At 39.0% G+C, this 71315-nt stretch overlaps 2 protein-coding genes across 2 annotated transcripts; one reads left to right on the top strand and one right to left on the bottom strand.

The window, feature by feature from the left end:
• Positions 1–23674: 23674 nt before the first annotated feature.
• Positions 23675–50619, bottom strand: LOC142662698 (transmembrane protease serine 9-like). The gene is made up of 10 exons (XM_075840910.1): positions 50580–50619; positions 46683–46839; positions 46193–46446; positions 34908–35047; positions 34532–34728; positions 31392–31423; positions 26398–26554; positions 25312–25565; positions 24276–24412; positions 23675–24048 (listed from the first exon to the last, which is right to left on the bottom strand). The coding sequence occupies exons 1-10, from the start codon at positions 50617–50619 to the stop codon at positions 23884–23886; spliced, it is 1533 nt and encodes a 510-aa protein (XP_075697025.1). The 3' UTR covers positions 23675–23883.
• Positions 50620–53278: 2659 nt separating this feature from the next.
• Positions 53279–64323, top strand: LOC142661639 (alpha-tectorin-like). Its single transcript, XM_075839060.1, has 8 exons — positions 53279–53389; positions 58277–58489; positions 58577–58615; positions 59498–59628; positions 60443–60724; positions 62828–62965; positions 63118–63277; positions 63776–64323. The coding sequence occupies exons 2-8, from the start codon at positions 58450–58452 to the stop codon at positions 63946–63948; spliced, it is 963 nt and encodes a 320-aa protein (XP_075695175.1). The 5' UTR covers positions 53279–53389; positions 58277–58449; the 3' UTR covers positions 63949–64323.
• Positions 64324–71315: the final 6992 nt, after the last annotated feature.

The raw sequence follows: 71315 nt of genomic DNA, 5'->3' as shown, positions 1-71315 counted from the left end.
TGAACTCAGATTCTTTGGGAGAAACATCCTATAAGAAATTGACCCTAGTGTCATGTGTTTGACTCTTAGGGTATGTTCACACGTAGTCAACAAAAACGTCTGAAAATCCAGAGCTGTTTTCAAGGGAAAACAGACCCTGCTTTTCAGACGTTTTTTTACCAACTCGCATTTTTCGCGGCGTTTTTCGCGCCGTTTTCGCAGCGTTTTTTACGTCCGTTTTTGGAGCTGTTTTCATTGGAGTCTATGAGAAAACAGCTCCAAAAACGTCCAAAGAAGTGTCCTGCATATAATGTATATGTGTCCTGCACTTCTTTTGACGAGGCTGTATTTTTACGCGTCGTCGTTTGACAGCTGTCAAACGACGACGCGTAAATAACAGGTCGTCTGCACAGTACGTCGGCAAACCCATTCAAATGAATGGGCAGATGTTTACCGACGTATTGGAGCCGTATTTTCAGACGTAAAACGAGGCATAATACGCCTCGTATACGTCTGAAATTTGGCCGTGTGAACATACCCTTAAGTCTACCTAGACTTCTAAATTAACCCCTTATTTTTTTTATTTATTGCTCACTTCAACCCCTTGGCACTATGAAGCATAAAGGTACGGCGGTGCTGTGATTGGTTGGGGTCAGCGGTTGTAGCCATGCTATGATTGACAGCCGTCAACCCGCAACGACAGCCAGGCTTGGGAAAAAATGATATCCCTATAATGTTTAATTCTTCTGATGCCACGATCAATAGCGATCACGGCATTACAAGGGAGCTTGTGCTCCCTTTGTCCACCGATCGCCAGCCCCAGTGATAGAATTTGCAGTGTTTGACAGTTTTAAGGGAGAATCCTGGACCTAACAAAGTCCCCCAGGGCCGTCCTGAGACCATACCTGTTAGAGCACGCCCTCCTAGGAAATTATTCCATGTACAATAGAGAGCAAACGCATTTCTACAACTAGCAATTAATTTCAATTAGTTTAAAAAGCCGAATTCATGTAGAAATAACCTGTGTCACAAGGTGTCAATCACTGGATTCCTCTACCATTATTTACGCCCCTGGGCTATACTACTGCGTGTAAACAGATTCCTGAGAAGATCCACTCAACGGCTTCATAGTCCGGCCATTGATTTTTATTGCCTCACGGACTGTAGTAGATCAAACTCTACCATTGTAGACTTTACCACTAATGACGAGAAAAGTTTTGAAGTCGGAACCATAAGTTTCTACTTTTTGGCTGCATAGGACGGAATTAATGGTTTTTACTACCATACATGATAATTCTTAAAGGTCTTATGTGGGGACCAAAAATAATTATCCGTGTATTCACTGCAGTATGTGATAGACTCGCTAATATACAATCCGGTTCCCCGTCGCGCTGATTCTGAGATTTGAATGGATTTTTATAGCACTGCCGGGGGGCCGGACGTCTAGTTGCACAGTCTTCTTTAATGGAATTTTATAGCGCTCCCGGGGGATTGTAAGTCTAGTTGCACAGTCTCCCCCTTTTCCCATTTTCCCCCTAGAGCATAGTAAAAAAAATAAAAATAAACATAATTGGTATCGCCGCGTCCATAAAAGTCTGAACTATCACAATATATCAATATTAAACCCGCACGGTGAACGCCGTAAAAAAAATAATTTGTAAACGCCAGAATCTCTATTTTTTGGTCACCTCATCTCCCACAAAAAAATCAAATAAAAAGTGATCAAAACGTCGCGTGTACACCAAAAGGGTATTATTAAAAACTGCAGCTCATCCTGCAAAGTATAAGCCCTCATGCTACTTAATCGACGGAAAAATAAAAAAGTTACGGCTTTCGGAATTTGGCGACACAAAATAAATGTTCTTTTTTACACTTAGGTTTTTACTTGTAAAAGTAGTAAAATATAGAAAAAAACAATATATATTTGGTATCACCGCAATCGTATTGACCCGCAGAATAAAGCGAACATGTCGCTTTAATTGCACAGTGAATTCTGTAAAAACGATGCGCAAAAAACAATGGCGGAATCGCTGTTTTTTTCATTTTCTACCCCACAAATAATTTTTTCCCGTTTCCTAGTACATTATACGGCAAAATAAATGGCGCTACGAAAAACTACAACTCGTCCCGCAAAAATCAAGCCCTCATAGGACTATATAGACTGAAAAAGTTATGACTTTTGGAAGGTGAGGAGGAAAAAACGAAAATGAAAATCTGAAAAATGGCTGCGGCAGGAAGGGGTTAAGGTCCAATCTTTACTTAGTGATTATGATCTATATAGTTGCTTCTACACTATTAATGTTGCTGCTCTCCTGTCAGAGTGAGGGTGAGGGTTTTTACATGGGGCCGTCTCACGAATTTGCGTGCAGACAAGTATAAAAACATATTTGACATTTTAAAACTTGAGATTAGTGTCAGAATAAATAAATAAAGACACCGGACGTCATTAGTTGGAGCCTGACGTAGCCGCCACGGGAAGCATCACTGAGAAAGGCGGAACGGAATGAAGACTCACCGGAAATGTCATCCCACTCACAGACCCTACAAATTCCACGGCAGCGATTGTGATGTGACCGTCATACGATGCACAGGACATGAAGAACAGGTAAGAGAGAAGATAGATAGATAGATAGATAGATAGATAGATAGATAGATAGATAGATAGATAGATAGATAGATAGATAGATAGATAGATAGATAGATAGATAGATAGATATGAGATAGATAGATAGATAGATAGATAGATAGATAGATAGATAGATAGATAGATAGATAGATAGATAGATAGATAGATAGATAGATAGATAGATAGATAGATAGATAGATGATAGATAGATAGATATGAGATAGATAGATGATAGATAGATAGATAGATAGATAGATAGATAGATAGATAGATAGATAGATAGATAGATAGATAGATAGATATGAGATAGATAGATAGATAGATAGATAGATAGATAGATAGACAGACAGACAGACAGACAGACAGACAGACAGACAGATAGATAGATAGATAGATAGATAGATAGATAGATAGATAGATAGATAGATAGATAGATAGATAGATAGATAGATAGATAGATAGATAGATAGATAGAGATAGATAGATATGAGATAGATAGATAGATAGATAGATAGATAGATAGATAGATAGATAGATAGATAGATAGATAGATAGATAGATAGATAGATAGATAGATAGATAGATAGATATGAGATAGATAGATAGATAGATAGATAGATAGATAGATAGATAGATAGATAGATAGATAGATAGATAGATAGATAGATAGATATGAGATAGATAGATAGATAGATAGATAGATAGATAGATAGATAGATAGATAGATAGATAGATAGATAGATAGATAGATAGATAGATAGATAGATAATGAGATAGATAGATAGATAGATAGATAGATAGATAGATAGATAGATAGATAGATAGATAGATAGATAGATAGATAGATAGATAGATAGATAGATAGATATGAGATAGATAGATAGATAGATAGATAGATAGATAGATAGATAGATAGATAGATAGATAGATAGATAGATAGATAGATAGATAGATAGATAGATATGAGATAGATAGATAGATAGATAGATAGATAGATAGATAGATAGATAGATAGATAGATAGATAGATAGATAGATAGATAGATAGATAGATAGATAGATAGATAGATAGATAGATAGATGATAGATAGATAGATATGAGATAGATAGATGATAGATAGATAGATAGATAGATAGATAGATAGATAGATAGATAGATAGATAGATAGATAGATAGATAGATAGATAGATAGATAGATAGATATGAGATAGATAGATAGATAGATAGATAGATAGATAGATAGATAGATAGATAGATAGACAGACAGACAGACAGACAGACAGACAGACAGACAGACAGATAGATAGATAGATAGATAGATAGATAGATAGATAGATAGATAGATAGATAGATAGAGATAGATAGATATGAGATAGATAGATAGATAGATAGATAGATAGATAGATAGATAGATAGATAGATAGATAGATAGATAGATAGATAGATAGATAGATAGATAGATATGAGATAGATAGATAGATAGATAGATAGATAGATAGATAGATAGATAGATAGATAGATAGATAGATAGATAGATAGATAGATAGATAGATAGATATGAGATAGATAGATAGATAGATAGATAGATAGATAGATAGATAGATAGATAGATAGATAGATAGATAGATAGATAGATAGATAGATAGATAGATAGATAGATAATGAGATAGATAGATAGATAGATAGATAGATAGATAGATAGATAGATAGATAGATAGATAGATAGATAGATAGATAGATAGATAGATAGATAGATAGATAGATATGAGATAGATAGATAGATAGATAGATAGATAGATAGATAGATAGATAGATAGATAGATAGATAGATAGATAGATAGATAGATAGATAGATAGATGATAGATAGGTGGATAGATAGATAGATAGATAGATAGATAGATAGATAGATAGATAGATAGATAGATAGATAGATAGATAGATAGATAGATAGATAGATAGATAGATAGATAGATAGATAGATAGAGATAGATAGATAGATAGATAGATAGATAGATAGATAGATAGATAGATAGATAGATAGATAGATAGATAGATAGATAGATAGATAGATAGATAGATAGATAGATAGATAGAGATAGATAGATATGAGATAGATAGATAGATAGATAGATAGATAGATAGATAGATAGATAGATAGATAGATAGATAGATAGATAGATAGATAGATAGATAGATAGATAGATAGATAGATAGATAGATAGATAGATAGATAGATAGAGATAGATATGAGATAGATAGATAGATAGATAGATAGATAGATAGATAGATAGATAGATAGATAGATAGATAGATAGATAGATAGATAGATAGATAGATAGATAGATAGATAGATAGATAGATAGATAGATAGATGTATAATGTTCATAGATCCAGATTCAGTTTAATCATCATCACAGAGAATTCAATTACAGTATCCAATGACAATGATGAGCAACTACTTTCTAGTTCAAATATCTTTCATTAGATTTTTTTATCTCATATCTATCTATCTATCTATCTATCTATCTATCTATCTATCTATCTATCTATCTATCTATCTATCTATCTATCTATCTATCTATCTATCTATCTATCTATCTATCTAATAATATCCAAAAAAGAGGCAGCACTCCGCAGAAAATATAGTAAAGGGTGTATTTATTGCCCCCTGTGCGTGCAACGTTTCAGCTCTATCCTCTAGAGCCTTTCTCAAGCAAATAACATGTGATACATTCCAAGTATATAACATAGTGACAATTAAATCAGTGAATCAATAGTAATCAGAGAAAAAATGTACATCAGCATAACATACATATAACAATAAATATATAGTGGGAAATAATACAATAATATCAAACAAGTAGTGTAAAAATAAGATGAATAATCAACGGTATATATGTCCAAAACCTATAATACAGTTAAAGTATCCAATTAAAGATGGTGTCCGCACCTGTGCGAATCATGTGTGTGTATTAAAAACAAATTAAAACAGGAAATCACCTCTTGGGATATAGCATCACGGCGCCGCCATGGCGATATGTAAGAAAGCGCTATTGCGCATGCGTAGGAGTTTTGCAATGTATTAATTATTACGGATATCCGGTATGTGAATCGCGCATGCGCAGGAGAGCGCAGATGCAACGCAGCCATTTTTAAATAGGGAAAGAATATCTCATAATAGGGAATATATCTAAAGAGGTATGTACAAAATGCCAGAACATACCCATATAGGAACAATATCGCTCCCAATCTAATTAAAATAGAACTATATCTATAGAGAGTGCATATATATCACAACGGATATCTAAGTAGGATATCTCAAATAAAGTTAATAGGGAGGTAAGAACGCAGTGGTATAACCCCATTCACATTCAGAATTAAAATATTTTAATGAACATTGGAGTATATAGGTTGGTCAATGGCCATTTTATAAATGTCCATCTCCACCCCAATAGGGGAGGAACATAGACAGTGAGGACATGTCATATGCCTCAATATCATAATGTTCCCCCGTAACCCCTATATATGTTATTTAGAACTTCAAAGTGAATATCGTATACCTCATATACGTCCAAAACCTCTCAATACCAAAATTGTTCAAAGTCTGTATATTTTTTACACCCTCTAAAGATAACGTGGCAGAATATATATAATAGCATAATATTTTATATAATTTCATAATTCGATATCCGTAAAAGGATACAATGCAAAAAAAATTTTTTATTATTTTATTGTTATTTTTCAATAGTGTTGATATATAGAAAAAATCGTGATGTACTTCGTCCGTAGAGGTGATCTTCCAACAAGTTCAAAAGAACGCTCTAGAGTAAAAAGAAGAAGATAAAAAAATTAGTATCTCAAAAGGTTATAACCCTATGAATCAACATGTTAGTATTTATATCTATTGATAAAGATATCAAGCGCATCCACAATGGGGTATGATGGAACGAAGGAGAACTCACACCACCCCACTCAACACATAATCGACATTAAGTCCATTTGGTTTAAGGGTATTGAGCCTCTTAATCCATTGTAACTCCCTAGTTTTTAATAGTGTAATCCTATTACCCCCTCGTCTCAGGGGAGGAATATGATCCAAGATCCAAAATTTTAGTTGTTGTTCCGTATGGCCCATCTCCGAAAAATGTTTCGAAACAGGTAAGTCCAAACGTTTTTTCCTAATCGTGTATCTATGCTGATTTAGTCTGATTTTCAACTCTAGTGTGGTTTCACCCACATATAAAAGATGACAGGGACATCGTAGAACATAAATGACAAAATCAGTGTTACATGTTAGATAATGTCTAATCTGAAAATTTCTTTGTGTAGTAGGATGTACAAGAGTTGGACCTTTTAACATGTTTAGTCAAATATGTTTGTCCAATAGGTTTAAGGGACCCAACATCCCTTACGGAAACCGTTTTCGTACTCGGGGATACCCCATGAAAATCTTGAATGAACATAAGTCTAAGGTGTCACAAACAGATAGGGATATTCTCCTTAGACCTAAAGTAACTAAAATACAAACTGATCGTATCCCATTTATATCTACATATACGGACCAGAGTAAGGCCATTACGGAAATCATCAGACGTCATTGGCCTATGCTAAAAAATTGTTTGACACATATCCCGGAATTTTCGAGATACCCACTGCTATCATATCGCAGATCTCAAAACCTCAGGGACAGATTGGTGAAAACTGATGTTGGGTCCCTTAAACCTATTGGACAAACATATTTGACTAAACCTAAGGTTGGGTGTTTCCCATGTTTGAACTGTATAAATTGTAGTCACATGTTAAAAGGTCCAACTCTTGTACATCCTACTACACAAAGAAATTTTCAGATTAGACATTATCTAACATGTAACACTGATTTTGTCATTTATGTTCTACGATGTCCCTGTCATCTTTTATATGTGGGTGAAACCACACTAGAGTTGAAAATCAGACTAAATCAGCATAGATACACGATTAGGAAAAAACGTTTGGACTTACCTGTTTCGAAACATTTTTCGGAGATGGGCCATACGGAACAACAACTAAAATTTTGGATCTTGGATCATATTCCTCCCCTGAGACGAGGGGGTAATAGGATTACACTATTAAAAACTAGGGAGTTACAATGGATTAAGAGGCTCAATACCCTTAAACCAAATGGACTTAATGTTGATTATGTGTTGAGTGGAGTGGTGTGAGTTCTCCTTCGTTCCATCATACCCCATTGTGGATGCGCTTGATATCTTTATCAATAGATATAAATACTAACATGTTGATTCATAGGGTTATTACCTTTTGAGATACTAATTTTTTTATCTTCTTCTTTTTACTCTAGAGCGTTCTTTTGAACTTGTTGGAAGATCACCTCTACGGACGAAGTACATCACGATTTTTTCTATATATCAACACTATTGAAAAATAACAATAAAATAATAAAAAAATTTTTTGCATTGTATCCTTTTACGGATATCGAATTATGAAATTATATAAAATATTATGCTATTATATATATTCTGCCACGTTATCTTTAGAGGGTGTAAAAAATATACAGACTTTGAACAATTTTGGTATTGAGAGGTTTTGGACGTATATGAGGTATATGATATTCACTTTGAAGTTCTAAATAACATATATAGGGGTTACGGGGGAACATTATGATATTGAGGCATATGACATGTCCTCACTGTCTATGTTCCTCCCCTATTGGGGTGGAGATGGACATTTATAAAATGGCCATTGACCAACCTATATACTCCAATGTTCATTAAAATATTTTAATTCTGAATGTGAATGGGGTTATACCACTGCGTTCTTACCTCCCTATTAACTTTATTTGAGATATCCTACTTAGATATCCGTTGTGATATATATGCACTCTCTATAGATATAGTTCTATTTTAATTAGATTGGGAGCGATATTGTTCCTATATGGGTATGTTCTGGCATTTTGTACATACCTCTTTAGATATATTCCCTATTATGAGATATTCTTTCCCTATTTAAAAATGGCTGCGTTGCGTCTGCGCTCTCCTGCGCATGCGCGATTCACATACCGGATATCCGTAATAATTAATATATTGCAAAACTCCTACGCATGCGCAATAGCGCTTTCTTACATATCGCCATGGCGGCGCCGTGATGCTATCTCCCAAGAGGTGATTTCCTGTTTTAATTTGTTTTTAATACACACACATGATTCGCACAGGTGCGGACACCATCTTTAATTGGATACTTTAACTGTATTATAGGTTTTGGACATATATACCGTTGATTATTCATCTTATTTTTACACTACTTGTTTGATATTATTGTATTATTTCCCACTATATATTTATTGTTATATGTATGTTATGCTGATGTACATTTTTTCTCTGATTACTATTGATTCACTGATTTAATTGTCACTATGTTATATACTTGGAATGTATCACATGGTATTTGCTTGAGAAAGGCTCTAGAGGATAGAGCTGAAACGTTGCACGCACAGGGGGCAATAAATACACCCTTTACTATATTTTCTGCGGAGTGCTGCCTCTTTTTTGGATATTATTGGAATTAGAACGTGGTCTGTTCCTGAGGAGTTGCACCCACCGTATACTGGTGCTGCTGGATATATTTGTTTCACTAGCTTGTTGACCTATCTAGCTTGCACGGTTTTTTCTACAAAAATGACTACCATTACTACTGAAGCCACAGATGCTTTGCCTCCTGAAACATTTGTCTATACTGATGAGGATATCAAGCGGATTCTTATGGGCCTTGATGGTGAGGTGGATTTTCTCATCACTCCCTCTTCCACTGATCTTAAAAGAAGGATGGAAAATGAAACAAAAAGAGCTACTACATTACAACTTCATTTGATGACCCTGGGGGAATATTATAAACATCAACGAATACCAAGAGGATTACGCTCTAACGTGAGCCCAAATTTATTTTCTCAGAATGAATTTTATTGTAACAGGTTGAAACAGATGTCCAACAAGTATGCTTTTGACGTCATTTTACTCAATCTGGAATTTCTGCAACAAGAGATTCAGACGGTGCATAGAAATATGGAAGAGATTGATACCACATTAAAATCAACGATTGATGACCAGGAGTACGTCAAGTTCTCTGATAATCTCAGATTACAAATTCAAAGATTAAGGATGGAACAAGAAGAGGTTAAAAGAAGAAAATGGAATAGAGATGCAGAGGATTACTCTAAGGGACGTGTCTACAATTGGCAAAATATGGAGAATGGAGATAAATTCAACTACCGGGACAACAGAAGGAAGAAAAAATCTACTTTACAAGGTGGACTTACTACTACTGATTCCCCGTCTTTTTTGGGGGAAACCCCGGCAACTTCAACGCCAGCAGGAAGCGTACCAGACGTGGGGGATCAAGGCACCACTGGCGACGTGAATTACAGAGGCAACAGACCGAGACAGATGTTGAAAAGGGGCTCGATGGCACTACGGAAACGCTAGTTGTAAATATATCCACTAAGGTATTGTCTGAACCACAACTTAGTCTCTTAGAGAAGGGGCTTTCTTTTTGCCCCTCATCTCTGACAGACTGGTTCCAAATTGAAGCTGATCTGTTTAAATTTTTTAGAGCTATTAAACTAAAATGTTGGTTTTCAGATAAACCCTTATTAGATCGAAATGTCGTTACCAATTCTGAATTGAATCTTAGGAGGTTTGGTTTGTTTAAGGAGAGTAATTTTATGCCACCTACCAATTTACCGGTTGTTGATGCGTTTGTTACAGCGGTGAAAGATGAAATTGAGAATCTTAAAGTAAAATGTACTGATGTATTTAAATTTGCACATCCTAATCTGACTACAGAGGAGTCCAAAGCACTAGAGGAACTAGCTGGGGATTCTGATATTACAATAAAACCGGCAGACAAAGGTGGGGCGGTAGTGGTAATGGATACTAGTGGATATCTTAAGGAAATTATGAGACAGCTTAATGACAACACAGTTTATAAACAGATTTCATATGACCCCAAATTTGAAACTAGCAGAAAGAGCAAAAAGGTATTGGATGAAGCAGTGTTGGGTGGAATCATAGATGATAAATTGGCAGAGTACCTACACATTATGCAACCTAGAACACCTGTTTTATACATGCTTCCAAAAATACATAAATCTCTGGTTGATCCTCCTGGCAGACCCATTGTGTCAGGGATTGATTCTATTTTTTGCCACATTGCTATCTTTCTTGACAAGATTTTGAGGTTATATGCTATTGGGGCAGCTTCATATATTAGAGATACATCTGACTTTATAAATAAACTTAATGAAGTAATCCTGCCTGTAGATTTAAAAATTACATTAGTATCGTTCGATGTGGTCAATTTATACACTGTTATAGATCACAAAAAGGGTATACAAGCTGTCAGTAATTTTCTTGACACGTCAGATTACACACCTGACTGCCGCACCTTTCTTTTACAACTATTAGAGATCGTTTTAGGTATGAATTATTTTCTATTTGGGGATAATTTTTATCTTCAACTGCAAGGAACGGCGATGGGGTCAAACATTGCCCCCACTTACGCCAATATATTCATGCGCAAATTTGAAGAGGCGTTCGTCTATGGATCAAACCACTTCAAACATGTTATTAAGTGGTGGCGTTACATAGACGATATTTTCATGATATGGTCAGGGGATAATGATATGCTATTGGATTTCTTCTCATGTATTAATGAATATGATGACAAGATTAAATTTACACTGGTACAGTCGGATACTGAAATTCAATTTTTGGATGTTTTGGTTAAGGTCAATAACAACATTTTTAGTACTGAGCTCTATACTAAACCAACAGATTGTAAGAATCTCCTTTTATACAGCAGTAATCATCCACGCAGTATGGTAAAAAATTTACCAAGTAGTCAACTGATGAGGGTTAAAAGAATAGTTAGCGACACAGATATTGCCACTGTAACCCTTGAAAAAATGGTAAACCGTTTTCGTACTCGGGGATACCCCATGAAAATCTTGAATGAACATAAGTCTAAGGTGTCACAAACAGATAGGGATATTCTCCTTAGACCTAAAGTAACTAAAATACAAACTGATCGTATCCCATTTATATCTACATATACGGACCAGAGTAAGGCCATTACGGACATCATCAGACGTCATTGGCCTATGCTAAAAAATTGTTTGACACATATCCCGGAATTTTCGAGATACCCACTGCTATCATATCGCAGATCTCAAAACCTCAGGGACAGATTGGTGAAAACTGATGTTGGGTCCCTTAAACCTATTGGACAAACATATTTGACTAAACCTAAGGTTGGGTGTTTCCCATGTTTGAACTGTATAAATTGTAGTCACATGTTAAAAGGTCCAACTCTTGTACATCCTACTACACAAAGAAATTTTCAGATTAGACACTATCTAACATGTAACACAGATTTTGTCATTTATGTTCTACGATGTCCCTGTCATCTTTTATATGTGGGTGAAACCACACTAGAGTTGAAAATCAGACTAAATCAGCATAGATACACGATTAGGAAAAAACGTTTGGACTTACCTGTTTCGAAACATTTTTCGGAGATGGGCCATACGGAACAACAACTAAAATTTTGGATCTTGGATCATATTCCTCCCCTGAGACGAGGGGGTAATAGGATTACACTATTAAAAACTAGGGAGTTACAATGGATTAAGAGGCTCAATACCCTTAAACCAAATGGACTTAATGTCGATTATGTGTTGAGTGGGGTGGTGTGAGTTCTCCTTCGTTCCATCATACCCCATTGTGGATGCGCTTGATATCTTTATCAATAGATATAAATACTAACATGTTGATTCATAGGGTTATAACCTTTTGAGATACTAATTTTTTTATCTTCTTCTTTTTACTCTAGAGCGTTCTTTTGAACTTGTTGGAAGATCACCTCTACGGACGAAGTACATCACGATTTTTTCTATATATCAACACTATTGAAAAATAACAATAAAATAATAAAAAATTTTTTTTGCATTGTATCCTTTTACGGATATCGAATTATGAAATTATATAAAATATTATGCTATTATATATATTCTGCCACGTTATCTTTAGAGGGTGTAAAAAATATACAGACTTTGAACAATTTTGGTATTGAGAGGTTTTGGACGTATATGAGGTATACGATATTCACTTTGAAGTTCTAAATAACATATATAGGGGTTACGGGGGAACATTATGATATTGAGGCATATGACATGTCCTCACTGTCTATGTTCCTCCCCTATTGGGGTGGAGATGGACATTTATAAAATGGCCATTGACCAACCTATATACTCCAATGTTCATTAAAATATTTTAATTCTGAATGTGAATGGGGTTATACCACTGCGTTCTTACCTCCCTATTAACTTTATTTGAGATATCCTACTTAGATATCCGTTGTGATATATATGCACTCTCTATAGATATAGTTCTATTTTAATTAGATTGGGAGCGATATTGTTCCTATATGGGTATGTTCTGGCATTTTGTACATACCTCTTTAGATATATTCCCTATTATGAGATATTCTTTCCCTATTTAAAAATGGCTGCGTTGCGTCTGCGCTCTCCTGCGCATGCGCGATTCACATACCGGATATCCGTAATAATTAATACATTGCAAAACTCCTACGCATGCGCAATAGCGCTTTCTTACATATCGCCATGGCGGCGCCGTGATGCTATATCCCAAGAGGTGATTTCCTGTTTTAATTTGTTTTTAATACACACACATGATTCGCACAGGTGCGGACACCATCTTTAATTGGATACTTTAACTGTATTATAGGTTTTGGACATATATACCGTTGATTATTCATCTTATTTTTACACTACTTGTTTGATATTATTGTATTATTTCCCACTATATATTTATTGTTATATGTATGTTATGCTGATGTACATTTTTTCTCTGATTACTATTGATTCACTGATTTAATTGTCACTATGTTATATACTTGGAATGTATCACATGTTATTTGCTTGAGAAAGGCTCTAGAGGATAGAGCTGAAACGTTGCACGCACAGGGGGCAATAAATACACCCTTTACTATATTTTCTGCGGAGTGCTGCCTCTTTTTTGGATATTATTGGAATTAGAACGTGGTCTGTTCCTGAGTAGTTGCACCCACCGTATACTGGTGCTGCTGGATATATTTGTTTCACTATCTATCTATCTATCTATCTATCTATCTATCTATCTATCTATCATCTATCTATCTATCTATCTCATATCTATCTATCTATCTATCTATCTCATATCTATCTATCTATCTATCTATCTATCTATCTATCATCTATCTATCTATCTATCTATCTATCTATCTATCTATCTATCTATCTATCTCATATCTATCTATCTATCTATCTATCTATCTATCTATCTATCTATCTATCTATCTATCTATCTATCTATCATCTATCTATCTATCTATCTATCATCTATCTATCTATCTATCTATCTATCTATCTATCTATCTATCTATCTATCTATCTATCTATCTATCTATCTATCTATCTATCTGTCTATCTCATATCTATCTATCATCTATCTATCATCTATCTATCTATCTATCTATCTATCTATCTATCTATCTATCTATCTATCTATCTATCTATCTATCTATCTATCTATCTATCTATCTATCTATCTATCTATCTATCTACTGCTGAGTCTGTCTTTGAAATGTATTTCGTTTTCATAGTGGTAGAAAGTGGTACTGCAAGTAAGTGAATTTATTTCAAGGAGATGTCATAATATCTGTACCTCTTATTTTTTGGGGACAACTGAACCTAAAATATTGTTTTTCTGTATGCACAAATATTGTGTAAAATTTCTGTCTAATTTAGTCCATGAAGGTCTGGGCACCTCTGATGTTCCTATAGTATGAGCATTATGGCATTCTCATTAAATTAGTTGGGGCTATAAAATAGTTGCCCAAACAGTAGTCATTCTGTCGGCCCATGTAAATAATATGATCTTTTGTCTTCTTTTTTTTTTTATTAGATGAGCGTAGACTCCAGGGACTACATTCATATTTCCATATAAAGTCTTCTCAATGGACGTCTGTGCTGCTCTTTTTGTCATTGCTTTAGGTAAGTAAAGTTGGGTTATATTCTGTGCTGCTCTTATTGTCATTGCTTTAGGTAAGAAAAGTTGGGTTATATTCTGTGCTGGTCTTATTGTCATTGCTTTAAGTAAGTCAAGTTGGGTTACATACTGTCCTGGTCTTAATGTCATTGCTCTAGGTAAGTAAAGCTGGGTTATATTCTGTGCTGGTCTTATTGTCATTGCTCTAGGTAAGAAAAGTTGGGTTATATTCTGTGCTGGTCTTATTGTCATTGCTTTAAGTAAGTCAAGTTGGCTTACATACTGTCTTGGTCTTAATGTCATTGCTCTAGGTAAGTAAAGTTGGGCTATTTTCTGTGCTGGTCTTATTGTCATTGCTCTAGGTAAGTAAAGTTGGGTTATATTCTGTGCTGGTCTTATGGTTATTGCTCTAGGTAAGTAAAGTTGGGTTATATTCTGTGCTGGTCTTAATGTCATTGCTCTAGGTAAGTAAAGTTGGGCTATTTTCTGTGCTGGTCTTATTGTCATTGCTCTAGGTAAGTAAAGTTGGGTTATATTCTGTGCTGGTCTAATGGTCATTGCTCTAGGTAAGTAAAGTTGGTTTACATACTGTCCTGGTCTTAATGTCATTGCTCTAGGTAAGTCAAGTGGAGCTACATACTTATCTCATATTGCAATTGATGTTAACAAACATCCAATTGGTTACCAATAAGAATACTAGGGTGTTTTCTTTTACCCTTGTTCTATATATGTCGGTGTCACGAACCTGGCAGAACATATTGAATCCCTTTTTGCTAGTTCAGGTTTAGCGTTTGTGTATTTGAGACACAAAGTCAAACAGAACTCCTCGGTCTTTACCAGGGACCACCACGAGGCAGTATGAACTTAGCTGCCAGGGTAGTGCAGGTCCTGCAGGTCCTGCGGGCCTTTAATTGCCCTCTTAAAGTAGCTAATTGGAGAGATCTGATGAATGTATGAGGATGCAGTGCCAAATAGAGATTCAAGAGAATAGTCAAACGAAGCCGAGTTCAATGGTTCGGAAACTTGAGTCATAAGCCAAATTCAGGTATACTAATGGACAATCACAGGTGGAAGAACAAGAGGCTGGAGTTAGGATGGGACCTAATACTCTGGGACCTCTTGGTGCTCAGAAAAAGTCTTACAAAGGCAGCCCAAATAAATGATGTGACAGTAGAGGGAGATCTCATCATTTGGAGACATTTCCTTATGCTGACCACTAGAGGGAGCTCTGGCATGTAGCATCACACGCTGATCACTAGAGCGAGCTCTGGCATGCAGTGGTTCAATTTGACCACTTGAGGGAGCTCTCAGACACCAACCGCTAGAGGGAGCTCTTGCACTGAAAATGGATAAAAGATGAGGTCAGGGAGAGGAGAGTCTAACCAGGAGCTGGAACTGTCGGACACGGTAAGTAGATGCTTGGTATCGTTTTGTTACTGCTATGGAGAAAATGATAAGAAACGGCCCAGTTCAAAGCTCCTCCCACTTCCCAACATAGAGCTATAAAGCATTTTCCTGTCACTAGTGGGTCGCATTGCATAGAGATTTTTACAGTTTTCATTTAGTTAAATGGTAGCTGTATAAATTCAAATACAATCAGCTCCCCCTAGTGGTGGCTGCAGGCAGTCAGAGTTTTATCTTGTACTGTGTGCAGGGGATTTGGGGTTGTATTGGGGAGATTTATCAAATTATTTGTGCCGGTTGTCTGGTGTAAATATATTTAAAAAAATGTAGTGTTCAGATGGAGCACCAGATTTATGAAGCGCCTTTTTTATGCATTAAGTATCGCGGATTTCCTCTATTTATATGAAATGACAGACTAGTCTTCTTTTCCAGCTGAATTCATTGTGCTGCAGGCGACATCTTCAGCCGCAAGTAAATATCTAAACATACAAAATACAATATCTAGTGCAGTATTATTTGCTGTTAACGAAATGTTATGGCCACCAGGTCTTCTCTACCCATATGGATCCGGAAACGATACTGTCAACCCTAAACTAGATGATGGCTCGTCAGCTCTGATAGCGCTTTATTCTAATATAACACTTTTTGGGAATGTGTCATCATCACTTTACGTGAGTAATACACGAGCACTAAGTGATGGACTAAGAAGTAACTGTGATAGATAGATTAGATAGATGATAGATAGATAAATAGATAGATAGATAGATAGATAGATAGATAGATAGATAGATAGATAGATAGATAGATAGATAGATAGATAGATAGATAGATAGATAGATAGATAGATAGATAGATAGATAGATAGATAGATATGAGATAGATAGATAGATAGATAGATAGATAGATAGATAGATAGATAGATAGATAGATAGATAGATAGATAGATAGATAGATAGATAGATAGATAGATAGATAGATAGATAGATAGTGACTGTTTCCTGAGTATTCTCTATCTGTTCTATTACAGGTAAATAATAATGGTTTGCTGTCCTTCAATGCCCCCATCTCAGTATTTACACCAAATGATCTGCCGATTGTGGACGGTAACCCTTTCTTAGCTCCATTTTGGGCTGATGTAGACAACGTCATAGCGGGCAACATTTATTACCGGCAGAGCAATGAATCTGCACTTCTCAGCCAGGCAACATCTGACATCCGTTCTTACTTCAGCCTTCCGAGCTTCTCCGCTACATTGGTATTTGTGGCAACCTGGCAAAATGTGGGGTATTATGGATCCACCTCTTCATCCAGCATGGTATTTATATTGTATTATTTCATTGTCAAGCATTACCGTTTATAATTTAGATCTATCTATCTATCTATCTATCTATCTATCTATCTATCTATCTATCTATCTATCTATCTATCTATCTATCTATCTCATATCTATCTATCTATCTATCTATCTCATATCTATCTATCTATCTATCTATCTATCTATCTATCTATCTATCTATCTATCTATCTCATATCTATCTATCTATCTATCTATCTCATATCTATCTATCTATCTATCTATCTATCTATCTATCTATCTATCTATCTATCTTTCTATCTATCTATCTATCTATCTATCTATCTATCTATCTATCTATCTATCTATCTATCTATCTATCTATCTATCTATCTATCTTTCTATCTATCTATCTATCTATCTATCTATCTATCTATCTATCTATCGATCGATCTATCTTTCTATCTATCTTTCTATCTATCTATCTATCTATCTATCTATCTATCTATCTATCTATCTATCTATCTATCTATCTATCTATCTATCTATCTATCTATCTATCTAGCTCATATCTATCTATCTATCTATCTCATATCTATCTATCTATCTATCTATCTATCTATCTATCTATCTATCTATCTATCTATCTATCTATCTATCTATCTATCCCATATCTATCTATCTATCTATCTATCTATCTATCTATCTATCTATCTATCTATCTATCTATCTATCTATCTATCTATCTATCTATTATCTATCTCATACCACTAGGAACAGGCAATGGGGTCGTAAACTCAGAGAAATGCACCTGAAAAAATTTCATATTGTGACATCATTAATCATTTACAGACTAATCGGCAACATAAACTGCATGACCTCACTGCCCTCAGTCTGACATCATCAACCAATCACAAACTGACTTGCTACATAGACTGAATGACCTTACTGACCTCACCCTGTGACATCATCCATTTACCAAAAAACGTAATGGCCTTATGTCACATGGTCATCCAAGTAGCTCCCAATGGATTGAGCCAATCTTAAGTGTACCACAGCCCCTTTGCTGGGAGGTCAGTGGCAATTTGTATTTGTATTACAGTGGAGGATCATGTCCAGATAAATTCTACCTGATTTTATTTGCAGGTGAACACGTTCCAGGCCGTCCTGTGCTCTGATGGGAGTCTTACTTTTATTATGTTTAACTATGAGAGCATTCTGTGGACTACAGGGATATCGAGCGGGGGTAACAGTAAAGGAATTGGAGGGATCCAAGCTTTGGTAAGTGCCAGACATTCTGCAGCCAATCCATAGAAGCTGACTCAACCGTGTACAATGCTAATGGCTTCTTTTATGATTGACAGTCTGGTTGCTATGAATACACTTCCTAACAACCACCGTCAAATGTAGTTGTCATGTTGCATGTCCATAGCAACCAGTCTGTCTCAGATTACTCCATCCACCTTTTATTGCCGTGTTGTTTTTAGGTCCAACATTCTGTGCTGGTTAATTTCTCAATAACTTTTTACAGCGGTCAGATCTGTTTTCCTGACACATAGCTCCAAATCCCCTGCAATGACATAGAGTTAATGGGTTTCTCCAAATCTAAAAAAAGATGAGGGATTGACCATCAATTTCATATTGGTGAGGGTGCAACTTTCAGCTGATCAGCTGATTGAAGGGCCCGCAACGCTTCATTGTTTACCAGGCACAGCGCCATTCATTTAGTAGTGGCTGTGCCTGGTACTACAGCTCAGTGTAATTCACTTGAGTACAGAGCTGTACCTGGTAAACAATCAGCTGATTGGCGATGGTGCCAATAGTTGGACCGATTTGATATTGATGGCTTATACTAAGGATAAGCCATCAATTTTCCAGGGCTGGAGAACCCCTTTAAATTATAAAATTCTGTCTGCCTGCAGCCACCACTAGGGGAGCTCAGGAGCTTACTGCTTTGTGTGTTATTATTGAGATCAATGTATAACAGTATTCAGTAAGCTCTTAAGCTCCCCCTAGTGGTTGATGCAGGTAGACAGAATTTTATCATTTGACTGTCTTTTTTATGCAGAGGATTCAACACTTTCAAAATTGGAGCCCCAAGATATAAAGACATAAAATAAATAAACACAGATTTAGATAAAACTAAAGCAAAATGAGGACTTTCTCTATCTTATATTGCCACAGGTATTATTATTATTATTATTATTATTATTATTATTATTATTATTATTATAACTTTATACTTTTTTTATACTATTTTACTCCTGACACTTACAGGCTGGTGTAAATAGCGGATACAAAACAGGTTATTACAAAATCCCGGGTTCCCTATCAGCAGATATTATTAATATATCGTCCGCCAGTAATGTTAACTTCACTGGACGCTGGGTCTTCAGAGTGGACAAACTGCATCCTGAAGATGTCACCGGGATTATAGGTGAAGTAAACACAGAATATCCTAATAAAAAATTCCAAAAACATAAAAATGATCTCTATGGTGAGACATAGCGCAAGGATTTTGACATTTCTTTGGCTGGTGTTTTAGATCAATGGAATATTACATGAGTATTATTATAAGTCGTATCTCTTGTTATTTCATGTATGTGTTCTAACCATGTCATGCGGTTTCTCTGTAAATGGTGTATGCGCTGATAAATGGGGGGAAAGGTTAATACACTTTTATTGGGGGCTACGAACTGTTCACAAAGTGAAAATTAGAATTTTCTAAAGGGTTAATTAAGCTGACAAAATATATCACCATTCAAATGTAGACTAATATGTTATATTAACTTCAAGACCCCACTAACTTCCATGTATGACATCATCATTCAATCACAAGGTGACCTGCTATATCGAATGGGATCTCACTGCACTCATTGTGACATCATCAGCCAATCACAGACTGACCTGCTAACTAGACTGTGTGACCTCACTAACCTCATCGACCAATCACCTACTTCCCTGCTGCATAGAGTGTGAGACCTCACTGCATTTATCATGACATCATCATCTCTATCACAAACAGCATCTATGACATCACAGTGTACTCATTTTCTGACATCACAGCACAATAATGCCTATAATGTAAACACATGAGTAATATTAAGCCTTTTATTAGCAACTTATAAAATTATTTTAGGCTTTTAAGTCCTTGACATGACTCCTCATTATAAATAATGTATATGTAAATTATAATAACAATAATAGGTCTAAAAAAAATCTTATTAAAAAGAGAAAACAACATAAAAAAATAATAAAAGAATAAATTATATATAATTATCAGGAAAAAAATCTAAAGGAAATTAAAGTAAACTATAATCCAGATAACTAAAAAAAAACTGTAAACATGTAAAATGTGCATAAATGATATAAAGATGCCTTGATGTTGTAATTTTTGTATAATTATGGGATTGTTTCAATGGCCGTATGTTTGTACCATGTTGCGGTTTAGTATATTGTAGGGTTGATATGGATTTAATGGATATGAAGTTCTGTGCACATGGACAGCTGTAAGCAGTAAGTATTATTTTATATACATCTTTATCATATATACTCTAAAATATATAATGTACCTTATATCTGCTTGGAGCAGGGCAGAGCTCCACCAATATTTTTCAACAGACACGGGAAGGACCTTGTCGCGGTTCTGTTGCTCACAATCTGTGGTTATTACTGCTGCCATAAAGAAATGAAAACATCGGGGGGAGACTGATCGAAACCGGTGCAAAAGAAAGTGGCGGAGTTGGATATAGTAACCATTGAGATTGCAGCTTTCATCTAAAAATAGGGCTTCAGAGCTGGAATCTGAATGGGTTACTATGGTAGACTGCTCCACTTTTCATTTGCACTAGTTTTGATAAATCTCCCCCCAGTAAGTTTTTACCCATTTTGTATGAATTTTTGAAAAGGACTCTTAAAGACAACCCCTTTCCATATGTCTAGTTAAAAGACATGGATATGATACCGGGGACTCCCTCTATTATCCAGAGCGGAGAATCTCAATCACAGCTGATCGCTGGGGGTCTCTGAATCCGTATGTGGGGCGATCAGCTGATCACTGGGATGGCTTACATCTGAAAAGGGGGTTGTCTTCATGAAGGTCATCAGGCTTTTATAGGGCAGCAGTTTTTCACGATAATTGTGCTAACGCTTCCTCCTACTTTTTGTAGCGTGTGATTAAATACTTTACTATGGATAGCGCTTATTTTAATGGAGTACTCCGCTTTGGGAAATCTCTACTTATTAGAGGAGTCCCTGGACAATAAGCAGATCACAAAGTGTCCTCCTGCTGGGCCCAAAGTGATCTGCTGTAATATTAGAGGTACCCTGGCTGGAAATGTTATAATTGCCTTGCAGCGCCATCACAGGGGAAATTAAAGAAGCACTCTAGCTATTTTCTTTTCTGCCTTTATAGTGCAGCATAGGCTATGATTAAATAATGTTGAGGCTTTTGTGAAGGCCGTGTGTATATCTGTTATAGTTGAGGTGCCATTTATGGGTTGTCTGCCATCTTTGTTCTTTCTTCCCCTCTGATATGGTTCCCTTAATGCAGCCTACATTTCCCAGGATGATTCTGACGTTGCAGAGGGGCGAAGTCTCATCACACTGCACTTGCTCTACTCTGAGACCCTATCTAATAACAGTAAGTGATAGATCAGTAACATAAAACGTCTGTTCTATAACTGCAGAGGTTCAATGAATCCTATATGATGCAGCTTCAGTTTATCTCCTCTGCCTTTCACTTGTGATAGGTTTCTACATAATTTCCTTAAGTAGTACACAGTGTCCATTCATATCAATGTGTTGTCTGTGTAATGCAGGACAGGACAGGTCCTCCAGATCAAGAGATGATCTATAAAACCGCTCTCCACTCTGACCAAGAGATGAGTATCCTGAACAGAAGAACACCCCCCCCCCTTGTTCTCTAATAGATTATATATATTAAAACATTTTTTTAACTAGACAACCCCTTTAAGAGAGGGTTCTTATTAGTCATTAAAGGGGAATTGCATATATATTTAACTTGATTTATAACATTGGTGGAAATCAAAAGATGGAGACGCACACACATTTCCATAATATAAGGAGGTCTTCAGTATTTATTTACGTCTCCAAACAAAAGTCTAAAGTTACGCAGCACCAAAGTAGTTTACCCTCTTTACAAGGTGGCACAGTCCCTTAATTTTGGGAATCAATGTGGGTTCCCACTCACGGACCTAATGTCAACGTATGATGTGTCTCAAGGATATACAACAAGACAACTAGACAGAACCCCTTTAATGTCTACTTGACTGCAATCATTGCTTATCTGTAGTCCAGAGTTTAGTTGCAATGTTAGTTGGAGTCTGGGCTTGTCCAAAATTCACCTCCAGTCTTATCAGAGGCTCAGTCTGCTGCTCTTTCCCTCCCCCATGCTTTACACTGCAGCTTGGCTTGTTCAGATTGGCTGCTGTGCATATGCACAAGCTCAGCAGGAAGTCAGTTCATGGATGGCTGAATTCCAAGAACAGAATGATTATAAACTACAAATAGCTAAATAACCAGTCTAAAAAAGAAGATTGTAAGGGGGCTGTCGCACATAGAGGGGAGGGGCCTCAAGGTGACCGCAGGTGGACAGACATCTATGCTAGTGAGAAAAGTGAAGGATTGGGTCAGCACACATTTAAGTGTTAATCTATGATGTATTGATTATGTTGACCCTTCCGTCGAAGTCTTGTGACCAGCTTAGTATGCAATTCTGTATTATATATATAAGCCAATAATAATAAAAAAAAATATTAATTAATAAAATAATTGACAGCTTTAATGTATCGTTTATTTTATTGAGTTGATTTGCATATGGAAATGATTGGCTTTGAAGTGAATGTCCTGCCATTAACATCATGGGATTTTTAGATCTAACATTCTGCGCTAATTATTTCAATGTATATCTTTATAGTGGTCATATCTCCGCTTTTCTGATCCAAATAACCTTACATAGTCAAAGTCACATGAGCAAATTCTGGCTGCCTGCAGTCACCACTAGAGGGAGCTTTTGAGCTTACTGTATACTGTTTTATCATTGAGTTCAATGTGTAATCTGTATGCAGTAAGCTCATAAACTCCCCCTAGTGGTGGCTGCAGTAAGACAGAATTGTATCATAAAGCTCTATGGTTATGCAGGGGATTTGGAGCTCTGTATTAGGAAAAACAGGGCTGTAGTTGCTATAACAATGTAGTGAAAAATGAATCAGCACAGAATGCTGAACCTTTCGTTTTTATAAGTGTACATTTATGTTTAGTAAAATGAATTACCCTTCGTAGAGCTTGTACTGAGTCGTTAGAGAGTCCTAATTATAAGTGGCAAAAAAATAGTACAAGTTTTGCAAGAGTTTAATAATTAATTTTAATTAGCAGATCTCCAGTGTCACACGTGCTGGATCTCCCTCACCGGATCACTGGAGCGTTGTCCTTCCCATTGGCTTCTATATTGCAGGCAGTTCCTTTATGGGAGACAGTCGCCTTTTGCAATAGTGTCTTTGATCCAGTCCAGATAGTTGCACAGTTTAGTGTATACTCCTGGACGATAGGCTTCAGCACACGGAATGTGACCCCATGATGTGATTCCACACAACATCGAATTACACACCAGGGGTCCCCCAGAGTCTCCCTGCAAGAAACCCCAACAAGTCAAATATAACATATCCATATGGAAATGCAGCTTCTATTGGTCTCCATTCCCCTCCTCCCATGCCACTACCACGTGCAGCTATGTCCCCACTAATATCATCAGGTCACTGCCTCCCACAAGTTCACCACATTCATCTCCTGAAATACTCTGTGCTGCTGATTGTTGCCTATTTTCCAAAGACATGGAAGGATTTTGCGGAGCCGTACCTGACAGGTGTCCTTTCCTCCCGCCATTACTCCAGCACACAGCATGTTCTCCGTTATCTCACCAGGATAAGCCTCCCCGCAGATATCATCGGGAACAGTCTTCACCTTCACACAGTGCAGAGCAGCTGGATAGGTTCCTGCACATATAGAAAATGTCATATGCGTTAGCCGGCTGCATCAAGGATTTATAGCTGCCAGGTTAGAAAATCCCTGGATTTAATGCATGATGTTCAGAATATTGGGGAGGGGGGGTATTATCTCACAGCTGTGTTCAATGATGATTAAGATGACTATGCTGAGATTCTGCAATTGATTGGGGTAGATGACTCTACCAGCAGGTAGTGCTTCAAAGGTACATCCACTTTGCATCTAAGGCATATATATCAACATAGGAAAGGGTTCTTTACAGTAAGAGTAGTCAAACTATGAAATGCCCTATACCAAGATGTAGAAATGTAACATTTCATCCCAAATAATGTGACATTTTAAGCCCTGTCCCCGATCCAACTATGGACACTCCCAATACCCCAGAAAACACACCCTCGATGCACATTAGCATTAACTCCGCCCCATGGGTAAGGGCCGTTTCGCGGGACAGTCCCACCATACTTCTTCATTACTTCTACATACAATAGATAAGCAAGAAGTAGGGGACAAATGAAGTGAAATAACACGACTGCAGCATCAGACTACCTAGGATTTGTTTGTAGTCTGTAGCCATGGAGACGAATAGGTCTGCATAGGAGCTGTATACACTAAATGGTAGGATATTTTTAATCAAGACTATATATATAAAGTTGCTTAATTTTTTTTTTTAAGATACATTAGAGCAATAAAAGGTCATTTTAATCTTTAAGTCTCATAGACTTGGCAGAAGCACGGAATAACTAGCGGTACTCAGCTCCATTAGGCGACAAGGTGGACAGATTGTAGTGGACATTAGGAGTGAACATTGGGCAAAAAGCAAAACATGACGTACAAATTCTAGAAAAAGATGGTGAAGAAACATGATCAGTCATTATATGGAGCTCCTTACCCTCAGGGCTGGTGGTGGACCCCCATCCTGAGACTAGGCACCTGCTTCCATCGGGGGGTAGGGGGCAGCCAACGGGGATGACCTGGACGTACTCATTAAGGGTGACGGGAGCAGGCAGCTTCAGCAGCATGATGTCATTGTCATAGGTGACAGCGTTAAATCCTACATGAGGACATATTTTATCAGCGTAGGTGAACTGCTCCGTCCCTTCATCTTGCTCTATATTATGGTCTCCGAGGCGAATCTGCAGACTCCTGAGTAGGAAAAGAAACGTCAAACCCAACAAAATGCCACACAAAAAAGTAATAACAGTTAACCAGTAAATCCCACGTACACCAAAAAAGGACCAATGAAAACTATGTCTCGTCCCGCAAAAAACAAGCCCCCACATCGCTGCATTGACGGAAAAAGAAAAAAGTTACGGCTCTCTCTTGGAAGGCGACGATGCAAAAACAAATAATTTAAGTTCAAAAGAGTTTTTATTGTAGTAAAAGTCGTAAAACATAAAGAACCAAAACACATGTTTATCAAAAAATTATATGTACCCCAAAATGGTGCCATTAAAAAATACAACTAATCCGGACAAAAAAGAAAAAAATAATTCCTCATACAGCGATGTCGATGGAAAAATAAAAACGTTAAAGCTCTTTAAATGAGAGGATGGAAAAACAAAGAAAAATTGCTTGGTCATTAAAGCCTAAAATAGGCTGGTCACTACGGGGTTAAAGGCCGGTCAGGGGCGGGGTTTGTGGAGGTACCTGGGTAAACCACATGGGGCACACATCTGTTGGAAGGAAAGTAATGGGTAATGTACTGGCACTCGTTATATTCGATACATAGTTATTCTGCATTATAGTGTAAACTGTGAATAAATAATACCGCCACATATACTGTCATAAGATGCCTACATAATAGTCCTATATAGTACCCAAAAATACTTCCGCCACAGTCATGAGCTACCACAGAGGAAGTTCGGAGTGTGGCGTGCTTGCTGGTGACGTCTTGGTGAAGGACCCCGAAAATTTGCCGTTTTTTTTTTTATCCAATGCTAAAATCACGTCCGGACTGGAGGAGGGGGACACTTACGGTAGTTGGCAATGTGCTGCTGTCAGGACCCAGTTTTCGTCTATCAGGACTCCTCCACAAGCATGCTGGTCAAAATAATGAAGGCTAGCTTGCCATGGCTGAGAGTTTGGCACACACTCAACACCCCCAATAATCCGGTTATAGGAGCGCCCATCCGCTAGGGTAACACAAAAACAGGCTTAGCTGTCAGTAAAACAATCCAAACTGTTCAGAGCACAAAACAATTCTGTGGAAGCTTTATACAAAGAAGTGCGGATATCGTGTCTGGAAAATATCCCGAAAAACCGAACCGGCAGGTTTCAGTATAGACGAGGCTCAGCAGGGAATTTACAGCTTTAAATGTTAACTTTGTAGTTTCATTGTCTTCATAATACATATGTATTACCTGTTTTGCTGTCTGGACAATTTGGAAGAATATCTCCTGCCTGGAAACCATCAGCAAGCTGCTTCTGACAAATCTTATTGATGTTTTTTTTTTTTTTATTTAAAATTAAAGGGGTATTCCAATGACAGATACTTACAATATATCCTTAGGATATGCATACATTTTAGCTCGATAGGGATAAGGTGGTTATGGGATAATGGGGGTCCCAAAGTAAATTTCCTAAAGTTTAGCTATTCAAAAAAAATTGGATTTCCCTTTGGATTTTTTTAGGATTTCTTTCCTATGAAATGTATTGCTGCCACAGAAACGCGTGGTGTTATTGATGGAGGGGCCCAAAAACGCACAGTGCACGACCCCCTATGTGAATCCATCATATTCCTTTGTGTTACATCTGACACGCCGCACCAAGAAATACATTATCTGAGCGCCAGACTTGGAGTTGCACTTACCGACGGTCACCAGGAGAGAAGCCACCAGCAGTAGGGCCATGATGAGGTGCTGAGTGCTGGGAAACGTTCAGTCTTCTGACACCTCTTCCTTCTCTTCCACCTGAGATTAGGCTGTAAATGATTAACTCAATGAACCTCCGTTTGCTCCACTTCATAAGGGAAGGAGCGGGGGATTGGAGAAATGTTTACCAGCTACTAATACTTTTATATATATACATACCGTATTTTTCGGACTATAAGACGCACCCAGGTTTTAGACAACAAAAAAATTGGAAATTTGCTAAAAAAAAAATTGTTCTGTTTCGCCACATTCTGAGAGCCATTTTTTGGTACATACGATTTTTTTTATCACTTTATTTCATTCCTTTTTCTTTATTTTTTCACATTGTGTTTGGGGGGAAAAAAAGGGTAAAGGTTTTTTTTAACTTTTAATATTTGCACTCTTGAAAATGTATCAAATTTTTTTTTTTACACAATTTGTTAGTTTTCCTAGGGGACTTGAACCAGCGATCATTAGATTGCTGGTACAATGCACTGCGATACATGGATGAGTTACAAAAACAGCGTAATTCGCTGAGCTACGCTGCCTGTTTCCGTAACTACTATTCACTTCTATGGGAGTTACCGAAACAGAGTAGCTCAGCGAGCACTCGGCTGTTTCCGTAACTCCCGACCACCTAACCAGGAAGTGGCCGCTAGACTGCGGAGCGAGAAAGATAGAACGGGGTTTAGGGGGCCCCGTTCTAGAGATAGGTGCAGGTCCCAGAGGTGGCACCCACATCTGTCTGACATTTCTGACATATCCTGTGGATATGTCATAAATGTCCTTCATGGGAAAACCCTATAAATGCCGCGGTCGCTATTGACCTCGGCATTTAACTAGTTAAACGGCCAGGAGCAGCGCCATCGCTATTCCTGGCCGTTAGAGCAGCGTGTCAGCTGCTGACATCTGCAGTGTATGGAGCGGGCTCAGCGCGTGAAGGGGCTAAGTAAGAAGCGGTCAGGGGGCCCGGCACTTCTATAAGGCTATAAGACACAAGGACTTTTTAGCAAGATTTATTTGCGCGAAAAACGTATAGTCTTATAGTCCGAAAAATACGGTAAATATATATATGTGTGTGCAGACATTACGCCACTCGACCAGCGCCAGCACTACCCCAAGTCATACCAAAACCGGACCCCCATTTGCATTTGGGGAGCGATCTCCCACTGATTATCTTGGCATGGTGCTTCTTTCCTTGGCACTGGGGCCAAGATAAAGGAATCAGGACTGCAGATAAACCTAATCTTCATCGTCTTAGGGCTCATTCACAGGAGCGTGAATCTCGTCCGTGTGTTGTGTGTTGAAACAACGCACAGCCCACGGCCCCTTTAATATCGATGGGGCTATTCTCACATGCGTGACTTTTCACTTAGCGAGTGTCCGTTGCGTGAAACTCACTGCATGTCCTATTTTGGTGCGTTTTCAGTCACCCATTGAAGTCAAGGGGGGGCGGGAAAACCACGGACATTACACGGACGCCCATCCGTGTGCCGTCTGTGTTTTATGCATCAATGACATTGAAAAGAAAAAATAAGTGCTTGCAAGTGCGTGAAAAACACACGCCACACGCAAATCACACTGATGCAAAACGCAACGCACATTTTTACACATTTTTTACACACGTAAATCTGTCACGCTCGTGTGAATGTAGCCTTAGCCTAGTGAGTTATGATCCACATGATAAAAGTTCTATGGCAAATCCAGCTCTGCTACATCCATTCTGCTCTACAGGAGTAGGGTAATTAACCCCAGAGTCATACAACAGGTCTCCTTGAATGGACAGCCATGAGGAGCAATAGGCAGCAAGTCCAATATTTTTTATTAAATGGGTGCTGCCGAGCCCTAGACCCCAAATAAACTGTGACGAGCTTGGAACAAAATACGAGCAAGGAGGCATAGGGGAAGCCATGCGTGTCTCTTAGCCATCCTTAGGGGGTTTTAAGATGCAACTGTCCCGAATTTGCCAGTACTGTCCAGAATTTACAGAGACAGCCCCGGCAAATTACTGTCCCGAGACTTGTCCCGGCAACTTCTACATTTAATTGTCTCTGCGTCCTCAGGATACTATGGCAGAGCAGGAAACTATCCGCTTCCTGCTCTGCCATTCACTCCTCCTGGAGGGAAATCCCCGGCCAAAGCTTTGCCGATGCCCTGCCGGGGATTCCACTGCAGGAGGTGCCACTGAAGTCACTGACCTACATGGGGAGTATGCGGCACTATCTACACAGGGGCTGTGTGTTACGTCATCTACGGGGGCTGTCTGTGGCGTAATCTACAGGGGGGCTGTGTGTGGCATCATCTACAGGGGTTCTGTGTGGCATCTACAGGGGGCTGCATGGCACTATCTACAGAGGGCAGGGGGTATTATCTACAGGGGGAACTGTGGCATCATTATCTACAGGCAGTGTGTGTGGCATCATCTACAGGGAGCAGTGTGTGTGGCATCATCTACAGGGAGCAGTGTGTGTGGCATCATCTACAGGGAGCAGTGTGTGGCATCATCTACAGGGAGAAGTATGTGGCAATATCTAGAGGGAGCAGTGTGTGGCATCATCTACAGGGAGCAGTGTGTGGCATCATCTACAGGGAGAAGTATATGGCAATATCTACAGGGAGCAGTGTGTGGCATCATCTACAGGGAGCGGTGTGTGTGGCATCATTATCTACAAGGAACAGTGTGTGGCATCATCTACAGGGAGCAGTGTGTGGTAATATCTACAGGGAGCAGTGTGTGGCATCATCTACAGGGAGCAGTGTGTGGCATCATCTACAGGGAGCAGTGTGTGTGGCATCATTACCTACAGGGAGCAGTGTGTGGCATCATCTACAGGGAGCAGTGTGTGTGTGGCATCATCTACAGGGAGCAGTGTGTGGCATCATCTACAGGGAGCAGTGTGTGTGGCATCATTATCTACAGGGAGCAGTGTGTGGCATCATCTACAGGGAGCAGTGTGTGTGGCATCATTATCTACAGGGAGCAGTGTGTGGCATCATCTACAGGGAGCAGTGTGTGTGTGGCATTATTATCTACAGGGAGCAGTGTGTGTGGCATTATTATCTACAGGGAGCAGTGTGTGTGGCATTATTATCTACAGGGAGCAGTGTGTGTGGCATTATTATCTACAGGGAGCAGTGTGTGTGGCATTATTATCTACAGGGAGCAGTGTGTGGCATCATCTACAGGGAGCAGTGTGTGTGTGGCATCATCTACAGGGAGCAGTGTGTGTGGCATTATTATCTACAGGGAGCAGTGTGTGGCATCATCTACAGGGAGCAGTGTGTGTGGCATCATTATCTACAGGGAGCAGTGTGTGGCATCATCTACAGGGAGCAGTGTGTGTGGCATCATTATCTACAGGGAGCAGTGTGTGGCATCATCTACAGGGAGCAGTGTGTGTGGCATCATTATCTACAGGGAGCAGTGTGTGGCATCATCTACAGGGAGCAGTGTGTGTGTGGCATTATTATCTACAGGGAGCAGTGTGTGTGGCATTATTATCTACAAGGAGCAGTGTGTGTGGCATTATTATCTACAGGGAGCAGTGTGTGTGGCATTATTATCTACAGGGAGCAGTGTGTGTGTGGCATTATTATCTACAGGGAGCAGTGTGTGTGGCATTATTATCTACAGGGAGCAGTGTGTGTGGCATTATTATCTACAGGGAGCAGTGTGTGGCATCATCTACAGGGAGCAGTGTGTGTGTGGCATTATTATCTACAGGGAGCAGTGTGTGTGGCATTATTATCTACAGGGAGCAGTGTGTGTGGCATTATTATCTACAGGGAGCAGTGTGTGGCATCATCTACAGGGAGCAGTGTGTGTGTGGCATTATTATCTACAGGGAGCAGTGTGTGTGGCATTATTATCTACAAGGAGCAGTGTGTGTGGCATTATTATCTACAGGGAGCAGTGTGTGTGGCATTATTATCTACAGGGTGCAGTGTGTGTGGCAATATCTACTAGGGGCAGTGTGGAGTACCATCTACAAGGGGCACTGAGTGTGGCACCATCTATGCTGGTTTTTACGCTACCAGTAGTGGTCAGCACATATCGCCAGCCCTAGTGATAAAGTGAGACATCACCTGCCTGTATACAACTGGATAACCAGAGACATACCGGCTGCCATAGTCGTTGTCAGCCAAACCAAACTAGTGCAGAAATGTTGTCGTTCTTTTGTATGCAGAAATTCTGGAAAGCTACGCCCACTAGCCACACCCACCATATAAGCCAAAACCTGTAAGACACACCCACCAAAAGACGCCGCACCCTAAGTGTCCCTGGAAAAAAAAATTAAATATGAAAAAATTAACTATGAAAATGGCGGCTGCCACATGGTTTGCGGTGCTGACATGGCTAAGGTGGGCTGGGGTAGGGAGCACACCTGTGGAGAAAAGGGGCGTTTGGGCAGGAAAGCCCGCCGATCGATTAGCTGGTCAGGTAAAGGGGGCGGGGGAGAGGAGTAGATATGGGGTGACCAGGTTAGGGGCTGGTCAGTTGTCTGGAGGTGAAGAACAAGGATACTCACCCTCCCTCCCTTTTGGATGTCATGTTATTGTTACAATACTTTGTAAGGCGGATCACGACACTACGCTCTGAGAAGGGCGGATTGATTTGGTTGTCACCACTCGGGTAGCTACGAAGATCAGCTGGGATAGCCCGGAGGACCAACCGTTGGCAGACGGGCTCGGCTGGTCTTGTAGTAAGAGGGCCGGGGGGCAGGCGTGTCCCGGCTCATAGAGAGCGGTGTCGTGATTGGTCGGGCTCCCTTTATCACTGTGTGGTTTTTTTTATTAATAAAATCGGTAATAGCCAGAATTGATGCCAAAGACGACGAGTTGTGTGGTTACTGTTGGGGGGTTGGTCAACGGGCTGGGGGAGGTATCACGTGCGTGCCTTATGGCATTTTCCACATAAACAGCACGACTGTTCACGCCTGTAGTCTACAACCCATGATACAAGATAGAGCAATTACCCCCTTACACCAGGTTGCGCCATTACACCACCCACTACCGGTAAGATGAATGGTACAAAAGGTCAACTGCACGGCACTATAGGGGCACCGTATAGCATCATAGGCACCATTCGATAGGTATTGTGTGGTAATGTATAAACAAGATATGGCACCATTTTCTGTTGCTATTCTTCTGGATACTGTATGGAAATATTTAGCCGCTGTGTAGCATTGCTGGAAGCCGCATGTGACAATTTATCTGGGCATCGTAGATACGATTCAGATTATTTTTTTTGTATGAATCATCTACTTTTTTTAAGTACACGTGGGAAAAGCGTCACCACAACTATAGACCTGGGTGCAGTGGGGGGGGTATACCCAACACTCCAGGTAAAACTGAATATTTGCGCTTCTCCAAAGTCAAATGCAGCAGAGTCTTTTATGATTCCTTCCCAGATCTGAGAGTCTCATTAGAAGACGAGTATATGTAGATAAGATATACACCAGTAATGACTCTTCTATCGGCAAAGAACATCTCAAAGACTTTACCGAACTAATACGAGTTGCTATACCTGGTGCCATGCACAATCGGCCAAATGATGACTGGTGGGGACTTAGTGGCAACTTTATTTGATCCTAATAAACTAAATAATTTCTGCTGCCCAATGTAGTCAATTAATTGTTGTATTTACTCTTCTATCTGGTAAACTCAAAGCTGAGAATAACCAAAAAAATGGCTGTGCGCCATGATAGATCTGACGCCAGCTGCTGTTTTCTCTACTAACCCTATCAGTATAATTGCAAAATTTTCCATGACCGTGAATTAAAGAACATTAAAACACCCTAGGTGAACTGGGTGTGTATGGGCGGGGACTGGGCATGTATGGGTGGGGACTTGGCGTGTATGGGGGGGGGACTGGGCGTGTATGGTGGGGACTAGGCGGGGCTAGAGGCGTGGCTTAACATAAAAAATATTGCCACAACACTTCTAGTTGTCTCTCTTTGAAATACTCGAAAGTTGGGGGGTATGCCTAAATATATTCAGACCATAGACCACCTAGATTAATTTCAGACCCCAGATCGGACAAAAAAAATTCAGACCCCAGACCAGGCTATGTACTTACCTTCCTTGCTCCCGGCTTCTGTTCAATTTCCGGTGCCGCGGCACTTGTCCTGACGCTGGATGGCATCAGGAGCATCATGTGCGCCACCCCACATCCCATCCTGACACTGGACATCTTCAAGACCTAGCGTAGTGGTGCCGAGAAGGAGGAGGGTAGGTATACCGGTCATCATCTGCCGTATTAATCCTATAAATGGACTGTTTTTATTTTTTACTTATTTTATCTCCATGTAGATGGAGACGTGTGGCGATGTTTTTGGAGATTTTGTTACTCCTGGACAACCCGTTTAATAGACCCTTCAATGCAAGTGCCCCCATATGGTTAGTCACATCTAAACCCATAGCCAGTCAGCACTTCCCTGGATTGTGGGCACTTCCATAAAAGAGAGACTACATGTCTTCAGTCCAGATTGAGATATTCTTTGGATTTTGGTGCCATATTGTTGACCAGAAATGACGCCTTTCTACTGGAGAGACACATCCGGTTTCCATATAAAACTAGAATGACGGGGAGCTCCGGTGATTCTCCGGTGATTTTTATGGTAGAAGAAAGGTAAAGTCCATCTCAAGGGACATTTCAGAGGAATAATGGTGAACTGAGAAAATAGGTTTGAAAAGAAAAATCACAATGTTATATAGAGGTGGAATATTTTATTCTCACAGATGCTGAAACTCTAAGAGACCAAGAATAAGACTGAACATATACAGAAATGTAGATAGATAGATAGATAGATAGATAGATAGATAGATAGATAGATAGATAGATAGATAGATAGATAGATAGATAGATAGATAGATAGATAGATAGATAGATAGATAGATAGATAGATAGATAGATAGATGGATGGATAGATGGATGGATGGATGGATGGATGGATGGATGGATGGATGGATGGATGGATGGATGGATGGATGGATGGATGGATGGATGGCTGGATGGATGGATGGATGGATGGATGGATGGATGGATGGATGGATGGATGGATGGATGGATGGATGGATGGATGGATAGATGGATAGATAGATAGATAGATAGATAGATAGATAGATAGATAGATAGATAGATAGATAGATAGATAGATAGATAGATAGATAGATATTATTTTTACACATATTCTCCAGAATTAGACATCAGTGACACAGGTCATGGCTTGGAAGATGTCTCAGGTCTCATATTGTGACTATTTCCTGGGCGGTTTTGTGTCGGCTTCATGGTCCACGTTACACTCTTCATTTTCCATTACATTCTTAATCCAGTCAAGATAGTTGAAAACTTTGGTGTAGACTCCCGGCTTATTCGGTTGTCCACATATTGGATCTCCCCATGATATGATACCATATACTTCTGACCCACAAACCAGAGCGCCCCCAGAGTCTCCCTGTATGAGAGAAAGGGAGTAAAAATATTTACAAGGGCTCTTTAGATTCTGCGTCTGAAGACATTCTAGAGAAACCGTGTTGGGGCCGGATATTTGCTACGGGGATGTACAGGTGCTTACCACCAAAATATGGGGAAGAGGATGGAGGAGTGCGCTTTAATTTTATTGTTAAACTTTACCTGACAGGAATCTTTGCCTCCATCACGGTCTCCAGCACAGAACATGTTCTCAGTTATGCTGTTCCCTTCATAGAACTGCTGACACTCGGCGTCAGGAAAAGTGGAAACATTGAGACACATTAGTACATCGGGGTATGTCTCTAAACAAAGAAAACGTAGAGTTACAACCATCACGGGTGCAACATGACAGTGACAATAAAATAGTGCCACCCCTATATTATAATACTGTCTATAGGGGGCAGTATAATAGTAGTTACATTGTTGTATATAGGGGGTAGTATTATAGTAGTTATATTCTTGTATATAGGGGGTAGTATTATAGTAGATATATTCTTGTATATAGGGGGTAGTATTATAGTAGTTATATTCTTGTATATAGGAGCAGTATTATAGTAGTTATATTCTTGTATATAGGAGCAGTGTTATAGTAGTTATATTCTTGTATATAGGAGCAGTATTATAGTAGTTATATTCTTATATATAGGAGGCAGTATTATAGTAGTTATATTCTTGTATATAGGGACCAGTATTATAGTAGTTATATTCTTGTATATAGGGACCAGTATTATAGTAGTTATATTCTTGTATATAGGGACCAGTATTATAGTAGTTATATTCTTGTATATAGGGACCAGTATTATAGTAGTTATATTCTTGTATATAGGGGGGCAGTATTATAGTAGTTATATTCTTGTATATAGGGGCAGTATTATAGTAGTTATATTCTTGTATATAGGGGGCAGTATTATAGTAGTTATATTCTTGTATATAGGAAGCAGTATTATAGTAGTTATATTCTTGTATATAGGGAGCAGTATTATAGTAGTTACATTGTTGTATATAAGAGCAGTATTATAGTAGTTATATTCTTGTATATAGGGGGCAGTATTATAGTAGTTATATTCTTGTATATAGGGGGCAGTATTATTGTAGATATATTCTTGTATATAGGGGCAGTATTATAGTAGTTATATTCTTGTATATAGGAGGCAGTATTATAGTAGTTATATTCTTGTATATAGGGAGCAGTATTATAGTAGTTATATTCTTGTATATAGAGAGTAGTATTATAGTAATTATATTTTTGTATATAGGTGCAGTATTATAGTAGTTATATTCTTGTATATAGGGGGCAGTATTATAGTAGTTATATTCTTGCATATAGGGGCAGTATTATAGTAGTTATATTCTTTTATATAGGGGGCAGTATTATAGTAGTTATATTCTTGTATATAGGGGAAGTATTATAGTCGTTATATTCTTGTACATAGGGAGCAGTATTATAGTAGTTATATTCTTGTATATAGAGAGTAGTATAATAGTAGTTATATTCTTGTATATAGGATGCAGTATTATAGTAGTTATATTCTTGTATATAGGAGCAGTATTATAGTAGTTATATTCTTGTATATAGGAAGCAGTATTATAGTAGTTATATTCTTGTATATAGGGAGCAGTATTATAGTAGTTACATTGTTGTATATAAGAGCAGTATTATAGTAGTTATATTCTTGTATATAGGGGGCAGTATTATAGTAGTTATATTCTTGTATATAGGGGGCAGTATTATTGTAGATATATTCTTGTATATAGGGGCAGTATTATAGTAGTTATATTCTTGTATATAGGAGGCAGTATTATAGTAGTTATATTCTTGTATATAGGGAGCAGTATTATAGTAGTTATATTCTTGTATATAGAGAGTAGTATTATAGTAATTATATTTTTGTATATAGGTGCAGTATTATAGTAGTTATATTCTTGTATATAGGGGGCAGTATTATAGTAGTTATATTCTTGCATATAGGGGCAGTATTATAGTAGTTATATTCTTTTATATAGGGGGCAGTATTATAGTAGTTATATTCTTGTATATAGGGGAAGTATTATAGTCGTTATATTCTTGTACATAGGGAGCAGTATTATAGTAGTTATATTCTTGTATATAGAGAGTAGTATAATAGTAGTTATATTCTTGTATATAGGATGCAGTATTATAGTAGTTATATTCTTGTATATAGGAGCAGTACTATAGTAGTTATATTCTTGTATATAGGGGGCAGTATTATAGTAGTTATATTCTTGTATATAGGAGCAGTATTATAGTAGTTATAATCTTGTATATAGGGGCAGTATTATAGTCGTTATATTCTTGTATATAGAGAGTAGTATTATAGTAGTTATATTCTTGTATATAGGGGCAGTATTATAGTAGTTATATCTTGTATATAGTAGGCAGTATTATAGTAGTTATATTCTTGTATATAGGAGCAGTATTATAGTAATTATATTCCTGTATATAGGGGCAGTATTATAGTAGTTATATTCTTGTATATAGGGACAGTATTATAGTAGTTATATTCTTGTATATAGGGGGCAGTATTATAGTAGTTATATTCTTGTATATAGAGGCAGTGTTATAGTAGTTATATTCTTGTATATAGTAGGCAGTATTATAGTAGTTATATTCTTGTATATAGGAGGTAGTATTATAGTAGTTATATTCTTGTATATAGGGGCAGTATTATAGTAGTTATATTCTTGTATATAGGGGGCAGTATTATAGTAGTTATATTCTTGTATATAGGGGAAGTATTATAGTAGTTATATTCTTGTATATAGGGGAAGTATTATAGTAGTTATATTCTTGTATATAGGGGGCAGTATTATAGTAGTTATATTCTTGTATATAGAGAGTAGTATTATAGTAGTTATATTCTTGTACATAGGATGCAGTATTATAGTAGTTATATTCTTGTATATAGGAGCAGTACTATAGTAGTTATATTCTTGTATATAGGATGCAGTATTATAGTAGTTATATTCTTGTATATAGGAGCAGTACTATAGTAGTTATATTCTTGTATATAGGGGGCAGTATTATAGTAGTTATATTCTTGTATATAGGGGAAGTATTATAGTAGTTATATTATTGTATATAGGGGGCAGTATTATAGTAGTTATATTCTTGTATATAGAGAGTAGTATTATAGTAGTTATATTCTTGCACATAGGATGCAGTATTATAGTAGTTATATTCTTGTATATAGGAGCAGTACTATAGTAGTTATATTCTTGTATATAGGATGCAGTATTATAGTAGTTATATTCTTGTATATAGGAGCAGTACTATAGTAGTTATATTCTTGTATATAGGGGGCAGTATTATAGTAGTTATATTCTTGTATATAGGAGCAGTATTATAGTAGTTATAATCTTGTATATAGGGGCAGTATTATAGTCGTTATATTCTTGTATATAGAGAGTAGTATTATAGTAGTTATATTCTTGTATATAGGGGCAGTATTATAGTAGTTATATCTTGTATATAGTAGGCAGTATTATAGTAGTTATATTCTTGTATATAGGGGCAGTATTATAGTAGTTATATTCTTGTATATAGGGACAGTATTATAGTAGTTATATTCTTGTATATAGGGGGCAGTATTATAGTAGTTATATTCTTGTATATAGGAGGTAGTATTATAGTAGTTATATTCTTGTATATAGGGGCAGTATTATAGTAGTTATATTCTTGTATATAGGGGGCAGTATTATAGTAGTTATATTCTTGTATATAGGGGAAGTATTATAGTAGTTATATTCTTGTATATAGGGGGCAGTATTATAGTAGTTATATTCTTGTATATAGAGAGTAGTATTATAGTAGTTATATTCTTGTACATAGGATGCAGTATTATAGTAGTTATATTCTTGTATATAGGAGCAATACTATAGTAGTTATATTCTTGGATATAGGGGGCAGTATTATAGTAGTTATATTCTTGTATATAGGAGCAGTATTATAGTAGTTATAATCTTGTATATAGGGGGCAGTATTGTAGTAGTTATATTCTTGTATATAGGTGGCAGTATTATATCAGTTATATTCTTGTATATAGGGGCAGTATTATATTAGTTATATTCTTGTATATAGGGGCAGTATTATAGTAGTTATATTCTTGTATATAGGGGGCAGTATTATAGTAGTTATATTCTTGTATATAGGGGCAGTATTATAGCAGTTATATTCTTTTATATAGGGGCAGTATTATAGCAGTTATATTCTTGTATATAGAGGCAGTATTATAGTAGTTATATTCTTGTATATAGGGGCAGTATTATAGTAGTTATATTCTTGTATATAGGGGGCAGTATTATAGTAGTTATATTCTTGTATATAGGGGCAGTATTATAGTAGTTATATTCTTGTGTATAGGGGCAGTATTATAGTGTTATATTCTAGTAAATAGGAGTAGTATTATAGTAGTTATATTCTTGTATATAGGGGCAGTATTATAGTAGTTATATAATTGTATATAGAGGGCAGTATTATAGTAGTTATATTCTTGTATATAGGTGGCAGTATTATGGTAGTTATATTCTTGTATATAGGTGGCAGTATTATAGTATTTATATTCTTGTGTATAGGAGCAGTATTATAGTAGTTTTATTCTTGTATATAGGGGCAGTATTATAGTATTTATATTCTTGTATATAGGAGCAGTATTATAGTAGTTATATTCTTGTATATTGGGGCAGTATTATAGTAGTTATATTCTTGTATATAGGGGCAGTATTATAGTAGTTATATTCTTGTATATAGGGGCAGTATTATAGTAGTTATATTCTTGTCCATAGGAGAGGATAGACGTGTGCTTGTGAGCTCCCTGTTAGGACTATGCATGGCTTCTGACCCAGGTGGAGGGGAGGGGTCCTGGGCTGATGATCCTGGGAAAGCCCAGAGTCTGGAGTTTGGCCTGCAGCATGGAGATGGTGGAGGTGATGATCTGGAAATGGAGGCTGGTGAGTCAACTGAATCTCATGATGTTGGGGAATTGTGCACAAAAATGACAAAGAAAAATATCTTTAAAATGGAAATGCAAGTTCGCAAATTGAGAACTGAAATTAACCAAGAGACTGATCCAAAGGCAAAGCTGATGAAATGTGAGTGTCTGGATCTTTGCACACGTGAGCTGGTGATATTGAAGGAGAGATTGCAGAAAGAATCATGCACAGTACCCAAAATAAAGAACCGGGCAATGGAGAACAAAAGGGAGACCAGAGCCCAAACTGTGAAGAGAAAAAATATCATTGCAAAAAAAGACACTGACTATAAGGGCGGGTTCACACATGGCGGAATTTCACTTAAATTCCGCTGCGGACACTCCGCAGCGTTAATCCGCAGCGGAGCCGTTTCTCCATTGACTTTCACTTTAATTTAGCAGTGTTCGTTTACACGATGCGTACAATTCCGCTGCGGAGCATAGGCTGCGGAGCGGAATTTGGTGTCCGCAGCATGCTCTGTCTGTTGCGGAGCAGTGGCGGACTCATGGCGGAATTTCTCCATTGACTTCAATGGAGATTCAAAGTTCCGCAATGAAGTCCGCAGCTGTCATGCACATGTCATGTGTGCTGCGGATGCGTCTTGCTTTTTTAACTTGACATTTCTTCATTCTGGCTGGACCTATGTATTTCTAGGTCTACAGCCAGACTGAGGAAGTCAATGGGGCTCCCGTAATGACGGGAGCGTTGCTAGGAGACGTCAGTAAATAGTCACTGTCCAGGGTGCTGAAAGAGTTAAGCGATCGGCAGTAACTGTTTCTGCACCCGGGACAGTGACTACCGATCTCAATATACATGTATCTGTAAAAAAATATATAAGTTCATACTTACCGAGAACTCCCTGGGTCTGTCTCCAGTCCGGCCTCCCAGGATGACGTTTCATTCTAAGTGACGGCTGCAGCCAATCACAGGCCAAGCACAGGCTGCAGCGGTCACATGGACTGGCGCGTCATCCAGGGAGGTCGGGCTGGATGCCGAAAGAGGGACGCGTCACCAAGACAACGGCCGGTAAGTATGAAAGTCGTTTACTTTCACTAGGGAAAGTGCTGTCCCTTCTCTCTATCCTGCACTGATAGGGAGAAGGGAAGCACTTTTCCCGCAGTCCGCAGCAGCTAGTCCGCATCAATGTACTGCACATTTTGTGCAGATCCGCAGCAGAATCTGCAACGCAGATTCTGTGCGGCATGGATGCGGACAGTTGCGGAGGAATTCCGCCATGTGTGGTCATGCCCTAAGACTGTGTATAGTATTATAGTAGTTATATTCTTGTATATAGGGGGCAGTATTATAGTAGTTATATTCTTGTATATAGGGGCAGTATTATAGCAGTTATATTCTTTTATATAGGGGCAGTATTATAGCAGTTATATTCTTGTATATAGAGGCAGTATTATAGTAGTTATATTCTTGTATATAGGGGCAGTATTATAGTAGTTATATTCTTGTATATAGGGGGCAGTATTATAGTAGTTATATTCTTGTATATAGGGGCAGTATTATAGTAGTTATATTCTTGTGTATAGGAGCAGTATTATAGTAGTTTTATTCTTGTATATAGGGGCAGTATTATAGTATTTATATTCTTGCATATAGGAGCAGTATTATAGTAGTTATATTCTTGTATATAGGGGCAGTATTATAGTATTTATATTCTTGTGTATAGGAGCAGTATTATAGTAGTTTTATTCTTGTATATAGGGGCAGTATTATAGTATTTATATTCTTGTATATAGGAGCAGTATTATAGTAGTTATATTCTAGTAAATAGGAGTAGTATTATAGTAGTTATATTCTTGTATATAGGGGCAGTATTATAGTAGTTATATAATTGTATATAGAGGGCAGTATTATAGTAGTTATATTCTTGTATATAGGTGGCAGTATTATGGTAGTTATATTCTTGTATATAGGTGGCAGTATTATAGTATTTATATTCTTGTGTATAGGAGCAGTATTATAGTAGTTTTAATCTTGTATATAGGGGCAGTATTATAGTATTTATATTCTTGTATATAGGAGCAGTATTATAGTAGTTATATTCTTGTATATAGGGGCAGTATTATAGTAGTTATATTCTTGTATATAGGGGCAGTATTATAGTAGTTATATTCTTGTATATAGGGGCAGTATTATAGTAGTTATATTCTTGTCCATAGGAGAGGATAGACGTGTGCTTGTGAGCTCCCTGTTAGGACTATGCATGGCTTCTGACCCAGGTGGAGGGGAGGGGTCCTGGGCTGATGATCCTGGGAAAGCCCAGAGTCTGGAGTTTGGCCTGCAGCATGGAGATGGTGGAGGTGATGATCTGGAAATGGAGGCTGGTGAGTCAACTGAATCTCATGATGTTGGGGAATTGTGCACAAAAATGACAAAGAAAAATATCTTTAAAATGGAAATGCAAGTTCGCAAATTGAGAACTGAAATTAACCAAGAGACTGATCCAAAGGCAAAGCTGATGAAATGTGAGTGTCTGGATGTTTGCACACGTGAGCTGGTGATATTGAAGGAGAGATTGCAGAAAGAATCATGCACAGTACCCAAAATAAAGAACCGGGCAATGGAGAACAAAAGGGAGACCAGAGCCCAAACTGTGAAGAGAAAAAATATCATTGCAAAAAAAGACACTGACTATAAGACTGTGTATAATATTGTGGCGCAGGGAAATCCTGGAAGATATGAGTGTGCAGTGGCTGGAGGATCACATCTCTCATCATGTGTGGGGTCTGTGCAATCAGCTAACACAAATGCTGCTAAAGCTGCAGAGAAATGTGTGCCAGCTGACGAGGGGTTAACTGCAGTAGACTCTATGTGCAGTACTGATGAAGTGAATGCGAGTGGCACTCCTGGGAGTGAGCAAGAAAGTGCCGCATATACTGACATTGTAAGTGAGACTTCGCTCAGCGCGGTGATTGACAGTCTGATATCTGATGAACCAGCGGCACAGGCTGAGGCGGACATTGCAGACCCTGTTCTGGAGGTTCAGCCGCCCGCAGTGTCAGTGAATGGAGTACAGGTTACACAGCGATCAGGAGCAGACACAGGAGGATCTGCAGTACAATCAGCTGAGGAGAGGTCCAGTCCTGACCCACCTGCTGACAGACCTCAGTACAGGAGACTGTTCTCCAGCGTCACAAGACCGACTAACCCCACACCTCAGAGGAGGAACGCGGTCAGAATCAGGTACTCAGGACTAGAGGAAAACCTCCCCTCCAGACTCCACATTGGGAAAGTTTTGTTGAAGGAGTTTATGAAGTTTAAAGCTTCTAAGGTGTTCGCTCTGATCCACGTTCCCTCCAGCAGGAATTATGACATTAGTTTCAAGCTGCAATATAATCTAGACTTGTTCTGGAGTATTTATAACGATACAAAGGACCACGCGATGTGGGAGCATCTACATGTCATGCTGACTAAACCCCAGGTAGTCACCGCCACCGTCCTGTTCCAGTCTGAGGTGGTGGCTCTGGCAGATTTGCAGCACTGGTTGAGCAGATATTGTGAGGTGAAGAGACTGCCAACAAAGATTTATGATGAGGAGGAGATCTGGAATGGAGGATATTCTGTCAAGATCCAGCTGGTTCAGGAGAATGGAGTGACCAGACATCTGCCGCACTCCTTCTACCTGGGCTCGGAGAGAGGCATATGTTACTACCCTGGTCAACCGCGACTGTGCCATAGATGTGGGGGCAGACACCTGGCATTCAACTGTTCCCGTATTAAGTGCTCACTATGTGGTCAGTTTGGGCATGTGAAGGACGATTGTACAGGACCCGTCATCTGTAACCTGTGCTTAGGACCTGGGCATACATTCCGGGAGTGTCCACATGCAGAACATAATAAAGAGGAGACCTTTAAAGGAGCCATGGAGGAAGAGCAGGAGGATGTCTCCATATGTGTAGATACAACCCCAGAACCTGGAAGTCCCAGCGAGGATGTGAGCCGAAGTACCAGAGACCCTGCTCCAGAGACGAATGTCCCATCTGTGGATGCTGCACAAGTGTCACCAGCCACTGAAAATAGAGGTCATGCTAAAAGTAAAATATCCAGTCACTCTGTCACCAAAGCATCTAAACATCTGCCCAACACCAGTAAGGAACCAGCTGATCCAGCCGCAGTGACCAGTAAAAAACCAGCTGGGCCAGCCGCAGCTACCAGTAAGGAACCAGCTGATCCAGCCGCAGCGGCCAGTAAAAAACCAGCTGGGCCAGCCGCAGCTACCAGTAAAAAACCAGATGATCCAGCCGCAGCGACCAGTAAAAAACCAGCTGATCCAGCCGCAGCGACCAGTAAAAAACCAGCTGATCCAGCCGCAGCGACCAGTAAGGAACCAGCTGATCCAGCCGCAGCGACCAGTATGGATGAGGAGGGATTTCAGACGGTCAAAAGGAGAAGTAAAACAGATGATTCTTCTAGGAAAAAAATCACTGCTGCAAAGAAATCACCAGAGTCTCCAGTGCTGGCAATAACTGGTGGACGTTACTGTGCGCTGGGGGAAGATGAACAGGAAGAAGAAGCAGAGATGGAGCAAGTCTCCTCACACAACCCAGATGACGAACCTCAGGATGAAGATGCTGACCCCCCAATGTCCACCAAAAGATGGGGTGTTACAGGACATAGCAGTGGAAGAAGGAAAAAAAGTAGGAAAGACATGTAACCAGGATGAGGCTGAAAATCACCTCTATTAATGTGAACAGCGTGAAGAATAGGAGCAGGTGGCGGGCGATATTCCAGCGTCTGTCTGACGACAAAACCAATGTCATCTTTATACAAGAGACTTATCTACAGAGTAATGTCCCTGCTGTGTCCCTGCCGTTACCACATCTAGTGGGACAGTGAAACGCTCAGCTGCTGTATGGAGACTTTTACCCCGAACTCCGTTTATATCATAGAGGATTCCTATATGCCATAAATGTGGTGACCGTGTACCCTCTGTGGTGTGCGCGATGCTGCCCGGTCATCAATAAAGAAGAACTCTCCTATAATACTGTCTAGAATAATATCATGAAAAATAGTTGAAACAATCTATACTGGCGCAATATTCATATATTATGGTTTGTTTAATGATTGTGATGTTATTAAGAGACAAATGTTTATTTTCTTTATCTGTTATGAGTGTATTGCAAAGGTATTGTAATAATTTGTTGCAAGTTTTTAAATAAAAAAGATAATTATAGTAGTTATATTCTTGTATATAGGGGCAGTATTATAGTAGTTATATTCTTGTATATAGGAGCAGTATTATAGTAGTTATATTCTTGTATATAGGGGCAGTATTATAGTAGTTATATTCTTGTATATAAGAGACAGTATTATAGTAGTTATATTCTTGTATATAGGAGGCAGTATTATAGTAGTTATATTCTTGTATATAGGGGCAGTATTATAGTAGTTATGTTCTTGTATATAGGAGGCACTATTATAGTAGTTCTATTCTTGTATATAGGAGGCAGTATTATAGTAGTTATATTCTTGTATATAGGGGGAGTATTCTAGTAGTTATATTCTTGTATATAAGAGACAGTATTATAGTAGTTATATTCTTGTATATTGGAGGCAGTATTATAGTAGTTATATTCTTGTATATAGGGGCAGTATTATAGTAGTTATGTTCTTGTATATAGGGGGCAGTATTATAGTAGTTATATTCTTGTATATAGGAGCAGTATTATAGTAGTTATATTCTTGTATATAGGGGGCACTATTATAGTAGTTATATTCTTGGATATAGGGGGCCGTATTATAGTAGTTATATTCTTGTATATAGGAGCAGTATTATAGTAGTTATATTATTGTATATAGGAGCAGTATTATAGTAGTTATATTCTTGTATATAGTAGCAGTATTATAGTAGTTATATTCTTGTATATAGGAGCAGTATTATAGTAGTTATATTCTTGTATATAGGGGCAGTATTATAGTAGTTATATTCTTGTATGTAGGAGCAGTATTATAGTAGTTATATTCTTGTATATAGGAGCAGTATTATAGTAGTTATATTCTTGCATATAGGGGGCAGTATTATAGTAGTTATATTCTTGTATATAGGGAGCAGTATTATAGTAGTTATATTCTTGTATATAGGAGCAGTATTATAGTAGTTATATTCTTGTATATAGGAGCAGTATTATAGTAGTTATATTCTTGTATATAGGGGCTGTATTATAGTAGCTATATTCTTGTATATAGGAAGCAGTATTATAGTAGTTATATTCTTGTATATAGGGAGCAGTATTATAGTAGTTATATTCTTGTATATAGAGGGCAGTATTATAGTAGTTATATTCTTGTATATAGGAGCAGTATTATAGTAGTTATATTCTTGTATATAGGGAGCAGTATTATAGTAGTTATATTCTTGTATATAGAGGCAGTGTAATAGTAACTATATTCTTCTATATAGGGGCAGTATAATAGTAACTATATTCTTGTACACATGTTATTACCCTCAGGGCTGGTGGTCGTTCCCCATCCTGAGATGACACAGTTGGCACCATCCTCTACTGGCTCAGTGGGTAAGGAGATGGTTTTCACATAGTCATTAAGTATAGCTGGTGATGCCAGTTTCAGGAGCATAATGTCATTGTTGTATGTCCTTATGCTGTAATTATTATGAGGACATGTTTTCACAGCGTACGTTAACTGCTCTGTTCCGTCATCATTTGTCAGATTATGTTCTCCGAGACGAACCTGGATGTTCCTGTTGAACAAATATAACATATCACTGATGATCAGGTTGTAGTTTTGTTCAGTGTGGACATTAGGTAGCATGGCCTTCTATATACAGAGCTGAGCTGTAGATAACGTAGCACAAAGAACTTCGCTCTGCTATATCAGCCATTGGAAGGTAGAACCTTGTATTTCCAATATTGAGTCTTTTGACATGGAGTCTATATAGATGAAGCATCAGACAGAGGAGATAGACGCGACACTTACGATGCATTGCAGTGAGCAGCTGTCAAAACCCAGAATTCATTTATGAGCGCTCCCCCGCAGATGAATCTATCAAAAAAGTAGAGCGCCACCTGCCATGGCTGTGAATGAGGGACACATTCTTCTCCTCCAATAATTCGCTCTATGGAAAAGGCCTTAACTAGAAAAAAAATGCAAGATAATACACAGATCAGTATTAGGGTATGTTCACACGGCTTATTTCCGGCCGTTTTTCGGGCCGTCAACGGCCGAAAAAATCGGGAGGAGAATGCCTCCAAACATCTGCCCATTGATTTAAATGGGAAAAACGGCCGTGTAAAAAAACTGCATGTCACTTCTTGAGACGTTTTTGGAGCCGTTTTTAATTGACTCTATAGAAAAACAGCTCCAAAAATGGCCATCAAAAACGCAGTGAAAAAACGTGAGTTCCTAAAAAACGGCTGAAAATCAGGAGCTGTTTTCCCTTTAAAACAGCTCCGTATTTTCAGACGTTTTTTGGTAAGCGTGTGAACATGGCCTAAGGGCATGGCCAGACGTAGCGGATTTGCTCTGGAAATCCGCAGCGGACCCGTTTCTCCATTGCCCTCCACAGCTTTGTGGTTGGGTTCGTTTGCACGTTGCGGACAATTCCGCTGCGGAGCATAGGCTGCGGTGCGGAATTTGGTGTCCGCAGCATACAATGGATGTTGCGGAGGTGTGGCGGACTGGTTGCGGACTCATTGCGGAATTTCTCCATTGACTTCAATGGAGATTCTAAGTTCCGCAATGAAGTCCGCAGCTGTCATGCACATGTTATGTGTGCTGCGGAGCGTATTGGTTTTTAATATGACATTTCTTCATTCTGGCTGGACCTATGTATTTCTAGGTCTACAGCCAGACTGAGGAAGTCAATGGGGCTCCCGTAATTACGGGTGACTACGTGTGTGCACCCGTAATTACGGGAGCGTTGCTCGGCGACGTCAGTAAATAGTCACTGTCCAGGGAGCTGAAAGAGTTAAGCGATCGGCAGTAACTGTTTCTGCACCCTGGACAGTGACTTCCGATCACAATATACATCAACCTGTAAAAAGAATAGAAGTTCATACTTACCGAGAACTCCAGTCCGGTTTCCCAGGATGACGTTTCAGTCTAAGTGACGGCTGCAGCAAATCACAGGCCAATCACAGGCTGCAGCCAATCACAGGCCAATCACGGGCTGCAGTGGTCATATGGACTGCCGCGTCATCCAGGGAGGTCGGGCTGGATGCCGAAAGAGGGACGCGTCACCAAGACAACGGCCGGTAAGTATGAAATTATTTTACTTTCACTAGGGAAAGTGCTGCCCCTTCTCTCTATCCTGCACTGATAGAGAGAAGGGAAGTACTTTCACCTCAATACACAACGGCCAGTCCGCATCAATTTAATGCCCATTTTGGGCAGATCCGCAACAGAATCTGCAACGCAAATTCTGTACGGTATTGATGCGGACAGTTGTGGAAGAATTACGCCACGTGGGGCCATGCCCATAGAGTCAGACAAGGGAAAGTCATGGGTCACTTAAAGACTATGTTCATCTATTGAAATTGTTGTTTTGTTTTTTTAACCCCTTCCCGCCGCAGCCATTTTTCTGATTTTCACTTTCGATTTTTCCTCCCCACCTTCCAAAAGCCGTAACTTTTTTATTTTTCCATCAAGTTTTTCCGTATTGTACCATATAGTGTAGTGGGAAACTGGAGAAATAATATTTGTGGAATGGAATAGGAAAAAAGCAGCGATTCCTCAATCTTTTGGGTGTTTTTGTTTTAACGGCATGTTAACTTTATTTCACGGGTCAATACGATTACGGAGATACCAAATTTGTATAGTTTTTTTTTTGTTTTACCACTTTTACAAGGAAAAACTAATTGTAAAAAATTAACTTTGAGTTTTGGAGTCATAACTTTTTTATTTTCCCCCCAATTTAGCGGTATGGGGGCTTATTTTTTGCGGGGCGAGCTGTGGTTTCTATTGGTACCATTTTAGGGTACATGAGACTTTTTGATCACTTTTTATTTCATTTTCTGTGGCAGATGACGTGGAACCAAAAAACAGCAATTCTATTTTATTTTATTTTTTACGGCGTTCACCGTGCGGACTAAATAATGATATATTGTAATAATTCAGACGGACGCGTCGATACCAGTTATGTTATTTTTTTTTTTGTTTTTTACATTGCGCTTCAGGGAAAATGAGAAAAAGGGGTTTTTTGAACTTTTATTTTTCATTTGTTATTATTTATAAAAAAAACTTTATTTCACTGTTTTTACTTGTCCCCCTAGGGGACTTGAACAAGGGACTGCTTGATCGCTTGCACGATGTACTGCAATACTAATGTATTGCAGTATATCGTGATACTGCCAGAGGTAGGGCTTCATAGGAGCTCAAAGATGGCAGCCGCCAGGCTGCCATGCCAACCAACAGCACCCCCGATAGCGTTGCGGGGGAGCGGGGCGTTGGAATGTTACAGGGGGTCAATCCCCCTTCTTTTTAGTAATTTAACTGCGGCGGCCGCTATTGACCGTGGAATTTAACGGGTGAAACGAGCGGGATCGTGCTCCAGTGGGATACCGCTCATTACCAGGAAGTGTCGGCTGTAACACACAGCCGACACGCATTTTCTATGGAGCACGTGAGCGAACTTCATACTCCCCCACCCGACGTGCTCCGTATATATACAGTGGATGTAGGGAAGGGGTTAATAATACTTTTTATTAAACATTTTTATTTTTTTCGAGATACAGCTGCCTTGTACTGACGGGTTTAGTGTCAATGGGTCCTGTGTCTCTGACACAAAGGATCCACCTGTTATCAATCACATCTAAGTTATGAACTGCCAGAGATACGCAGGACCCGCTGACACTGAACCCATCCGTTCCGCTGACCTGACAGTTCATAACTTAGATGTGTTCGATAACAGGTACAGATACAGGTTTCAGCGCTAAATACAGCTGCTCTGTATACAGGACACAAAGCAGCTGTATCTCAAAAAGTAAAAATAGATTTTAATCAAATGTAAAAGTTGCACAAAACCCACTGCAATACAATTTTATATGCAAAATTAATTATTTCAAAGGTGTACTTAGCCTTTAAGGACTTGGTATTTAAATTGCCTACTGTATAAAGCCTTGGATTTGCACTGAAGCATCCATGATTCACCCCAGGATATCAGAAAGCGGAGTCTCTCTTACTTTTAAAAGCTATTGACTTATGTATATATAATTGAAGCATGAAATCATGCCTAGTATAGAATCAGAGACATAAGTATACATATCATTAATATCTAATATGTACATTTTCCTTTTCTATAAAGGTTTCTTATATGGGAAAATACAGTGTTTAAATAAGCAGTCACTAATATGTTAATTGATATTTTCATTAGCTACTATGAATGTTCTTTTATGGATTTCACCCTAGGATTTCAGGGAGCTTAGATGAACTTATAGATCCTGTTTAAGAAATTAATGTTATTTTGTAATTCAATCACTTTAAAATACAGTTTTTTAGATTGAATTTACTTTATTTTTTAATTGTTACCATTTATAAGATCTATGATATTGTAAATGTGCAAAGTAATATGTGGGTCCCCAACCTCAAGCATTAAAGGCACCACCTTATGCATCTGTAACAATCCACCAGCAAGTTTGAGCCATGTAAGTCATTATCTTAACCCTTTAAATGCAATCTAATAGACAGTAGTCTCAATGCTTTTAATGTGTTAGTGGGCCCCTTAACATACTGAGCCCCTTTACTGCTGCACAAGTAGCAAACATGGTATGTCCACCCCTGGGGTTAGGGTCTCTGTACGATGATCTCTAACTGTCTATAGTAAATATGCTACATCCCTATAATTATAATCTCTACCCCATTCTCCAACCATCTCACCTGCGGACCCCAGCAGAGCTGCCACAAGTAGTAATAACATCTCTTACGACTGAGAATATTTCATTAGTACTTTCCTATTTAACAAGAGATTTTGATTATGTGGTGAATTATTAACATTTGGGGCTTGCATTTCTAGCTTTTTGCATGGTTGTGGTCACGGTTGTGGCAAAACATCCTGTACACTGCAGAAATCAAAATGTTATCTATTAGTCATTGAAGTCATGGGCTTTGTATTTGAAAATGGGCCAGAAAATTATTCATGTGGGCTGTAAAAAGAAATCTTATGTCAGCTTCCCTCCTCCCATATAGAGAGCAAGGGCTAAATAGGTTTAAAAGATGACAATCAATTTTCTAATAAAAAAAATGTGCACAGAGCAGTTGTCACTTCCCTTCCCCCACTCCGTTTGGGAGCTGATACAAAGATGTACTCAATAGGGGGCAATAGTGAGCACATGAAGTTTCTCCCGAAATTATGAAATCTGTGCTTTGCCCTAATGCATGCTCGAAGGGATAATCAGAACAAGAAATATAGTACACAAAAATAAAATTGATTATGGGGGATGCCTAGGTCTGAATTAAGCACTGGGTGGAGCTTATAAACTTGTTCAGAGACGCTATTAGCCAATTACATTCACCATTGCTCAGCACCAATTAATTGCCAATATATAGACAAGTTGCAAAATTATGCATAAGGGCAGAACAGGGGACGGAGAACGGGGACGGGGACTCCCTGTTGAATTATTGATAGATTGGATATTTTTCAACTTCATTACAATTAATGCCTGAATTTCTCCCAGAAGCATAGTCATAGTTTACAATACTCCACCTCCGGCTGCATCATTAATACCTAAATACACAGAAGTGGAATTATCTCTTCACTGCACAAGTTTACCACCTGCGCCTTTCCCAGGCACTTACTGACACAAGTGTGACCACATCCAAGGTCCCAGGATACTGATTTGGCACAAGAATCATTTTTAAGATACATTATCTGATAGGCATAACTTTGCAGGTACATAAACTAGCATAAACTTCCACACACACAGGGTGTCAACAATATTATTACATAACATGGGTCATTAAGATATATGATGCACATAAGATAATATCCTGTATCAAAAGTCTTAAGTCTAGCAGTCAGAACTCCATTTTTCTAAAACAGAGCTCCAAATCCACTATATAAACATAGCGGTAAATGATACATTTCTGGCTACAGCTGACTCGTCTGACCCACGCTTTAATAATAAGAGATGACTCTGCTGTCTTTGTCCTAGTCTACACAGCAAAGCTAATAAGTGAGCTGCAGAAAACAGGGAATGTCAGCCAATTGTGTGTACTCCAGTGACCAGTGTGAAAAAAATAAAATAGAATAGGATAAAAATAAAACATAAAATCACCAGAAATGCTTATAACAAAAAACCTAAGTTAAATAACATGTCATTCTCTAATGATAGATTCCCTTTACGAAAGTACTTCTAAGAAATGTTCTGACAATGACATGAAAATCCATCTGACAACAGAGCTTACTTCACTAAAACCCACTTCTGATGTCACAGCAGATACCTGACTGAAGCCAACTTGTGATGTCACAGCAATTATCTAACTGAAACCCACCTGTGATGTCACAACAGCTTACCTGAATGAAACCCACTAGTGATGTCACCTCACAGAAACATACTTGTGATGTCACAGTAGCTTAGCTGGCTAAAACCAACTTGTGGTGTCATAGCAGCTCACCTGACTAGAACCCACTTGTCATATCACCTCACAGAAATATACTTGTGATGTCACAGTAGTTACCTGATTAAAACCTACATGTGATGCCACAGCGGCTCACTTGACTAAAACCCATTTGTGATATCACAGCAGATAACACACTTGTGATGTGGCAGTAGCTTACCTGAATGAAACCCACTTGTGATGTCACAGCAGTTACCTCACCAAAGCCCACTTGTGATGTCACAGCAGCTTACCTGACTGAAGCCTGGGCACTTGTGGTCTCACAACAGTTTTCTGACTGAAACCCACATATGGTTCCACAGCAGTTGCCTGACTGAAACCTACGTGTGATGCCACAGCAGTTATCTAACTGAAATCCACTTGTGATGCAACAGCAGCTAACCTGACTAAGCCACTAGTGATGTCACAGAAGTTACCTGACTAACCCACTAGTGATGTCACAGCAGCTTACGTGACTGAAATCCACTTGTGGTGTCACAGCATGTCACATGACTAAAACCCACTTGTGTTGTCATAGCAGCTAACACACTTGTGATGTCACAGAAGCTTAGCTAACTGAAACCTATATGTGATGTCACAGCAACTCACGTGACTGAAACCCACTTGTTAAGTCACAGCAGCTAGCACACTTTTAAGGTCACAGTAGCTTACCTGAATGGAACCCAATAGCGATGTCACAGCAGTTACCTGACTAAAACCCAATAGTGATGTCACAGCAGTTACCTGACTAAAACCCAGTAGTGATGTCACAGCAGTTACCTGACTAAAACCCAGTAGTGATGTCACAGCAGTTACCTGACTAAAACCCAGTAGTGATGTCACAGCAGTTACCTGACTAAAACCCAATAGTGATGTCACAGTAGTTACCTGACTAAAACCCAATAGTGATGTCACAGTAGCTTATCTAACTGAAACCTACATGTGATGTCACAGTAGCTGTGAATATGTCTACATGAAGTTGGCTTCAAAATGGACTGTAAAGTCACAGACTGGATAGGGGAAGAATAATCCTGTCCCTCTTGTTCTTGAATTGCCCCTATTCCACAGTTCGGTGACTTCTATTTGGCAAAGTGCGGATAAATATTGCTGTACATTATTTCTGTTGATTCAGTAGGATCACTGTTGATAGGACAAAGGATTTCGAGTTAAGAGCTTTGTTGACTTTGAGGGAAGTGATTGCTACAGGAACGTGTGAGAGTCACAGACACTCTGCCACAAAGGCTAAATTATTTTCTCGAATATTGATTTTGCCAGCAGTGTGAACAGTTATTAGCAGTACAACATTACTGCTCGTAGTTTCATGCTTGATGCAAAAAGACCCTTCTAAATCTGAATAATGTTACAAAGAAAGGTTATCTTTTGAGGTAGTAAACATACATTAACACTGATTTTCAATATATTATTTCCACCCTAGGATATCAGGGAGCTGAGGAAAGATATATTCACTATAAAATACTTTCCCCTTTATTGTATTATTGTATAAGTTACAGCGAAACAAAAAATAAAAGTTGGATATTGGGTTATAGGTATGCCTTTAGTGGGGTGACAAGCTTGCTGATAATAACAGCCAGCAAAATTATGATTGCAGCTCTGGTGTATAATACAGGCTGTAAATATGAATCAGTACAAGTAGTGATTAGTATAAGAAATCTAATGTATTCACAAAGTGACTCAGCATTTTATATCTATCTATCTATCTATCTATCTGTCTATTCTATATCTATCTATTTATCTATTGATCCATATATATACATGCATATATACGTATCATATAAGTATTATTTAATGTGTGCTGAATTTTCTTAGTGCCCTTTTATCTTTGTGCAAACTAGACATGTTAGGGACCCTAGGAGTAACTAAAAGGGTGCAGAGTTTACCAGAGGGGACCCTTCTGCCACATCAGTGGACAGCAGTGTTATGAATGCAATGTGATTGTTGGGGGGCTATGGTATAGAGGCACTGGGGTCCATGACCTTCAAGTTTTGTCTCATGGGGTTCCCAGCATGGATTGAACAGTTCTCTATTTCAATGTATTCAATACTCCTTCGCTTTTATTTTTTGGGCTTTTGATAGAAAATGAAGAGTCATATTTCGCCAGAAAACACGTCTTAATTAAATCTTAAAAGCTAGAGCTCATTTCAAAAGGTTTCCAATTTCCCATGAACCAAACCATCCTGGATTCACCCATTTTTAACACAGAAGTAACATTGGACTGGATGCTAGACACTCATCCGGCCTTTCTTATTTCTAATGGGCCACTTCCTTCAAGGTGTGAGGCTATCTGATCCTCATCTGACATGAGTCTATTTGTTTATATGAAGAAATCTGTCTGACTTGCTAAACCTCGAGTAGCCTATGCATAGAAGCTCTTATGTATTTTGGAAACACATCCCATAACCTGCTACAATTCTCACCAAGTGAAAAGGAAAAACAAATTGAGTGGTATTAAGGGATAAACCCAATATTTGGCAATAACTATGGCAGAGCTCCAACAAAAATGACCCGGAGGGGAAGAAGTAAATAAGGAAAGAAAAACGCTCTCCTCTTTTTTTCTATCTTCTGACGTGTCATAGAGATAGGTCAGAAGATACTACCAGAAGGTGGAGGGCCCTCACTGATTGTTAGGACGATGGGCCCATTGATTTTGTCCATTGCCCATTATTTTTGCTAAACACTTGCAAACACTTTTCCACCTTATCTCCTTCATCTTCAGCTTGGCATTTGCTAATTGGTTGGGCATAGCTAAAGGGTGGGTTTTAGATAAAGGGATAACGCTTAGACTGCTAGTTTTCCATTGAACATACTACCATGCAATGTATAATGACTATTTTTGCCTTCCAAAAAGAAGCATTACATAGCCCCTATTGGTCAAAATAATTGGCATTCGTTGAGCATTTAGCAAGAGCTTCCAGAGATACCAACCTGGGGATTTTTTTGAGGTCCCTATTACCAAGGGAACCAGGTGGATAAACCGTTGTAGAGCAGATGGCCCTTTAAGAGGTTGTCCCTGCTATTCAGCTAAATCGCTCCTGTCAGGTTACGATGATAAATTGTTGGATTAGAGACGTTTTCTTTAGAATTTGCTAAGTAAACACTGTAATATAATGTCTATTAACATAGATTTTTTGGTATTAGCCAATCTAAATAAATGATTATGACATCCGAGGTGACAATTATAAAACTGGGTCAGGTGGACTGAGATATCTAGTAGAATATTTGGGTCTGGGATTTCTGTACATTATGGGTTGTGGGATTACACAAGATTAGAAGAAGTACAGGCTAGCGGCCATCAAGAAAAAGCAATTTACGCAGCCGATATACAGTATATGCATTAAGGGGATTGTGTGGCATCCGGATCAGTGGTGGGAAGAAGTCTAAACAATTTCCCCCACCTTAATAGGGAATATGAAATGGGGTTGTCTTCATTAAGCAACCCCTTTAATTTGGAAAGTATCTCTGTTTTTTATTCTTCCTTCTAAAAAAAATTAAAGGCATACTTCCCAACATTCGAATCCCAACTCTTGGGTCATTTAAGCCCCCTTCCCACTAGGAATACCTTCAAACTACCCAGAAATATTCCAAATCTGTATAAGTCCTGACTCTTTGCAGTTCCATTTGCAAAAAATGGGACTTTTAGAAAGTAGGATTAAGGGACTTTCTGCAACACTCTCTTCAAGCTCCTAAGACAAACAAGGCTCCATCTTCACCTTATCTCCTCCATCTTCACCTTATCTCCTTCATCTTGGCATTTGCTAATTGGTTGGGCATAGCTAAAGGGTTGGGTTTTCGATAAAGGTGTACCACTTAGACTGCTAGTCTTCCATTGAACATAGTACCATGGGAGGTTTCTGCTAGAGCTGGTTTCATCCGAGCCAAAGATCAAGAACCCTAAAGGTCCTTCCACACATGTAAAATATTGGGCAAACGAGCGATCACAGACGCTCGTTCACGATCATTGCCCTGTGTAAACAAGGCAACGATCAGCCAATGAGCGAGGAAACGCTCGTTCATCGGCTGATTTTATCGTTAATGCAGCCGAAAATATTTTCGTTGTCGGCAGCACATCTCCCTGTGAAAGTAGGAAGATGTGCTTCCGGAATGATGGAAATGCATGGGGACGAGCGATCGTAGTAAAAAGCGCTCGTCTCCATACATAGCTCCTTCTGAAAGGAGCAAACCAGCGCCAATCTACGAGATGTCTCATTGATCGGCGCTCGTTTACACAGTCCACGTTTTGCCATGTAAAAGGACCTCCTTTTCCCCATGAATAAACAAAAATAAGAGGACCTCATGGTAAAAAATTGAAGGGGATCTCAAACCACCATTGATACCCAGAATGTAGGGCTCTGTAGGTAGCTTAGACCTCATTATACCAAATTAGCCGATCTGAGGACCAATTACAGATTAGAGGCATTCAAAAAATAGTAAGTAAAAATAATTTTGAAAAAAGTTATTCTGGTAATACAAGGCTCTCCTACTGTACATCAATCCGCTATATTCTCACCTCTTAAGCTGGCTATATACTTTAGATAGCTGTCGGCCGAACAAACAATTGTTGGGCCGACAGATATTCCTCCCGAGCCCCCTGATACACATTGGCTTGGCTTATCTACTTGCAGACAAAAGGATCGGGCATGTTGAAATTCAACAGCCCGATTCTTCTCTCCTTGGGCAACTTCCATTGGTGGAGAGTCACCATACACATTAGATGACCGGTCGGTACTGCCAAAATCGGCGGGTTCGGCCAACATACATCTAATGTGTATACCCAGCATTACTCTTAGGACCACAATACCAAAAGATCCTCCAATAAGCCCAGGTTCTGACACAATCATAGCCCACAATGGTCCAGCAGAAGACAACCCCATTTGGAGGTGACTTTGAAGCATCACTTACCACTAGGGTTTATTTCTTATGGGCTGATTCACAAATACATTTTTAGGTCTTATTGATGATATGGCCTGTGTGTACAATGGTAACCAGAAAGATTATGATAACGTGAACATGTATAGATGGAGGGGGGACCCCACAATCATCTCCACCGGTGGATCCAAGACACCCCAGACAGGTGCTACTTGGGCTGCCACTCTAATATTGGAAATTTCCCAAAACATTTTGGAAGATTAGCAAAAATACCCAGACTACTAGCAACATTGTACATTTAGTTTCCATAGTTATTGCACATTTCTTTCTAAAATTCAAAATCTAAGTTTTTGTTCTCAAATATCAGAACTTGCAGAGTCAGAATTGTAGTAAATGATGAATCATTGTTTGATAAGGGCAGGTAGGTGAGAGAAGGAGCAGTGTGGCCATATTGCATAATTATATAAATACATCAATATTATTGTAAGTGCTATGTACACATTTTCACACATTCAAGACTTAAGATTTGGTTAAATACTTTGTGCCCCATCCCCCCACCCCTTCCGTTCCTAATGTATAAAATCCTGATCTGCCTGAGTGTCCTCACACTGTTACCGATCAGACTACACAGAGGTAAGAGCATTGACAGGAGGTTCCTCCATATTCCCATTGATCGTGCTACCACTCACTTGGTCAGGTGCGGCCGATCACTTGGTCAGGTGCGGTCGATCACTTGGTCAGGTGCGGTCGATCACTTGGTCAGGTGCGGTCGATCACTTGGTCAGGTGCGGCCGATCACTTGGTCAGGTGCGGCCGATCACTTGGTCAGATGCGGCCGATCACTTGGTCAGGTGCGGCCGATCACTTGGTCAGGTGAGGCCGATCACTTGGTCAGGTGCAGCCGATCACTTGGTCAGGTGCAGCCGATCACTTGATCAGGTGCAGCCGATCATTTGGTCAGATGCAGCCGATCACGGTCATTTGGATAACCCAGCAATAATCTATAGAAGACAACATTTTACCATGTAGGGCCTAAAGCGTGTATTTAATATTTACGTGTATTTCAAATTGTTCTTCTAAATTTCTGCCTACAGATCAGGGACGTATTTATATGGGGTACAAAAGCAATGGATTTTACCCAGGCATGAGAGGGCTCGGAAATAGTTAAATAAAATATTTACCAACTTGAGGGGCATCAGGACAATTGGGACTTTCAAAATTAATGTGACCCTTTCCCTATCAGTATTTCAGATAGGTCTCAGCCAACATGAAGACCATGTTACCAGTGACTTCATCGCTGCTGCTTGGTAAGTGCTATAAAAAATATGTCAAAGCTCAAAAACAACATAAATATTATAAGAAAAATAAAATATTTTTTTTTGTTTTTTGTACAGTTTTGATTTCAGTGTTTAAGCACGGATCAGCAGAATCACGTAAGAACACGTTTTTCACCAAATTTTTGTATTTGCATGTGACTTTTTAATAATTGTCATTACATTATAGGTAGTACAAAACTTTAAAGGACCATCTAGTGGTGTAAATGTTAACTTCAGTAATTACTATTCTATGTTTTGAGATATGGTCAACTGTGTCCTTCCATATATTTTTCCCCTAACTATAGCTCTAGAAAATATAAAATATTACATTTTGGGTAGAGTTCCATAGGATTAGAAAAACATGGCTTCTTTCTTCCAGAAACAGTGCCACACCGGTCCATGGGTTGCATATGGTATTGCATCTCAGCTCCATTGAAGTGAATAGGGCTGATCTGCAATACCACACACAGCCTGTGCACAGGTGTGGAGCTGTTTTTGTAAGAAAGGTGACATGTTTTCTAAATGTAACTTTTCCTTTTCAACCCTCACCTTCCATTATGATACAAGTTCTTATGCAAGCCGGTGTATCCCTCTTATATGAAAGATTTAATAACATTTCACTTTTTCTCACAAAAAAAAACGTTTGAAGTCTGAAACGCGTCAGCATTGCAGTGAATCTGTAAAATATCATTATAAAGGTGAAACCTTTGGTTTCGAGGGGTGGTCTCCTCCTTTTCTTGGATATTGTGCTCTACAACCATCCACTCACAAAGAGTTAATGGGTTTGAGTTGGATTCTGAATTTTGGGTTGAAACTTTCTTAAACCCAAGACCTGAGATTCACATAAATATTACTAATAAACTAAACTATTTTTTTCCAAGTACAACAAAACACTGCTGAGGGTGGGGGTAGGTCTTCAAAAAAATCCAAAAATATTGCCATCTTCTCGCTCCCTCCTCTCCTTCCTTAGAGACTTACTTGTTTTTTCCCATGATCTAGATGATGTTCTCTATCCATATGGTACTGATCAGGGTGACAAAAAAAACCCCGTTGAAGATGATGGAACATCCGGTGAAATCCCGCTCTCCATTGAATTTCAATTTTTTGGCAAAAATTACAAATCTCTTCACGTAAGAACTTTTTATTTTTCAAGAAACTTTTTTCCTTGGCTGTAAGATGCAATAGACTTTGAAGTCCATTATCTTCATGGTTTTTTTTTGTGACTCCACAATTTGTTTATTATAATTTTTCTTTTGTAAAAGTTGTTTCCATTATGTGTCGACTATTGAAAAGGCCATATCCCTGGCTAAACAAAAATTTACCGATTGCCCTCACTTCCACGATGGACTGAATAGAAGTGCCCATAGCCTAAAACTATCCTGTGTACAAAAAATAAATAAAAAACGAAGGGAAATTCTAGTAAGTGAGAGCACCCTACTGAGTGAACCTAATAAACACTCATTAAAGTCCATACCATGACCACCAGGGGGCGATGTACAGAGTCAGGATATTCCCTGCTAGAAACCCATTCAACCCTGGCCTTAACAAGCGTAAGATTAAAAGAAAAATAAGTAAATGCCCAGAAGTCCATGATCCCCGTGCTATTTTCTTCTCTCTGGCCTCTGGGACAAAACACGCTGGTGGAGGAACTGCCACCAACCCTTCTACTCATTGTGACAACCCCAAGTCCCCACCCGAGGGCCTTGTTTTTTGTAGTTAAACATATCATCATGCCTCTGTTTCAAAAAGACTTCCCAAAAATAGCTACATTCAAAAACGTCAATTTTTGATCAGTTTCCCTTTAACGTGGTGCCATCTTGTAACTTTTTTTATTGCAATATCGCCACCTATTGGCATTCGTTAGTATTTCAGCCACCATCTAAATTATATTTTTACCTTCTCCAAATGGAAATGTATTGATTTTTTTTTTTTTGTATTCCCCAGGTGAATAACAATGGAGTGATTTCATTCAACACAGCAGTTTCCCAATACACCCCGGACGCTTTCCCCCTTACTAATGGGGAAACATTTGTCACCCCCTTCTGGGGAGATGTGGACAATGATTTGGGGGGCACCGTGTACTACAGGGAAAGCACAGACCCCAGTCTCCTGCAACAGATATCAGAGGACATGGAGAAGCATCTGCCAGATCTGCATTATAAGGCCACATGGGCGTTCATTGCCACCTGGGACAAAGTAGCGTATTATGGGTCCGCATCTAAAAAGGTCAGATTTATACTTGACTATTGATATAATGATGATAATACAGGTAGATACTGATACTGATACTGGCGCCACATTTGTAGAAGAGTCTTCATAAACATGGCTGCTAAAGATGAACATTGGGGACATCACTCTGACTAGTGGCTTCTCTGTATTTTCCCAATTAAAACCAGGACTTATTCTCCAGTTTACCATGAGATTGAAAGATTTGTTCCTGATCCGACAAGTATTCCAATATTTTTATATATATCTTAAAGAGAACCGGTCATCTCTCCTAACATGTTTGATTTACTAAATAATTGTATTCCCCATGAGATAACAATTCTCAAACTTCTTTACTTCAAATTATACATTGTGCCATTCCTCTGCTATTCCTCTTAGAAATTTATGAATAAATTGACAACTGGGTGTTACCATTTGTGGGGTGTGTCCCTAACACAGACTGACACTGTCCAATCAGTGCTGACAGAGTGAGGCCTCATTTACACGAGCGTGTGCGTTTTGCGCGCGCAAAAGGCACTTGGCAGCTGCGTGTGTCATCCGTGTATGATGCGCGGCTGCGTGATTTTCGCGCAGCCGCCATCATAGAGATGAGGCTAGTCGACGCCCGTCACTGTCCAAGGTGCTGAAAGAGCTAACTGATCGGCAGTAACTCTTTCAGCACCCTCGACAGTGAATGCCGATCACAATATACACCAACCTGTGAATAAAAAAAGACTTTCATACTTACCAAGAACTTCCTGCCAGTTTAACGCTTTCAGCACCGTGGACAGTGACTGTCTCCTGACGTCGCGTACCCGAACATTTTTTACCGGTTTCGGTCAAAACGAGTTTGGCCGAACCCGGTGAAGTTCGGTGCGCTCATCTCGAATTTGACACTCCGTTTGGATGTTTGTAAACAGAAAAGCACGTGGTGCTTTTCTGTTTACATTCAGGAGTTTGACAGCTCTTGCGCGAATCACGCAGTTCGCACGGAAGTGCTTCCGTGCGGCATGCGTGGTTTTCACGCACCCATTGACTTCAATGGGTGCGTGAGTGCGCGAAAAACGCACGATTATAGAACATGTCGTGAGTTTTTTTCTGCGCACACTCGCTGAGCGCAATTCACGCATCGTCTAAACTGCCCCATTGACTAATATAGGTGCGTACGACATGCGTGAAAAGCACGCGCGTCGCACGCGCGTATATTACGTTCGTGTAAATGAGGCCTGAGACTGTATAGAGACACGCCCCTTTAACAAGGAAAGTGGTAACACCCACTGGTCAATTTATTCATACATTTTGAGGAGGAATAACAGAGGGATGGCATTAGTTCTAAGAAAAGGTGCTCCAGAAAGGTTATTTCATGGGGAATACAAGTGTTTACTAAAATAGACATGGCAGGAGAGCTGGCGTGGGATAGACAGACAGATGTAGGACAGATGGATAGAGAGACAGAAATAGAGAGAGAGAGATAGATAGATAGATAGATAGAGAGATAGAGAGATAGAGAGATAGATAGATAGATAGATAGATAGATAGATGGATGGATGGATGGATGGATAGATAGATAGATAGATAGATAGATGGATGGATGGATGGATGGATGGATAGATAGATAGATAGATAGATATGAGATAGATAGATAGATATTAGATAGATAGAGAGATAGAGAGAGAGATAGAGAGATAGAGAGATAGATAGATAGATAGATAGATAGATAGATAGATAGATAGATAGATAGATAGATAGATAGATAGATATTCAAGGTAACTCATTGTCCTATCTTGGCTTTTGGTTTTGGGTAAGGCCTCGTTCGCATCCGCGTTGGGGTCCCGTTCTGACGTTCCGTTAGAGCTTTCTGTCAGAACGGGACCCTGAGCAGATACAAACATACAACATCGTCATTGATTTCAATGGTGACGGATCCGGTGCCCATGGTTTCCGTTTGTCTCTGTTGTGCACCGGACCCGTCGTTTTGCCGGAAGCAATAGCGTAGTCGACTAACGGAACGTCAGAACGGGACCCCAACGCAGATGTGAACAAAACCTAAGTGAAATGTCTAATGTTTCCAATAGCAGAGTATATAAACATTTGCTGCTCTTTTATCCTATTTTCCTGTTTTAGGTGAACACATTTCAGGCCGTCCTCACTAGTGACAGTTACCATTACATCGCCATCTTAAATTACGGGGACATCCAGTGGACAACTGGGACGGCCAGTGAAGGAGACGCTTACACTGGACTGGGCGGTATACCTGCTCAGGTAACGTCAAAAGTGCCATAAATATGGACTCCTGTGTATTACCGCCACCTGCTGGTGATCAGTCTTATTTCAGGCACCATCTAAATGATATTTTTATCTATGTAAAGTTTTTTCTATAGATAATAGAGTTAAATTATTTCCCCAACTCACAGGCCGGATTTAACAGTGGAGATGACACTCATTATTTCAATATCCCTGGATCCAGAACAAATGAGGTGCTGAACATCCAGTCAACATCCAATGTCAACCACTCTGGACGATGGGTATTCGAAGTCGATGACTTTAAGGTTCCAGGAGGCTGTATCTTTCAAGGTATTCCTCTATCTCTCTATCTATCTGTCTATCTCATATCTATCTATCTATCTATCTATCTATCTATCTATCTATCTATCTATCTATCTCATATCTATCTATCTATATCATATCTATCTATCTATCTATCTATCTCATATCTATCTATCTATCGCATATCTATCTATCCATCCATCCATCCATCCATCCATCCATCCATCCATCCATCCATCCATCCATCCAATGTCTATCTATCTATCTTTCTATCTATCTATCTATCTATCTATCTATCTATCTATCTATCTATCTATCTATCTATCTATCTATCTGTCTATCACTATGCCTCAAAAATGCCCATCCAAAAAATGCCCCAACGCCCAGTCTACTGCAGTCGCAGGGTTTCCTATCACAAAGGGGAAAGGTTGCATAAAAATGGGCACTATAAAGTCCCTGCGGGGATGCAGTCATAGATAAGATGTGGTACTTTTCCTTACAATCTACACGGCTTCTTTATCACAGCAAAGTTTGCTGCAGAAGGTGAAGAGTTCTGGAGAGAAGACGTCTGCGGCACTAAGTGCACATGCCAGGGTGGTAAGGTGTCCTGCGCGGATGAGGCTTGCCCAGAGTCCGCCACCTGCGAAGCTTCAGGATCCTTCTTCACCTGCAAAACCAAGGAGAAGACCTGCTTATAAGACGACTACTTCCCCAGCGTCCTTAGCTCGTCAACGTCCAACCTTCCAATCCTCAGCTGTGCAATATAAAAACTAGTCGATAGGTTTATGTGATAGAACATGTGTCATATTCTCTAGCAACCAAGCAGATGTTACCATGAAACCACCGTGGACCCGCAGAAAGGTGGGGAGCCCGGCTCCTGTTAACCCTATTCCCAATGAGAGTTGTGATCCAATGTGGAGGAGACCCCTTTATTATCTGTAGGGCCCCCATTAGTCAGTGTGTAATCCGCTAATAATTTATCCCACATTACATCATTGAACATGAAGTAACTCACAAATATCTGTCATACATGTCACCATAGCGACACATACTATGCAATAAGTAGATATCGAGCATCATGTGATCAATAAAATGCTTCTGACCAGGTGCCATGTTCTCCGAATATTCATTTCAATTTCTTGGTCTCCCTTCACTGCAGTAACTACTTCCTAGTGGTATATTTAGTCTTATATACTGTTCTAGAATCTATGGTAATTTTCCTTCCCGTAGCTTCTCTTGGTATAAGTTAGGTTGCCTAGCAACCTCTTCACTTCCTGTCTCGGTGACTACCATTTGAGCACTTGTTACTACTGAAGGAAAGTGGTCACAGGAAGTTCATTGTGCTCTACGATAGACTGTTTCTACATGATGAACAGACTTGTTTTAGGTCCCTTTGGATCAAGAGAAGATTGCTTAAAGGGGTACTCCCAGAATGGCCAATTATCACCTATCCATGGGATAGGTGATAATTGTCTGATAGCTGAGGGACCCCACCGCTGACACCCCCAACCGATCACGAGAACGGCAGTCCTGAATCTCCTGTTCTTCCTCAATGCTCGACTGCAGTGAGGAGGATATTGAATTGAGTGGCGGTGCGGATGCGTGACCGTTGCTCCAGCCTATGGGAATGATGGAAAAGCCGAGTACAGACCACCCAATCACTCCGATTTCCCGATCACAAGATATTCTTCTGCCTATTATAAAAAGGCCAAAATCCCAAACCATCACTGCCTTTTTTCCAAGAATACAAAAGATCACAATAAAAAGAAAACTGGAGGAAGAACCAGAGGATGTAGAGGGGGCAGACACAAGCCCCCCCCCCCTGCTTCCAAAAAAGCACAAACTGAAACAATAAAACTGTTTAATCTATCCAAATATAATTTAAACACCGATGAGATGAGTTTACTATCCAAGGGCCTTTCTTTTTGCCCCACCACCTCTCCTGATGGTTTCCAAATTTTTATGGACCTTAATAGGTTTATGCGTAAACTAACACTCTTACGACATTTTGCACTAATACCCAAAAACTCTCCACCTGAGCTCCCACACTCCATGGTCGAATCCCCCCATTCCCCTAGGCCTATCAGTGTGGATGTTCGGTCTAGGTCTACATTCTATCCCCTCCACCACCGTGGACCGGCTCTCGAAACTTTTTATAATCTGGTCAATAATGATCTCAAAACAATAGAGCAACCCATACATTCTCTGGATAACCTTACGCGATCTGAGCGTATTTCATTAAAGGGCCTCCAAAAGAACCACCAAATTGTTATACGGTCCGCAGATAAAGGAGGTGGGATTATCATTCAGGACCGTTTAGATTACACCAATGAGGCCTATAGACTGCTGTCCGATACAAATTATTATGAGAAACTGCAATGTAATCCAATACCCTCTTTTCAAACTAAATATAAAAATCTTATTGAAACCGCTTTTTTGGATCAGATTTTAAATAAAAAAGAAAAATTGTTTTTAACTGTTCCATTTCCCACCACACCATTCCATCTAAGGTTCATAAATCCCTATCTAATCCCCCTGGTAGACCCATCATATCCGGAATAGGGTCACTTACAAGTAATCTGTCCCACTTTATAGACATCCATCTTCAAACACATGTGTCTAAACTACCGTCCCATCTTATAGACTCAACTGATCTAATTAGAGAGCTTTACCACTTGCAAACCATCCACGATTTTATGGACCTTTGGTTTTTAACAGCAGATGTGTCATCATTGTACACGAACATCCCCCATGACCTTGGTATGCAGGCATCACAAACCTACCTAATGTCTGATCCACGATTACCGAACAATCAGATCAATTTTCTAATGGAGTGTATTGATTTCATACTTCAACACAATGTGTTCATATTTGAAGGGAGTTTTTATAGGCAGTTAAAGGGCTGTGCGATGGGGTCAAGATTTGCCCCATCGTACGCCATACCTATACATGGGGGCCTTTGAAGATTTTTATATTTATGGTAATGATAAATTTAGGGACAATATTATTTTTTACAAACGGTATATTGATGACATCTTTTTTATTATTAAAGGTGAGGCAACAGTTATTTCGGATTTTATTGAGCATCTTAATGACAACAATTATGGTATCTCTTTCACACACACATCTTCCCGTGAACATATTGACTTTTTAGATCTTACAATTATGAAAAATGGCCACCTTATTAGCACTAAGACACATTTTAAAGGAACAGTGTTACCACCAAAATTTTTTTTATATGTTAAAGATGTTAGTGCTTTATTAAAAACATTTGGATTTATTTGTGTGTTTGTGTGTTACTTTTTCTTATTTTTACACTTTTTCTTCCCTATGGGGGCTGCCATTTTTTTTTCTATTTCTGTATGTGTCGATTAACGACACATACAGACATGGAATACGGCAGCTCCAGTCCCATAGGGACTGCGAACGGGGCCCGTTCCATCCACTAACATGTACGATGCTGTGTGGGAACGGCGCATGCGCCGCTCCCACACAGTTCAATTTGAAATGCGCGCCGTCCGGTGCCATTTTCCTGTGGACCGGAAGTCGCGGCCAGACAGTAAGATTACTACTTCCGGTCGCGGCTTCCGGACTTGTGCACATGGAGCAGCGGCAGCAGACGGAGCGGACGGACTGGAGGGAGCGGCGGCGACTGGAGCAGGTAAGTGATTTCTATGTATGTTTGTGTTCAGTGTGTGTTTACTACTGTATGTAAACCTTCTACACTGTGTGTTAGCTCAAAAAATGGCGACACACAGTGTAGGAGGTTAGACCGTTCAAACCCCTCGTTTCTCCCGGCACTAGCCAGGATAAAGCAGGGGGGGATTCTGAGAGCTCACTAGAGCGAGGGCTTTTTACCCAATTTTGCAGCATAAAGCAATGTGGTTGCTTTACCACATGCAATGCTGCAATTTTGGGAATGGCTCCATCTAGTGACCAGCAATGGGAAATATTATAAATTAGAATCCAATTGAATCCAATTTATACTATTTCCTGACTCGTGAAAAAAAAAAAAAATTAGAACATTAGAGATTTTTCGACTGAATGTAATTTATTAAAAAGAAGGTTTAAACAAAAAAACTTCCCAACCAGCCTGATTATGGGAGCAGAATCTAGAGCAAAGACATTAACACAATTAGAGTGTATTAATCCTAGGGCTCGGACAGGGAAACCCACTGATTTCAATTGCAATTTTATTACCACTTTTAATAAAGGAAGTAAACTAATTAGTTCCACACTCACTAAACATTGGCACATTCTTAAGAACGACCAATATATGAAAAGTATTCTTCCCACTAGGCCCAAGATTACTTATAGAAGGGCCAAAACACTGAGAAATTTAATTGCACCTAGTAGATTACGGAAAATAAATTATGACCCTCAGAAAGTAATGTTAACCACTTCAGGACCGGGCTATTTTGCGCCTTCAGGACCAGACACCGTTTAGCCATTTTTAGCACGTGTTAGTTAAATGGCTATAACGTTTTTATTTGTTGGGCTAACGACGTGATTTTTGCGACGTTTTTTCCGTAGACAATGCAGGTTTCATTTTTTATCGTTTTTATACACACCTTTTTTGCTATTTTAGAATTTTTATTCATAAAGTTTGAAAATAATAGTAAAAAAATAAACTTTTTTACGTTTCAGCTATTTTTTTTTGGTAATATCATAGTTTTACCCTAAAATAGACCTTTTATTTGTGATCGTCATTGTCTACCGTAAATTTTAATATATTACATGTCTATATTAGGGTAATTGGGTCAGCGCTAGCGTTACAACAATGATTGGCGGGGGGAACGTTTTTTTTTTGGGGTGGGTATTTTATGTGTATTTATTATTACATTTTTTTTGCACTTTACTTTATTATTTTTTTATTACTGTGGTCTGTTCCTCAAAGGTCAAAGAAGACCTTTGGGGAACTTTATATATATTTTTTCTTTCTTTTACACCATGTTTTTCCCCTGTAACTGGAGCTGCACAGCAGCCCCAGTTACAGGGGAAATCAGCCCTCTCATAGTGACGATTGTCTCTAATAGGGCTGTGCTGGGTCTTGTAAGACCCAGCAACAGTCTGCCAGTAACGGCACCCGGCGATCATGTGACCAGTCACATGATCACCGGGAGGAATAGAGACAGCGCCGCAGCTGCTGCCTCTATTCTTATACACAGCGTTCATTGAGCGCTGTGTACAAGTGATCGGAGAAGACAGAAGCAGCGAAAGCTGCTTCTATCCTCTCCTCAGGGTCCCCGGCAGTCACTGACAGCCGGAGACCCGACATTCAGCTGCCCGATCGCGCGGGCAGCAAGTTAAAACCCGAGCCGTAAAAAGTCTATGGCTCGGGTTTTAAGGACCCGTCCCTGACCGCTGGCCGTAAATATACAGCCAGCGGTCGGGAACCAGTTAACATCTAATGGTTCATATCGTTGCGGTAAACCACGATGCCTCTGTTGCTCCAATATTGCGAATAATATAACCAATTTTACATCGGTAAATACTAATGAAAGTTTCCCGATTAAAAACTTCCTCAATTGTGGGAGTGACTATGTAATATACTTGCTACAATGCACATGTGACCGTCAATACGTGGGTCGTACTACCCAAACCCTCAGAAATAGGATAAACAAACATCGATTTAATGTTAGGACTGGTTTCGATAAACATAGTGTATCTCGCCACTGTGCCGCTGTACACAACTGTAACTTTGGCACTATTATTGTAACCCCTATTGAGAGAATACCTATCGATATACCCGATAGGTTTACCAGACTGAAACAAAGGGAAAACTTCTGGCTATACAAACTAGGAACACTATATCCCAATGGTCTTAACGATATTACAGAGTCCGCATTGGACTAATGACTTTATGTGTCTGTAATTGTTGTCCTTTCTTTTAACCATATTTCTGCATTGGACTAATGATGTAGAAGTCCTGACATTACTAGCTTCTCATAAACATTATATTACTATTATATAATAACTTCTATATATCTTTGCTTTCTGTTTTTCGCTTTATGTAGTTATGCTGTATTTATTATTATTTTAAACTATTTTTATATGCTATATAATTCTGCTTTTATTCCAACATTTTATGATTATTATTATTATTAGCTGAGTTATGCTATACCTTTTCCAACCTTTTGATATGCTCTGTTATTATTTATTAATTAATTACTATTTATTAATTATTTAAAGCCTCTTCATGTCTTAATTGACGTTGAACCTTCCCGGCCATTGTATCTAGTACTGCCGTCCTAATTATTGTAATGCCCCCTGGTTAGGTCCTTTATCATTTTCCCCAACTATCCCAGCATATTGCCCGCGTTTGCGGTCCACCATGCGTATCATTGCGCTTCACTTCCGGTATATTGTTGTCAGTGGTCTCCCTGACAACGCTCCACCATGCGTTCCACTGAGACCGCTGTACCGCTTCCGGACCTTATTGGCGTTGGGTTTCCTGGCAACATACAACGGCCGACGTCCTTCTTTGCTTCCTTCACGTATGGATCTCGGTAATACATTCAGTTTTATTATCTTAAAATATTTGGTGGTATTTCCATGTACATGTCATTCCTATTTATTTGATTTGAGCTGCTACTATTCCTATTATAGCTCGGCAGTTTGGGACAGGATCTTACAAATAACATTAGAAATATCGGCCTTATTGTCGATGTACCTATCTAAACTATATTGCTATATACTATTATTCCCTGTCATATGATGTATTGTTTTGTTTTACTGTTGTTTCCAATTTTTTAATTGTTGAACTTTGACCTGCTGTTTTTGGCGGTTTTGGACCAGGAGGCTGGTCTGAACTGGTCCAATCAGTCTGTCATTTACTCTGTGGTATTGGGTATATATACATGTGTCTTTTAACCCTATGACATGCCTGATGAAGACGCCGGTCCGGCGCCGAAACGCGTAGCATCCCTTTCAATAAACCGTACTTCACATAAGCAGCGCCGTTGTATCCCGTTTTTTGCTATTTTACTATTATTATGAGTACTGCACTCGGATGTTTTGGTCAGTCTCATAGATATTGAATATAGTAAAAGGTCCGTGTTTGACCGCTCCATTCAAGCTTAAGATTTGGTGGTTCGGGACCACTGTTTCGGGACCTCCGTCCTCTGGATCGGTGATTATTTTTTATTCTGGGACAACCAATTTAAGAGGTCAAACAGCTTTAGGAAAAAAACAAACAAGAGGTGATATCACTTACTGGGAATTTATTTAGAGACTTAGTTATGTCCCTCGCTCCTTGTTTTGGATGTTTGAGGTCTTGAATTTTATATCATTTTATATAATAATATTGTAATATTATATCAATTTATAATATTGTTTCTGAAGGGTAGTGACGGCACAGAGTTCAGAAGTGGGATAAGTCCCCAGTTATTTCAAACCCTTAAAATGAACCATATTTAATTATGTCTATTAGTTGTTATTTCATGGGGTACCACAAGGGGCAGTATTGGGCCTTGTTATTTTTTTATATATTTATTAATTACCTTGTAGAGGGATTGCACAGTATAATATACATTTTTGCAGATGATACTAAATTGTGTAAAGTAATTAACACAAAGGAGGACAGAATTCTATCACAAATGGATCTGGAGAAGTTGGAGGCTTGGGCGGAGAAGTGGCAAAAGATAATACTGATAAATGCAAGGTTATGCACTTGGGAAGGGGAAATATATGTCTCCATTATATACTAAATGGAGAAAAAAAGTGGTGAAAACTGACATGGAGAAGGATTTAGAGAGTAAAATTAACTGCAGCAACTAGTGTCAGGTAGCTGCTGCCAAGGCAAATAAGATTATTAGGTGCATCAAAAGGGGCATCGATGCACATGATGAAAACAAAGCTCTACCACTTTATAAATCGGTAGATAGTCCGCACATGGAATATTGTGTACAGTTTTGGGTACCGATGCACCAGAAAGATATAGCAGAGCTGAAACGGTTTAAAAGACAGGCAACTAACATAATAAGTGGAATGGGACAATACAGGTCTTTCACGGCTCACATGGTCAATATTTTGAATGGCAGTGGCGACGATGCACCACCTCAAG

This window comes from Rhinoderma darwinii, chromosome 10 (genome assembly GCF_050947455.1).
Source record: "Rhinoderma darwinii isolate aRhiDar2 chromosome 10, aRhiDar2.hap1, whole genome shotgun sequence".
In the NCBI taxonomy this organism is placed as follows: Eukaryota; Metazoa; Chordata; class Amphibia; order Anura; family Rhinodermatidae; genus Rhinoderma; species Rhinoderma darwinii.
This window is presented reverse-complemented; position numbering and strand designations above follow the sequence as displayed.

What these genes read in the sequence shown, in the direction of transcription:
- LOC142662698 (XM_075840910.1), bottom strand. Translation starts at nt 50,619, where the DNA reads ATGTTATTACTACTTGTGGCAGCTCTGCTGGGGTCCGCAG. An exon ending in GACAACGACTATGGCAGCCG is followed by an intron (nt 26,555 to 31,391) that starts GTATGTCTCTGG and finishes GTGTTACCCTAG; the next exon opens with CGGATGGGCGCTCCTATAAC. An exon ending in GCAGCACATTGCCAACTACC is followed by an intron (nt 25,566 to 26,397) that starts GTAAGTGTCCCC and finishes TTTCCTACTCAG; the next exon opens with GAGTCTGCAGATTCGCCTCG.
- LOC142661639 (XM_075839060.1), top strand. Translation starts at nt 58,450, where the DNA reads ATGAAGACCATGTTACCAGTGACTTCATCGCTGCTGCTTG. An exon ending in AAAATTACAAATCTCTTCAC is followed by an intron (nt 59,629 to 60,442) that starts GTAAGAACTTTT and finishes TGTATTCCCCAG; the next exon opens with GTGAATAACAATGGAGTGAT. An exon ending in ATGGGTCCGCATCTAAAAAG is followed by an intron (nt 60,725 to 62,827) that starts GTCAGATTTATA and finishes TTCCTGTTTTAG; the next exon opens with GTGAACACATTTCAGGCCGT.